Source organism: Pantherophis guttatus, chromosome 3 (assembly GCF_059756535.1).
Source record: "Pantherophis guttatus breed Tessera chromosome 3, ASM5975653v1, whole genome shotgun sequence".
Taxonomy (NCBI): Eukaryota; Metazoa; Chordata; class Lepidosauria; order Squamata; family Colubridae; genus Pantherophis; species Pantherophis guttatus.
This window is the reverse complement of record NC_142065.1, coordinates 124,909,377-124,970,324: the sequence shown is the minus strand read 5'-3', so window position 1 is coordinate 124,970,324 and position 60,948 is coordinate 124,909,377. Positions and strand designations below refer to the sequence as shown.

Below are 60,948 nucleotides of genomic sequence, written 5' to 3'. Positions count from 1 at the left end.
CTCCTCTAATTGCTGTACAGGTAGTCCTCAACTTACAACAGTTCATTTAGTGACTGTTCAAAGTTACAATGGCACTGAAAAATGTGACTTATGATCATTTTTCACACTTATGACCATTGCAGCATCCCCATGATCACATGATCAAAATAAAGAAGGTTGGCAACTGGCTCATATTTATGACAGTTGCAGTGTCCTGGGGATCCACATGATCCCCTTTTGCAAGCTTCCAACAAGCAAAGTCAATGGGGAAACCAGATTCACTTAACAACTGTGGCAAGAAAAGTCGTCAAATGGGGCTAAAAACTCACTTAACAAATGTCTCACTTAACATCTGAAATTTTGGGCTCAATTGTGGTCATAAATCAGGGACTACCTATAATTATAACAGGATTGCAATTGTAGTAAATTGGGAATTTGGGTGAGGGAAAAACCAGTAGTTTGTATCAGGGGTGAAATTTACTTACCTTCCCTACCAGTTCGGAAGTCACATGTGCATGGGGACCGTCTGCATATGCGCAAACCCTTCTGCGCATGCGCAGAGGGTAAAAAACAGGTTACTTCCTGGTTAAAACCAGGAAGTAACAACAACTGGGCGGGTGGGCGGAGCCTCACGCTGCCATTGCTACCGGTTCTCCAAACCATCCACCGCCATTGCTGCTGGTTCAGCTGAACCGGTAGCATTTCACCCCTGGTTTGTATTTTCTTTCTTTCTTTGGGATAGTTGTATTGCCACATACACTTTCCTTGTTTCTCAAATCTTTTTCATTTTTTTTTGGCAAACAACTAATTGTACAAATATACATTAACCACTTGGCTGGCATAGTAAGCCTGGCTTGGAATGGAGGACAGATGTTTTCATGAACTGATCAGTTTTGGAACAATTAAGGTCTAAACTTTGCTGAAATCTGTCCAATGATACAGACAAAAATAGAGTAGGCCATAACTCAGGATGTTCATAGTTGTATAGAATGATCATTCCTAAAGGATGCCCATTTTATTTTGCTTCATTGAGGACTGGGTAGTGGTTGGACACTTGTGTGTAAAGGACTAAGTGACTGTGTGGTAAAATTAAGCATACTGGCTTAACCTCAAACCAAAATGTTAGCTAGTTTTCAATTAGCATGGTTAACCCTTTTAAATTTTTGCACAGTTACAATTAAAATCAAACTGGGAAGCATTTAACAATGCAAAGTTTAAAAAAAATGAAATGATTATATTCCAGTTTTGGAATTCATTTCTTAATGAATAGAAAAAATAAAACTAATCCTATTGAAGGACTATTTCTAAAATTTGGAAAATTAAAAACAAATAAGCATCTCATCTACAGACTGGATTGTGAATCCTGTCAGAAACTATTAATAACAGGATATATATCATTTCACAAATTATTTGCAGGTATATAACTTACAAAGCATACTAGAATTGACCTTGCTAACTTCAGAAAACTTTCTGTTCTTGTTTTTTTCTTGCTTCTGTCATTCCCGTGTAACTCCAAATCACATTTAATTTGACATTATGGAAATCTATTCTAGTATTATTGCCATTGATTTTCCTAAGTTGTGAAATAGAATACTTTTTTAAAAATAATTTTACGAGAATTACAGTAGTAAGTATCCTTTCAAAGTTAAAAGTACCAATAGGCTGTGAAGATCTGGATGGGATAAACAAGCTCAAACTAAATTTTATCAAGATGAAGTTGTTGGTCATCCATTGATACAAAAGTAATCTACTAACATTGGGTCTGATAGTTGCTCTGAATAGGATTATACACTTCCAAAAGGAGTTGCTTTGTGACCTAAGGTTCTCTCTCAGGCCCTGTTTAAACAGCAAATAGAAGTAATGGCTAAGATAGCCTTACACAGCATAACTGATTTACCAGTTGCTGCCCTACCTGGACCAAATTGTTCCAGTAACATATTCCATAACATATTCTTTGATCAACAATTAATCAATTCTGCAACATAAGCTACATGGGGTGCCTTTAGAAATTGCCTGAAACTACAACTGACACAAAAAGTTTTGACTAAACTTCTGATAAAATTATTTTGGTTAAAATAACACCTTTTTTAGAATCACTGCATTCATTGCCAGAATTCAGAAAAGTAATAATTAACTTAAAAGCCTTTAATAGTCGTTTATAATTTCAGGATACATCAGGTAAAGCCTTAACAAAATGTAATATTCCTGTTTGGTCTGATCATCAAGAGAGGGCCTGTTGCAGGTTTCCTCTCCTTGCAAGATACATCAGGGTTAGCCTTGGCAATAGGTCCTCATTTTATGAATTCTCTCTGCCAAGAGATATAGATGGCCCCTACTCTAGTGGTGTTTTGAAAACAAGCCAAAGTATAATTGTTCCAGTGGGTACTTGGCTCTTTCATTAGATAAACTGAATGGTGCACATAATGTGCTAGAGTTTCATTGATGATTTTTAAAAATTACCTGGACTTGAGTTTTATAAATAATTTTTATCTCTGGTCATATTTTATCCTAACCAAGTCCATTTGGATTGGAACAAGCTATACATATTTCACAAATACATGAATAAACCATTCACCTTTTTCTCTACATGATACATGTCTGAAACAATGGATAGAAGCTAATCAAGGAGAGAAGCAATTTGGAATTAAGGAGAACCTTCCTAATAGTGAGGACAATTAACCAGTGGAACAGATTGCCTTCAGAATTTGTGGGTGCTCCATCACTGGAGATCTATGAAGATCCTCAGTTATCCAGGTCATGGTGTCCCAAAGATACTTTTTTCAGCAGGCAACTGGACTTCCTTGTTTTTCTTTGAATTCCCCACCATCCGGTCAGAGCTGAAGAAGCTTCTTGGATGAGAAGCAAAACATCTTCAAAGAAAAAACAAGAAAGTCCAGTTGCCTGCTGAAAAAAGTATTTTTTTTTATCCCTGGAGGAAGCAGTATACCTGGACCCGTACCAGTCAGGTTTCAGGCCTGGGTACAGCACGGAGACGGCATTGGTCATGCTGGTTGACGATCTTTGGAGGGCTCGGGACAGGGGAAATTCCTCTGTCCTGGTCCTGTTAGATCTCTCAGCGGCTTTTGATACCATTGACCATGGTATCCTACAGCGACGCCTCAAGGGGTTAGGGGTGGGAGGCACTGTTTTATGGTGGTTCTCATCCTACCTCATGGGTCGTTCACAAGAGGTGTTGGAGGGGGGGCAGAGGTCGGCCCCGAGGCCCCTTACGTGTGGGGTACCCCAAGGATCGGTCCTCTCTCCCCTTTTGTTCAACATCTATATGAAGCCACTGAGGGAGATCATCCGTGGTTTTGGAGTGGGGTATCATCAGTATGCTGATGATACCCAACTTTTTCTATCCACCCCGAATCAGCCCAGCGATGCCCTCGACGTGATGTCCCGGTGCCTGGAAGCGGTGCGGCTCTGGATGGGGAGGAACAGGCTTCGGCTCAACCCTGCCAAGACGGAGTGGCTGTGGGTACCGGCATCTCAGTTCCATGGGGATGCTCCACCGCTGGTTATAGGGGGTGAGGTGTTGCCCCCTGTTAACAGGGCATGCAATTTAGGCGTCTTCTTGGATTCATGGTTGTCTCTGGAAGATCATGTTACGACCGTGACCAGGGGGGCATTTGCCCAGATTCATCTGGTGCACCAGTTGCGCCCCTACCTGGACCGAGATGCCCTACGCACGGTCACTCATGCGCTGGTCACCTCCCGGATTGACTACTGCAACGCTCTCTACATGGGGCTGCCCCTGAAGACCACTCGGAGGCTTCAGCTGGTGCAGAATGCGGCCGCGCAGGTAGTGATGGGAGTGTCCCAATGCTCTCATGTTACACCCCTCCTGAGTGACCTGCATTGGTTACCAGTTGCCCTCCATGTGAGATTCAAGGTGCTGGTGATTACCTATAAAGCCCTACATGGCTTAGGACCGGGGTATTTGGCGGACCTTCTGTGGCCAGCAACAGCTCCCCATCGCCCGGTGCGTTCCCACAGAGGGCCTACTCGGGGTGCCGTCGGCCAGTGTCAACTGGCGACCCCTAGGGGGCGGGCCTTCTCTGTGGGTGCACCTACCTTCTGGAATCAGCTCCCTCTGGAGCTCCAGATGGCCCCCGACCTTCGCTCTTTCCGCCGCGAACTAAAAACGTGGCTATTTCGCCTGGCCAGCCTGGACTGATGGGGGTTTTTAAAATGGATTTTAATTGATTTTAGGGATTTTATGTGTAACTTTTAACCCAGAGTTTTTGTTTTATTTTTTTGTTTTATTGTTGTGAGCCGCCCTGAGTCCTCTCGGAGAAAGGGCAGTATATAAATCTAAACAAACAAACAAACAAACAAATAAATGTTTGGTTCATCACTGGAAGTTTTTAAGACAGTCACTTGTCTGAAATGGTACAGGGTCTTCTGCTTGAGCAGGGGGTTGGACTAGAAGACCTCCAAGGTCCCTTCCAGCTCTATTCTTTGTCTTCTCATCTTTTGTGGGAAATGGATGCTATATATTCAGCATTAACACCCTTTATAATAATATCGCTAATGGGTTAACAGAAGGGAAGAAGTTCCCTGCCTAATTCAAAATCTTCCCATCTCCCATCTTTTATTCTGAAAAATCTAACACAAGTGCAGAAAAAGGAATGACAACCTTGCAGGCCATTTCTCCAACAAACAGCTGTGTGCAATTTAAAGGACCACTGGAATTGGGCTCCCAGAGTCTGTAGGTAATAATTTCAGGGACTTAGCCTTCCCTAAATACGGTCTTCCAGATGTGTTAGAATCTAGGTAGGAATTTGGGATCTCGTATTTCGACATATCTAAGGTCATCAGATTGAAAAAAGGAATGCTTTTTGCTCTTTTGTTAAAGCGTATTGGGACGTCCTGAGCACGTTTCAAAGTTTACCTAACTTTTCCTTATCAAAGAAAGAACCGAGTTTTAAAGAACTTGCGATTGCATTCTTTTCTAATACTTTCCGATCATTCTGGCAAAAAAAAAAAAAAAAAGTCAGACGCTTTGACCACCGAACGCTGTAAATGTTGCTTTACAGACGCTTTCGCCTCCAAAAGGAAGGAATAAAAATCGCATCCTCAGAGTTTCGTTTCCCAGGAATCGGGCGGCCGCTCTCGTAGCGCTCCTAGAAGTGTTTTTCTCTTTAATCAGGGAGGATTGAAGAGAGCTGTCCTCGCGAAAGACTGCCACCGCGCAGGCGCGGCGTTGATTTTAAGAAGGGGGGCCGCAGGGTGGGGGTGTTGCACGGGGTCCTGTTCGTTGGCGTCGCCCGCCTCTTTCTCCAGCCTAAGCGCCCCGCCTCAGATGCCGTTGCCGCCCTTCCCCCTCCTCCTCTTCTTCTTCCAGGCGCGTGTCTGACGGGCCGTCGGAACCGGCTGCGAGGCAGGGCCGGATGGATGGATCCCCGGGTTGCCTGGATCCAGCCCGAGCAGAAAGGCCCCGCCAATGCGCTCTGGATGCAGATCTGGGAGACCTCGCAGGGCCGAACCGGCGGCGGCTCTTCGACGTCCTCGCCGTCTTCGCCTGCCTTCCCGCCGACGGCCGCCACCCGCTATTCCTTCTGTCGGTTTAGCCCGGCGGCGGCGGCGGCGCCCCCACAGCCCCGCTCGGAGGCCTCCGTTGCTGCTGGCGGACCTCTGTCGTCTCCTCAGCTGATCTCCAAGCCGGCTTCCCTGCGCCTTCTCCCTGCCCAGAGCGCGGAAAGACGAGCGCCGCGCCTGCTGCTCCTCCAGAAGGCCCCGTCGGCGTCCCTCTCCTCCTCCTGCTCTTCCTCCGAGTCTGGCGCTGACAGCCCCGGCGGTGGTTCTTCCTTGTCGCCGTCCTGCGTCCGGCCCGGACTTGGGGGGCCGCCTGCGGCCTCTGGCAAAATCTTGGCAGGCGCCGCTGAAGCGAATTCAGTGAAGCAAGAAGAGCTGGAGGAGGGAGGAGGGCAGGCCCCGCGGGCCTCCGGCGTGGCCGTTACCGCCCCCTCCTCTCCCCATCCCCATTACTACCATCACCACCACCACCACCTCCACCACCACCAGTACCACCCGGGGCGCAGGAAACGAGAGAACAAGGCCAGCACGTATGGGATGAACTATCTGCTCTCGGGCGGCTGTGTCGGCACCGTCCGCAGAGGGACCGGCCCAGCTGGCGAAAGTGGCCCCTGCTCTCCAGCCCAAGCCGGTTGCGCCCTCGCTCTAGGCACGCCTTGGAAAAGTAGGCAATACAGCTCAGGTATACAAGGGTGAGTATCGGGTTTTTCCAACCCGCGCACAGTTAGTGTACGTTGTCGTTTTGCCATTTCACTTTCCCTATATAGCTACCCTGATTTTCCGAGTTGAGGCAACAGAGTCGGATATAGTCAAGGAAATAGGGGAATGGACTTTCTTCAGCGAAATCCTAGTTAAGAAGGCTCAGTTTGCATTGGAATAATGGGGTTGTGATGGAGAGAAAGCTAGTTTGTCTCTCTGGGTTGTTCTATAGATAGTATTTAAATGTTGCTGTTTGTCCTGTGGGGAAATGTTAGTTGTAGAAAGGTTGGGGAAATACTTTTGGAGCCATAATTTGAGTAGTCGATGAAGCCTGGAAGTGATTGGCTCCATCCACTATACTTCTCAATACAAGATTCTGTTCAGAATGCATATGAAATTTTTATAAGCATACAAGGTAGTCTTTGACTTACAACTGTAATGGAGTCTCGTGACTGACATTTTTTTGTAGCAGTTGTTAAGGGAACCCATTTTTTTCTACCTTACATTTTGGCCAAAAATTGGATGTGAACTTTGATTTTTGGCAAATATGTGAATTGTAATTGTGTGACACTAAGACGCTGAAAATGCAAACTGGTTGATGAACTGTGGCCATGTGACTATGGGAAAGGGAGTGGTCATTAAAACTTGGAAATTGGGAGAGTTCATCACAACTTTGATCCAAAGCTAAGAACCCCCTGTACTTAAAATGATGTCTAAAATAGTTGTTGCTTTTTAAGTAAAAAATAAATGAGGTGTTAATACCTTGCTTCTTCTGAAACATACAGTCAGGAATAATGTTTTACATGTAGTTTTAAATGTAATTAAAAGTGTAAGTGTATTTTAAGTGTAATTCCTGAGATACTTTTTGAATACCTAACTAGCCATAGGGGTTTTGAAAATTCTAATTTGTATTAGAAAGTTCAGTATGGGTAAAAAGTAAAATATACAATGCCTTCACAGGAGTGTGATCCAAAGCAAACTTCTACTATACTTTGGGTGACATAAAAGTTTAAGTTATTATGATTGGTCATACTGTCAACCAGATAGTTAGACTAGATTTGATATTTGAGTCCTTACCAAGAGCCTGGGATGTGCAGATGTTATTGTTTGATGGTGTAAAAAGTATTATCCAGGATGTAAGCTATTCCAGATAAAGCTGCCTTTGCAATTGACTGATGGTGTTTTTGTCAATGCCGATCATGTTCAAGTGGTGCTCCAGATGATTTCTGATTGCATCCAAGGGCCTCTATTACTATTGCTATTATTAATAACAAAATATAAATAGCATGCTAGGTCTGTAAGTGTAACCACAAAAAAAAAAACCATATTTATTGGTTATTTAACAAATTCATATGATAGCACAGCTTAGATTCTGTGTGACATCAATTTAAAATCTTTTAATTCAGGAAAGAAAGAAAAAATTGAGGCCCAATTAAAATTCCAGTTGTAAGTGGGATCTTCTATTACCCTGTCCCCAATATGCAAGGAAAGCAAGTTTTTAATCTTTCCCAAAGCCAACAAGATTAGGACTAAATATATGCTGGAGGAAGGAGGAGGATACATGCTGTACTGGAAAAGGCATACCTCTTACGTGCTATCAGGTGTCATTGTTTCAGTGAAGGAACCTGAAGTGAGCCCTTCCTGTGAGAGAACATGTGGGACAATAGAAGACAATCCAAGAAAGGTGGTCCTGCAATAACCGAATTCCCCTGTTACATAGGGCATTATGGTGATTATCGGTAACTTTCATTGGACTCAGAAGTCTAGTGACAGCTAGAGCAGTTCATGAAGTAGTTAAGTGGATGTACTGAGGTGTGGCCACAAGTACCTGTGCTGTTTTATTGTGGAATAATTGTAGCTTCTGGATATTTACAAGGGTAGCTCCATGTTCAGTGAATTGCACTAATTTGGCAGCAATAAAGCATGACTGATCATAAACAGAACTTGCCAAATCAGGAATGTACAATTGGTACACAAAAAATAAATGTATGAAAGCTCTCTGGGCCACAGGTGTCATCTGCTCAAGCAAGAACTACGGGTATGAATTCAGAAGAGTCCCCAAATCACATGCAGTTTTAAGTGGGGAGGTATAAATCCCCACTTATGATTCCCCCAATAGGGAAATATCTCCATTAGAATTAGGGGGTCCAACCACTTGGTCTTTTACTAGGGTTGAGCTGAAGCCTGTTCTCCATTCAGTCGTCTATGACATCCAGGCATTGGGCCAAAACCTTGACAAACACTTGGTCAGCTAAGAGCAGAGTTACACAATTGAGTATCAATATAATGATGAGATTGCACTCCCATGCTAATGGATTGCTTCCACTATAGGTTTGTGTAAAAATGGGAGAAAATGGAGCCACGAGGTTCCATAAACAGGAGACTTGCTTTATGTCTAGACCAGTGATGGCTAACCCTTTTGCCATTGCGTGTCAAAAGCGGGGGGAGCGCAGTAGGGTCACATGCATGCGTGCCCACATCCATAATTCTATGTGCCCCAATCCCCCGTGCTCCCCCCATTTTTGGCATGCGATGGCCCGGTGGGCCCGTTTTTCGCTCTCCTCAGGCTCCAGAGCCTTTCTAGGAGCCTGGGGAGGGCAAAAACGGCCTTTCCCACCCCCCTAGAGGCCCTCCGGAGGCTGGAAACGGTGTGTTTCCTGACTTCTAGTGGGCCCAGAAGGCCCGAAAATCAGCTGGCCAACGCACGCATGCATGCCGGAGCTGAGCTCGCGTGCCCACCGATACGGCTCCACATGCCACCTGTGGCACCCGTGCCATAGGTTCGCCATCACGGGTCTAGATTGTTTTACTCCAACCTGCTGATGTTTCACAGGCTTTTTTTTTTTAATTGAAAAAGTTTTTCAAATACAAATTTCCCCCCCTTTCCCCCCCTCCTCCCTAACCCCCCCTCCCCCTCCCCTCCCCCTGTGGCTTCTTCAAAGTAAAACCCAAATTCATAACGGATTATATAATACTTTACCATCTCCTTGCTCCATCCCCCATATGCTGACCCTTTCTTTCTAATAATATTATTATATCCCCCTTATACTATACATTTCAAAATAACATTCTACTATAACATTATATAATAACTCCTAATTTAGCATAGTAATATTATTATATCCCCCAATTTAACAATTTCTACTCATAATCTACTCTTTTTCTCCACCCCCATACATATATCTCTTAAATCAAATCTTTTTTGTATATTAATATGACATTTCAAAGCAACCTTCCACTATAAAACTATATAATAAATCCTAATTTAACATTTATTCAACTCATAGTCTGCCCATTTCCTCCACCCCCATAGATATATCTCTTAACTCAAATCTTTTACATATATTCATATCTAAACATAATATCCCTTTTCTTCAACTAAACAATCAATAAGCTAACCTATCTCCACCAACTTTCCTACAGGACTACCATACATAAAAGTTCTTAATATCTTTATTCTTCTGCTCACACCACTAAGAAGTATTCCCTTATATAAATAAAATCCTCAAATGACTTTAAGCTTGTAATCCATATAATATCTTCTGTAGTGTCTTTCAGCTGGATTGTTAACTCCATCACCCATATTAGGGTAACATCACATCCTAATTCCAACAGTATGTTCGGTATCTTCAATTACCATCTGCCCCCATCAACAATAGATGTCTTGATATATAAAAAACAACCACCAGAGTGACTTTATATTTGTATTCCATATAGTGTCTATAGTAGTGTCTTTCATCTAAATTATTAATTCCAACCACCGTAATATTTATTTATTTATTTATTTATTTATTTATTTATTTATTTATTTATTAAATTTATATAGGGTAATAGGGTAACAACCAGATCTTCTGCGTGCCCCAATCCCATAACTCTCTTGCCTTGTAGCTCAGCATAAACGTAATACATTTATCAAAGAATCCAAAATAGATAATTCCAATCCATTCAGTTTAAGGCCCCTTTCACATCCCAAAAGTACAGCACTGCAGAGGTCTGTCACTCTCCTCAGGATAATATAAATCAATACTTTGCCTCAGCTATCTTTTCATATATTCAATCATCTCTTAAATAACTGGCATTACACTGTTGTTTAGTTTAAAAGTTTTTGGTTTTGTAAGACCTGCTTCTTCTTTTCTTGACTTTTTGTGGGTTAGATCTCCATCCTGATTTCCTTTCTATAAATTGTGTATCAACTATTTGGTTTTCATGCTGATCTATAACTTGATCTTGTTGGTTTTGCTTTTGTGGCTTAAATCTCCATTCTGGTTTCTTTTCTATGAGTTGTATGTCAACTGATTGATTTCTATGCTGGTCTGTAACTTGATAAATCATCACATTAGAATCCAAAGCCGCCTCTCTTGTATTTATAAATAGTCCAGCTGTAACCTCTGAAGGAGAATCCAAGCTTTTGACAAGGATGACTGGATTCTCCTTGGACTACGTTGATTTGATTCTTTTTCATTCTGTATGTTTTTTAATCCTCCTTGCCATCTTTTGTTTCTTGCTGTATTTTTTTCTTGTTTTTGATACTTTTTCTTATGAGCTGTCCAGAGTTGTTGGGAGTTGGCAGGCATGCACATTTAATAAATAGTTTAGATCAATCCTAGAAGGAAGAGTACAGGTAGTCCTTGGTTAACAATGGAAATTGGAAACAGGAATTCTGTTGCTAAACAATTTGGCTGTAAAGTGCAACATCATATGACTTTTCCACTTTTGTTATGCACATTCTGCATTATTATTAAGTGTGATTTTACAAATCCATTTGTAATCTCCTAATGGCTTCCCCATTGATATTGCTTGTCAGAAGCTGGCAGTGAAAGTCATAGATGGCAATCATGTGACTTTGGGACATTGTGACTGGCTCACACAATTGTGAGCCAGTTGCCAAGCAACCAATTTGTGGTCATGTGACTCTGGGGAAGCTGCACTAGTCACAACTTCAAGGACCAGATATAAGTCTCCTCATTCAGTGCCATCATAACTTTGAATAATTAATTGTTAATGAACAACTACATGTAATATAACATTTGATAAGGATACTGCATTCAATGATGCTTTGAACAAATTCATAATAAATTACTTTCTTATACTTCTTAATTTCAGTGCAACAGCATGTTTCTCTCTTGAATTAATTTTAATATGCTTAAAACATATTTGCCATGATTTCCAGTCATCCATTTTAACAGAATTTATTCTTATTCTAAAGTAATAAGAATACTACCAGTTCTACTGTCATTATCTGTAAAGTCACTTATATTATTTAATTCTGTTTCAAGTATAACATCCATTCTTTCCCCCCAGAAAAAGTTTTGTCACAATCTGTACAGACTGAGAGTGCTTGTGACTTTTCTACAACAAACAACTTTGAAATATAAAATAAGAATGGTGATGTTTTCATAATGCTTATCTCTTCCCCTTTTTGTTTCAGTTGAACTGAATGCTCTTTATTTTACTAGAATCTACTGTTGTTAGATCTTCAGTGTCTCTTCTACCATATGCAAGGAAAAATATGCTTTTGTAGAAAATTTTGTGGGCTTCTTATATTTAATAGTATTAAATATTTTAATTTTTAAAAGAATAATATGTTGTAATATAGCAATAAAATAAACATGCAATAATATTGGAAAAGTGTCTTGAAAAAACAAATAAGTCACATAACAGACAACAAATAAAATAGTAGAAGAACATCTGAGAAAATACTAACCTTAAATTGCTCATTTAACTTTCTGGAATTATTAACTTTCTGTACATTACTTTTAATATATAGTTTCAGGACTGTTTCTTTTTGTTATCAAGTATTTCTTGACTCTTATGGCATTGTTAGCATAATTGTGCTTGCAATGTTTATAAATAAATCTTTCCTTCTTGGCTTCACTGTAATGATGGGTCATTAATTAATTTTTAATGGTTAGGTATTATTTGGCACTTTCAAAGTTATTTATTTCAAATGAAGGCAAATACACGTATCCTAGGATAATGTTGCAGGATCCAGTCTGGGTTGGTCATCAGGACCAGAGGTTTAGTCTTCTGAGCTTTATTGGACTCATGCTGAACAGAATGTGTGCTTTGGGCTATTCTATGTGTGGTATTTATATGGTGCCTGGTTGTGTGTGGCCTTTTAGTTGTTGATGGTTTTTTAAAAACATCACAGCCTATATATTCAGTTTAAATACTCTACTGTGAAATTATTTATTATATATTTGTAAAAAAAAACTAATTAAAATAAAGCAAAGATTGCTATTACAGTAAAACAGAATCAACACCCTATACAATATGAAAATGTTAAAACTAAACAATGTTTCAAAAAGTTACAATTCTAAACAGGACCATAATAGCAATCAAAGTCTATTAAAAGAGACAGTGTCTTTAAGTACAGCCACAAGCATTGGTAATTAAATCTTTAGTTAAGTCATTATCTAATATAACTAGGATAGGAAAGGAATTCCATAATCGGAGCACCTGTATCAAGAACATCTCTCAAGCTTATGTCAAATTTATATAATTCTCTCTCCTGAAACAGCCAAGAGAATGGTACATTAACAATACACAGTAAACAGTGTTTCTTAAAAACAATTGAAGGCTCCTTGATGTTCTCTGAGCTTGCTTCTTTTCTAGCAGATGTTTCATTATACCCAAACTAAGTAACATCATCAGTGCTAGTAAGGAATGGGGTTTGCTGTCAGTTTATATTCTAGTGTCTTGCTCTGTCAGTGTTAAAAACAATTTAATATAAACTAGAAGCAATAAAATACTCTAATATTACACAACACTGTAAACTTTTGAGAGTTCAACAGCTACCTATCAGGCCAGTTAAAACTGATTAAGGCTGTAATTAGTTTTGAACCTAGACAATACTTTCCTAAGAATGTTCTGAATATGCACAGCCATTATCCCCTAAAACATCATCCTAAGAAGATGATAAATCAGTTGCTATGGTAAACAAATGTGATGAGTTTAAGTAATTAAGTTTAAATTAAATATTCACAGAATAGGAGTGTCATAACATTTTTGCAAGTATATGTATATATCACTGCATTCATAACTCTGGTAAATAAATATGTTGGTAGCACCAATCATATTCCTCATGCTCGTGCAAATTGATGCATTTGAAAGTAAATGCACAAAGCAAATTACAACATTCTGTGAATCCTCTTTGGACATATAATCCAAATCTAAATGTGATATCCCCAGTTTATATTTAATTTCCTGAAATAGCTGTCTCATCTTTTATCCAAGGCCTAGATTCTTACTGATTTCCAATGCAAACCACTGTTGAGTATTAACAGTCCAATTTACAAGTAAAATATATTGCTAAACAAAATGCTACCTTTCCAAACTATATTCTTGGTGTATCATACTGAGATATTTAGTTGAAGAAAGGTCAGTAGTGTTTGTAAGATTGTGATAAGATGGGCAGTCAATAAATTTTACAAATAATAAATAAAACTTAATGCCAACTTCTATCTAATATTTGTTTATCATAATTTAGCAGTGTGTTTATATTCTATTCAGTTTGTATGTTTTACTATCTACATTTTGGCCTTTTAAAAAGTTTTTATATAAAAGGTATAACCATCACACTTTTTTCATAAATGCTTTACTTGATAGATATTACATTTTATATTCTGGCTTTTTGATATGCTTAAAAACTGGCTATGAGGAATAGGACAGTACTCTGGAAGAAGTTGATTAGAACACTGAGTGAGAATTTTTTTTTTATCTTTTTACTTTTTTAAATAATATACATCCATATTGTATGTGGACAGTGTTGATTCTGGGCATCATTCATATTAATCCAAATTACAATAACAATATTAGTAATCTTTATCACATTTATCAAACTTAGGTGATCCTCATAATATTATTTAAACAGCAGAAAAGAAAATGCCTAACGTCTATAAACCTGTAATCTCTCTATTGTTTTTGTTTATTCTATTAAAATATACGTTCTAATATTTCCCCTAATTTTATTTCTGCCTCTATCAGCTTACAGCAAGCTTCCTTAATGTTTAAAAGGCAATTCTTTCTATCCATCATCTCTTCTCCTCTTTAGTGTTTCAATTTTTATCCATTTTTTTACTCGCTTCCCACACTCCTCATCTTTATCTTTATCTCTGTTTCTTGTTCAGTCTTAAGTATTTCTCTCAGTACAAACTTATGCTGGCAATTCTTCCAAATGCCTGCCCATGTCTCAGTCTCCTTATCGAAGATGTCTTCCTGTATATCCAATTGTTGATTTATCTGTTGATACTATCTTCCTTTATCGGCTGGTTTGTCAAACCTGTTTTTTGCTCTAGTCCTTGATATATTTGTTGGTACTGCTATCATCTGTTCTTTCTGCTCCTTTTGCTTGCCATTTGTCTGGTCTTCCTCATCATCGAGCTTTTGCTTCATTTGCTGGTTTTTCTGATCCATGTTTTTTCCCTGTTTGTAGTCAATTTGCTGGTTTAAGTAGTCCATTTCATCCAATCTTACTATTGTTTCCACCAATTCCTGAGCAGTTTGGGCTTTATTCGTAGTTCTTTGCAGAATATTTTCCATTTTCTCGTCTATACCATCCTTTGATATTTTTATGCTTTGGAACAACAAAGTCATCTCATTAAAAAGTCCTCTCATTTCCACAGCTGTTCCTTCAACTCCAGTCATGATAGCAATATAAGTACATTAAACAGTAAAAGTCTCAATTTATTTCAAGAAAAGTTCAAAATTATAAGTTTCCAATCATTTGTAAATGGCACATTCCTCTCAGATTTCCATGGTGCCTTTTTTCCAGCAGATGTTAATTTCAGTCAAAAGCCATTTATTTCCAAGCAAAATCATTTATTTAGATGGGCCAATTCCAACATTTACTCCATATTCTGATAATCCAAATTTCCAAATTCTTTGAATCTTCTCTATGATTTTGGTCTTTTATTCCAGTTTCCCAATTTTTTTTTAAATAAAATGTCTCTTATTTCCACCTCTGGTAAATGTAAGACAATAAACAGATAAAGGACACAGTTCTCCAATGGATATATGATATTCCTTTCCTCCTCTGTAAATTTCCAGGAATCTAGGAGTCACTTTTCCTTTCATCAGTAGATGGCACTCTCAACTAACTTTTCATCATAGATCTCAGAATTGCTTATTTTCGCAGCTTAAACAATTATCCTTTTGGACTCTCTTATTACAGATTTTTTATTTTCCTTGGGGTCAATTTTTAAGTAGAAGAAGAATCATCTCACCCAGAAACAATCATTGTTCATTCTGTTTGCTCCTGCACTTTCTTAGGTGCTTCAGCTGTCCCCAGCTTCATGGCAGCCACGTTGACTACCACTGCTCCTCATCTTCGGATGAGGGGAATTTTCCAAGTCGGGGAGGAGAGATGCGGCTCTCCTCAACCTGCACGGTGCCCCCCTTTACTTCACCACCCCTCCAAGGTGGCTATGGCTCTTTTTGGAGCCCTCCGATTGGGAGAACTCGGAGCGGAGCTGCAGAGCTCATGGTCCTCACCTCTGACACCACCAGAAGCACAGCCAGAAGTCCTGAGTGAGAATTTTCTTGCTTGCCGAAGATGGACTTCTCAGAATCATTAACCTCCACCTAGCTAGAAAAGCAAGGCTAATATCTTCCTATTTCATGGTGGAAGCCCCCTGCTTGATGTAGAGATATATAAATGGGTAAACAGATCTAAGAGAAGCTTAATGATGCCAGTACAAGTAGTCCTCAACTTACAACAGTTCATTTAGTGACTATTGGAAGTTACAATGGCACTGAAAAAAGTGACTTATGACAGTTTTTCATAAAACTGTTGCAATATCCCTATGGTCATGTGGTCAATATTCAGACATTTGGTAGTTGACTCATATTTATTATGATTGCAGTGTCCCGCAGTCATGTGATCACCTTTTGAAACCTTCTGACAGGTAAAATCAGTTGAGAAGCCAGATTTACTTAACAACTGGCATTACTAACTTAACAACTGCAATGATTCACTTAACAACTGGCAAGAAAGATTGTAAAATGGAGCAAAATTCATTTAACAACTATCTCGCTTAGCAGCACAAATTTTGGACTCAATTTTGGTCCTAAGTCAAGATCTACCTGTATGGACTTTGGAATTTATTGGGAATAAGCTTCATTTGGGCCCTAGCTACTATGCACGGCTTAAGAGACAAGGGAAAGCCCAAATTAGTTTTTGTATTTATCATAAATGCTTAGGCACTAGAAAGTAGGGATATTTTGGTTAGGCACCAGCTACTTGTGCAAGCTTAAGGTCTATTACTCTTTTCCAAGAAGAGAATTTGAAGTTGCTCTAAACCAGGGGTGTCAAACTCAATTTCATTGAGGGCCGCATCGGGATTGTGTTTGACCTCAGAGGGCCAGGGGTGGGGGGTGGCCGGGGGGTGGCCATGGTGGGCATTTGACACAGGCTCAAGATGCATTTTTCCCCTTCTCTTCTTTCTTTCCACAGTTCTTTACTATAACCATTTTCTTATCTCTTCTACCAGATATTACTGGCAAACATTTATTACTTATTCTTCATATGCCACTAAACTTTTTATTTCTAAATTTATACTCTATTGTTTAATAGTAAATTGCTTTTCCAGGCAGAAAAATATTTATACTATTGTATTTTTATTATTCAACTAATAATAAAAATACAATAGCATAAATAACATGATAATACAAGATCTAACAGCAGAGGTAAATTTCCAGGATAGTAAATAGAAATGACTGTCAATTATAGATTGTTGATTGTAGCTTAAATGGACCTACAATATGTAAAATCTGGCATTAAACTGTAGTATTAACGTAGCATGTTGTTTGTTTTCTATCCAGATCAGGCACTTACTTGAGGCCACATAATTGTAATCCAAACCAGTCCAGTCCTCCTGCAGCACACTGCTAGCCAAAAAATGGGCTGTGCGAGGCCCTGTTTGGCCCATTTTTGAGCAGCAAAGTGCTGCTGGAGGCCGGGGAGGCCAAAAACGGACCGTGTGGGATCCTTGCGGGGCCTGTTTTCAGCCAGCAGAGTGCTGTAGGAGGCCGAAAATGGGCCATGTGGGGGGGCTGCATGTACACACCCCATGGCCCGTTTTGGCTGGCAGAAGCACTGTGGGCTGGTACTTTGATATTTCCAGGCCGGCCCTGCAGGCCAGGTTTAAGCACCCCGTAGGCCAGATCTAGCCTGTGGGCCTTGAGTTTGACACCCTTGCTCTAAGCAATGATGGAAAACCTCTTAGTTTTGTTCATAAAGAGCCGTCTATTTCCATTTCCAGAAGCTTAGTAAGTCCCATTCATCCTCATCACCTTATTCATGGGAAGACAGGTAAGTAGAGGAAGAAGATTACAATTTCATGTTCAAATTGCAGCCTCAGAAGCCTGAGCAGTATAGAAGATCACTTATTCCTGAGACCCATTCCTAGGTTCAGGATACTGTTCTTCCTGCATTCTACATCTCCACATTAGAAACTGTTTTGACATTAATTTTTTTTTGTCCAATGATGCTTAATAAATTAGGTACTTAGCTTCAAGAAAGGATAAAATAATAGCTTGTGTCTCGGGAGGTTCCTAAAGGGCAACAGAGAGTAACCAAGGGGGAATAGGTAGAATCAGTTAAGATAAAAGCTTCATTAATAGCAAAAACTTCAGATGACTATAGAATGGTCATCTGAAGTTTTAGCATCAAAATCCTGAAGGCAGTACTGATTTTGAGAAGTGCTTATAGTCCCCAGTGAGTAGAAATTCCACTAGGAATCCTCTTGGAAAATAAGTGTAGCAATTTCAATTATCATCTGAATCTCAGCCTATGTTTATGTGTTCTCCCAGAAGACCTGGTAGAAAGGACATCAGTAAATGAACAAGGAAAGCAAGAGAAGAGAATATAGGTAGCCCAGGGTTGAACAGGGGAGTCATTGATGCTTTGAACTTGGTTTGCTTGTATATAAATAGTAGTCATCATCATCAATGCAAATGACTGTGGGTTTTGTCCACACTCACACAGACAATATTATTTACTTGTCTAGCTGGGTAATGAAATATTTGCAAGCATATAGCTCAGAGAGCATCAAAGATTCCACAGCAAAATTCAGAACAGATCTCTTTTTGGATGGCTTACCATTGGCATTAGAAGTGTTTGCACAGTAAACTTATGGCTTAGAAATTGCTTGGTAGATAACCAATTGAAAGCTAACATAGGGAAGAAGCTACTCAAAGAGGCAGTCACATAGGAAGAATTCTTACGTATAGCTCTAAGGAGGAAAGCAATTAGAAGTCCATCATGTTTTCAAATTATAAAGATCAAAGTTTCTACCTTCTTTTGGATAGGAAGCCAACAATGAAATACATACTTTAGCTTCCAGACTCAACAAAGCACTATTTGCTAAAAATGGCAAAGACCAAGGAAAATACTCTTCAGGATGATATTATTACTCCTAAGGGATCACTCAACTGCAGAAATTCTGGCCTATTGTCAGACCAGATGAGTGCAGATACCCAGGCAGAATATGCAGTAGAGTTCATACAAATGAATATCACACATACCAGAGCCAAAGGCGAGGGATCTGAGAAAGATGGGCAGTTAAGTGTGAAAAATAAAATAAAATAAAAGTCTCCAAGAACATCTCATGACAAATTACATACCTCAGATGTCTTCATCATGTTTTTTTCCCACACTGCTAAAAACAATTGATACTGGAAAGCTTATCCTAAACTTTGGGTCTTAGAATAATCTTATTAGGCACTGAAACTTTAGGATGATGAAGATACTGATATGAAAAGTAGAAGCCTAGATTTGTAGATTTGTTAGAGGCTTATATAAAGGTCCCAATCAGAATCTCCCACTAGTGGTTTCATAGGTTTTATACAAGAGCGTTCTGTTTCAGTTCAGAATACAGACAGTTCTCAATTTATGACCCCAATTGAGATCTGAATTTCCATTGCTAAGCAAAGAAGTTAAGTGAGTCATTCCTAATTTTACAGCCTTTTTTGCCATGGTTATTAAGCAAATTTATGCAGTTGTTGAGTGAACCATGCAGTCATTAAGCAAATCTGGCTTCTACCATTGACTTTTGCTTGTCAGATTTTCCACATCTGGGAAGGTCTAAAATGACAATCATATCACTCTGATGCTGCAGCTATCATAAATATATGCTGGTTGTAAATTGAAGATTACCTGTGCTCATTTTCAAGCTGGCACGATCTCCCCAATATATTTATCAAAGCAATGGCAGTTCTTACGCAGCATTTAAGAACACAGAGGTCCATCTTTATATCTTTATATGTTGAATGCATTTTGAAGCCAGGAAAGAAAGACTAGTATGCAGAATGTTAGCACATCTGAAGCTGGCAAGGTTACAGAGCAAGATCACTGTAGTGATTCCGTCTCTCATTTCAGAATCAGATTACCAGCTGAACCCAGTTGCATATAACATTGCCAAGCAAGGTAATCCAATCCCTGCATTAGTAGGCTAGAGTAGTCCCAGGAAATTTGGCTGTGGGAATGCCACTCCAAACTGATCAGGAACCAGATGACCAAATATGCCAATCTTAGATGATGGGGAGGCGGGCAAACTTCCAAGGTAGGCCAAGACTCATAGTGGATAATGATCCCATTATGAGTCAACAATGATTGTCAACAAACTAGAGCGGAGGAAAATGTGTCTGACATCTGCAGAATTTTTCAAGAATATGGAGATATATTGACTTGTTCATGACAGTAGACAATAGGCATGTGAAATGCTTCTTTTCTCAATTTCAATACAACAGAACTGAGGGAATCAATGCCCTAATGGTACCATGGTTGACAGGACAACTCATGCTTTATACAGCACTTCCCAAAGCGCCAATTCAAATTAAGCTGTTTGGGGACTAGGAAATTCTAGTTAAATCATTCTAGACCAGGAGGCCATGTTTTTTTTTTTCTTTTAAAGGAGACCAGATAGGAAACTGTAGTAATTCCTGAAATGTTCAGACATCCTATCTCAACTTCTGATGTTACAGTGAGACTCAAAGTAACAACAGTTATGCTAAAAATTAATAAAGCAAGCCCGAAACCTTCAAGTTCAACAATGGAGACCAGCGAAGGGCCATATTCTTTTAGATGGTTTGGTATATGTTTGAATTATGAGACAAAAGTTAGAAATCTTTGGTACTGATAAAAGAGATCCCTGAATTATTGCACTTTCTAGAGAGAGAACTGAAGAAAGGGCTAGCAACAATCGGGCTGCAGATGCAGGCAGTTGCTTTAGATCTAGTTGTCTGGTACCAACAAACAGCACCTTCCTCAGACAACCTTCATGTGAATTGCTTAGGCATGAATGTGTCTCATACTCAGTCATCTTCAATGATCTACCATTTACTATACTGGACTCATCATTAGTACAGTACTCAAATCTTAATTTTCCCTTCAAACCCATTAGACAAAATTCCACTAACTTTCTTAAGTCTGTTCTTTAGTATGCATAATCTCACCTTGGAGAGGTAAGAGATGGAATGATTTCAGCTGGTGGGAGGTTCCATGAGGACAAGTCTTCTGGTCTTTATCCCTGCTTAATACCTCAAATGAAATTCCTAATTTCATTAAACACAAGAGATTATGTTTTCCAGCTTCTTGATTCAAGGGAGATGAGTTTAGGCTCTGAGGATCTAACAAACAATGTACTGTGGGGACATGAAAGACTGAAAATGTCTCTATTGCAAAAAGGATATCAGTAGTGGTTAAAGTTTCCTCTCCACAATTAACAGAGTGGGTGAGAAAATGTCCTGTCCTGGTGTTTACAGCTAATAAGATATTGCTTCTTCCTGTGGCACAGCTTCCCAAAGAGCAATTATGTTAAGAGACTTAATGCAAATTAAGAACAAGAACAATTAATAGAAATTAGGTTGTCATCTATTTTATGTCAGCAATTTTAAAATAGATGATTCATTTCAGATCCCGATTTTAAGTGCATTGATCACAAAGAATGAACTGAATAATAAGTACTTTAGATTGTCTAGTTTCCTCGATTACTGCCGGCTGCCCTGGACGGACTGCTCGGCAGCCTGGTTCAGTGACAGAGCCCTCCCTGTCGGGCCCCAGCAAAAGTACCGGTTGGGGTGGCTTTGCCAGTGGGTTGAACTCTACACCTCCGAGTGCGAGAAGCCACCTGGTTTTACAGCCAAGACAGGTGGCCCTTAATATTAATCCCATTAACGGCAATTTGCCTTACTGGGGCTCAATTCAGATGGCAAGGGGTCATATACTACAGCTACTGGAGTTGACTGCTGATGATCTGAAGAAGATTGAACTTTTACCCTCCCCTGCATACTGCTCCAGAGTGTTACTTAATTTTGATAACCCCAGCACCCCGAAATTATTCTTCAGGAGAAGTTCTCTGCTAAGATCTTTCGGCATCATGCCAAGCAGAGTCTTCAAAGATATATCAATTAAGCCACTCTTAAGAAACCGACAATCTGTGACCAGCAGGAGACTTACAGCCCCAAAAAGACCCTTAGCAGCACATACTAATGTGCCAATTTTGAATGCCATCCCTAATACTAGACCATTTATCAAACACAGATCCATTCCTGCAAGACTTCCCGATGGCATCTTCTCAGATGGTACCTTGTCTGTTCCTCCTACAGCTGGTCAAATCTTCTCCCCTCAGCGAGGCCCATCTCATCAGGAAGTTTGTCATGATCTGATCAGCTGGGAAGAAATGGCCCCAAAGGAAGCGACACCAGCCCAGGGCCTCCAAAGTTCCTTAGTGAATAAGCCTCAGGCTAGTGCCTCTGGGATTCCACCCATCTATGAAACCATTCCATCTCAAGACAATTTTTGGAATCTGGAGGAGATACAGCTTTTCGACTCCTTTCGCGCACTTCCACAACCAGAAAGGGCCCAAATTATAAAGCGCCTGTCTGCAGTTAAATCCAAGCTCTGGAGTCTTTCACTACCTGATAAGGATCCCCCTGGACCCCAGGGAGTCCACATCAATTTATCAGAGGCAGTTCCCTCGGCCCTCCCTCCAGAATGTCCAACTTGTAAACTTGAAGATCCAGGGCTACTCCAAACCCCGTCTGTTGATGTCACTGAATGCTTGCCAGGTAAGCAACCAATGAACGATAGAAGCATAAACTGGACTGCGTGTAGAGCCCTACAGCCTCATGAACAAGGCTCGCCTCCCTTCCACTTTTCTTTGCCTTTATCTCCCAAAAGGGTGACACTTCCATCGAATAACGGCTGTATTTTTTCGGATTTGAAGGGCTCTCTGGAAAAAAATTAATTATACAGAATGACTAGCAAACCCAGCATCCCCCCCTTGCACACTTAGATGCCTTTCATGGAATATAGCAGGTTGGGGGAGAAGGTGCGGCACTACCGATTTTATTAACTATATTCAGTCATTTGATGTGGTCCTGCTTCAGGAGACCTGGGCATGCGATAAGATATCCCTTACAGGGTTTACGGCCATTTCTTTGGCTGCTACCAAACAATTCAAGTCGGGAAGACCTAAGGGTGGTTTAGCTTGTTTGGTCTCTACCTCCCTGAAAGTGGAGACAGTGGAGCTCCCCCCCAGTGGGTCCTTAGCTATGGCGCTCCTAATTAAGAGAGGACACAGTAAAATGCTAGTGTTCAACGTTTACCTTCCCCCGACGGTGAGGCAAGCCGACACTAAGGCTCAATGGGGCGAACTGGAGAGCTATATTACCCATACAGAAACTAAATTTCCAGCGCCGTACATCTTTATAGGGGGTGACTTTAATGCCCGATTGGGAGGCCAAATTCCCCCACCAATTGAGGCACTCTACTCCCAAGAAATCTGCCAGGCCATAGGACACCAGATCTCAGCCAGGCATTCTAAGGATGAGCTAACAAATTTTGCCAGCGTTCAATTAGCCCTCTTAGCATCCCAACACAATATGACAATCCTTAACGGGAGTACCCCAGGCGATCTAGCGGGTGAATTTACTTTTAGCTCTTCACGGGGGAGTAGTGTTATTGATTTTGTGATTGTTTCCCAGCCACTAAGACAGGCAGTCCATGTTTTTTTTGTGGACTGCCTCACGGAGAGCGACCACTACCCCCTGGTCACAATCATTGGGCTCTTTACAAATATACATCTGCCTAAGGGCCCCCAAATACTGGATCCTTATGTGACCTCTTATGCAAGGAGGATCAAATGGTCTCCCAAGACTGAAAGAAAGTTCCACTCTCTTTTATCATCGCCGGAGTGTCTTAGCCTATACAATCAGACCTTAACATGCAGTGACTCAGCGGCAATCTCGACCTTCGAATCATTAATTAACAGTATTCAAAGGGAACTAGGAGCTGATCGTAGGCCAAGTGGCCCATATCGTCCAAGAAGCAATCCCTGGTTCGATGAAGAATGTGTGCTGCTCAGGAACAAGATCAGACAGGTTTACCTGCTCTATCGTAATCGAGGGGATAAACGCCTACCTGAGGACTATTACCGCCTGAAGCGGGAGTATAAAGGAATAATTGTTAAGAAAAAGAGGGCTAAAGAAAAAGAGAAGTGGGACCTACTTCTCCTCTCTATTCAGCAGAAGAACACCCGACTATTTTGGCAAATGGTCGCCTGTTCGCTGCCTGGTCATCAAGAACTCCCTCTCTGTTGTATTTCCAACAGAGATTGGGAAAGTCATTTTGGATCAATCTTCCAGGCTTCAATAGTCACGACCGGACTCGGACAACAACTGCCCCCTGCAATTCCGGACTGGCACCCCGTGACTCATGCTGAGATCAACGAGCTTATCTCTGAACTTAAGTCAGGCAAAGCTCCTGGCCCTGATGCTATACCCCCTGATCTGTTAAAATCTAATCCCAAGTGGTGGTCTCCTCTTTTAGCAACACTCTTTACCCATATCAATACCTCTGGCAGGATTCCTACCTCCTGGAACCAAGCAATTATTGTCCCTATTTTTAAATGAGGAAATAGGAACAACCCAGCCGATTATCGTCCTATAAGTCTGCTCTCCATCATTGGGAAATTGTACGCTAAATATCTCCAACGCAGACTCCTCACCTGGGTCAAGGAGTCCAACATTATTGGTGCTGAACAGATTGGGTTTAAAGCAGGCTGTGCCACATTGGACCACTGCTTTGTCCTAGCGCACCTGGTTGACAAATATGCCACCATACCAGGTGGTAAACTGTTTACTGCTTTTATCGATCTAAAGGCAGCATTTGATTCAATCCCAAGGGAATTGTTGTGGACAAAATTGTTCAAAAGCTCCATCGACAGACGTCTGTTGTTCCTAATTAGATCCCTATACAATCAGACTTCTAGTCAGGTCAGGTGTAGTTTGCAGGGAGAACTCTCTAACCCTATTCCGATAAAGAGTGGAGTAAGGCAGGGCTGTCTCCTGGCTCCTCTTTTGTTTAACCTATTTTTATCTGATTTGGCCTCTTATATTGGATGTATTGAGTCTCACGCCCCAAAGCTGTCAACAACGAAGATCCCGCTTCTCCTTTATGCTGATGATGCGGTCCTCCTATCACTGACGAGGCTTGGCCTGAAAAGGCTTCTCTCTGCATTTGGGTCCTACTGTGCTGAGAATCACTTGTCCATTAACTACGACAAATCAAAAGTCTTGGTGTTCTCTAGTGCCCGGAAGTTACACAACTGGGCTATTAAGGGTAATGCTGTTAAGCAGGTTTCCCATTTTAAGTATTTAGGTATACATTTTCAGAACACTGGTGCTTGGACTAGACACTGAACCCAGGTGCTGAATTCAGCTTTTTGTAGCCATCAGCAGATTTTAAGATTTTTCTATACCCAAGGTGGCCAATTTATTCCTTCTGCTCTGCGTATTTACAAAGCCAAAACCTTGGCCCAAACTCTTTATGGAATTCCGATATGGATACAGGGCTTCAAGGAGTGTATTGAAAGAACGCAGGCTGCTTTTTTAAGGAAACTTTTGGGTCTCCCTCCCTGTGTTGGCTTTGCTCCGATGTATCTGGAACTGGGCATTCGATCAGTCGAATGCATGGCGTGGATCAACACCTTTAAATGGTGGTTTCGGGCACTCTTTTTGGCAGCCCCTGGCAGCTACCTCTCCCTGGTGTTAGCTGACCCCTATACGTCTCGATGGGAGAGGGATGTGACGAAGAAACTCCACCTGTTAGGTTTTTCGGGGGATGCCATGGGAGACTATGGCCTTAAAGATGCCCAATGTAGGGTAGTCCAACGGCTTGTGGACATAGACTTACAATATCTGAGAGCTAGAGCCAATAAAACCTGCTCCCGTCTGGTCTTCAGCCAACTTAATAATTTTGGACTGAGGATGGCCTCATATTTCTATACTCTAACCATCCCTAAGTATAGAAGAGTCTTCTCCCTTGCTCGTTTTAACATCTTGCCTTCAGCATTGCTGGACGGTCGATTCAAGAGGCTTCCGAGGGGCGAGCGGCTATGTCCCTGTGGTAGAGCGGAGGTTGAGACTGTGGAGCATGTCCTTTTACACTGCCCCATGTACAACGTAGCCAGGACTAATTTGATGTCTCTCTTAGAGACAGATTTCTGTGGGCCCAATGATAGTGATTTGGCCTTGTATTGTCTAGGGGATGGCTCCTCATACACTACCTCTCAGGTCTCAAAATTTTTTCTAAGAGCCGTAACCATTAGAGGAGAGCGCTGTGGTCCCTCTCAGCCGGGGCTTCCGGTGGCCGGCTGTTCGTGATGTTCTTTTCCCTATGTTTTTCTGTAGCTATGCTTGCATTTTGGTCTGTGACCGTAAATAAATTTATTATTATAGAATGAACTGTTCCACCTTGGAAATACTGTTGTATATCCCTTTTTCTATTTGTTCAATTTTTGATGAACAAGGACAATAGTTAAACTTACTGTGAAGTATCTTACTGTTCACTGAAAGATGCAGATATTTAGGAGGTGAAGTAGATTAAGAGATTGTCCCAGCAGCAATATATGCATTAATTTACTATGCTCATTGTTTTATGTTGTTCCCATGTATTTTATCATTTACAAGTAGAATACGTAGAACATAGAAATACAGAGTTGGAATGGTTCTTGGAGGTCTTCTAGTCCATCCTCCTGCTCAAGCAGGAGACCCTATATCATTTCAGACAAGTGGCTGTCAAGTCTCTTCTTAAAAGCCTTCAGTGATGGGGCACCACCAACTTCTGAAGGCAAGACATTCCACTGGTTAATTGTTCTTGCTGTTAGGAAATTTCTCCTTAGTTCTAGGTTGCTTCTCTCTATCCATTGTTTCTTGTCTTGCGTTCTAGTGCTTTGTGGTAGCCCCTCAGATATTGGAATACTGCTATCATGTCTCCTGTAGTCCTTTTCACCAGACTAGACATACTGAATTCCTGCAAGTGTTCTTCATAAATTTTAGCCTCCACCCCCTAATCATCCTTGTTGCTTTTCGTGATAAAGGAAGAATTAAACCTACTCATTTGAAATCAGTACATTTAACTGAAGGATGGGATTTCCTCCATGGAACAGGAAGAAAACTTAAGCCCCATCTCCTAGTTGTATGAGTTGTATGGGTATGTTGGATCCATTTTCTTGTGATCAGAAATGTACTTCCTAATAAGTCTAACTACTCTTGCACACTTTTAACATTTTACAGGTCCCATGCATAAATTTACTTTTTATATAGCTTAATTTATATCTGTGTTTATCAAGAAATATAAGGAAAATGAAAGTATTCTCTATACTATATAACATTAGGTAGACACAGATGCTATTCTGTGCTTGACTATAGGAGCTTACTGGGTGACTTTTTACCAGTCATTCTCTTTCAGCCCAACCTATCTCACATATGGTTATTGTAATGAAAACAATGGAAGGAAAGACCAGTATATTCACTGCATTATGCTCCTGAAGAAAAAGATGGGATATAAATCTAAATAATTATTTAGTAATAGTAATAATGACTATGATGATAAAGATTGACGGATGATTAACATGGACAGATAATTTTCTGTTTTATCTGCATACATATGTGAAGTGATCTCAAATATGCTAGAGATGATGGCTTGTGTGAGGCAAAGTATGGAAATTTTAGGCTTGATTTTGATTTAACATGTCTACTACAAAAACAGGTTTGATTCTTATTCTTTATAAACCTTTTATTGTTTAACTTCTACAAAATGTTTGGAGATGGAATCCTAGAATATTTATGCAACTGAAATTGAAATATTCTACTTGCAAATCCAAATTTGCATCCATAGTCACCAATAGATTAGTTCATGTTCATTTGGTTCTCTTTCTGTTGCTATTGATATTTTTTATTCTTCCCATAGGCTCCATGAAGAAATAATTGACTTTTATGACTTTATGTCCCCATGTCCTGAAGAAGCGGTTATGAGACGAGAAGTTGTGAAAAGAATAGAAACTGTCATCAAAGATCTTTGGCCTACAGCTGATGTAAGCTTACCTCAAGTTGATGCTTGTAGACCATTTTAACTTTGACCACACACATATTTTAATTTTAGAAATTTTTAGCAATTAAATTCAGTATTGATGTTTTTCTTTTCCAGGTTCAGATATTTGGAAGTTTTAGTACAGGACTTTATCTGCCAACAAGGTGAGTCCGGAAATGTTTCACTTGTATTGTTGGCTCTAGTGTTATGTAATAGTAACAAAAAAGTTACATGGCACCATAATGTATATTACCACTCCAGCAGTGGTGAAATGTAAATTTTGTTACTACAGGTTCTGTGGGCGTGGCTTGGTGGTGGTGGTGGGTACTATGACTGAGTGGGCGTGGCCAACTTTAAAAAAAAAACTTTTAAAACCATTTTTCTAAAACCTCTTCGGCTGCTTTTAAAGCCTCTGACGATCCCAGCTGACTTGCCTGATTGGCAGAGGCTTTTTCTTTTTTTTTAAGTCTCTGACAATCCTAGCTGACTTGCCTGATCGGCAGAGGTTTTGTTTTTACTTTAAAAGCATTTTTTCTACAACCTCTTCGGCCGAAGAGGTTGTAGAAAAAATGCTTTTAAAAATAAAAAAAAGCCTCTGATGATTGCGCGGCTCAGCTGGGCAATTGGGGGGGGGCAGAGATTTTTGCTATCGGTTCTCTGAACCACCCGCCTCCATCGCTACTGGATCAGGCAATCCGGTCCAAACCAGGAGCATTTCACCCCTGCACTCCAGCCTCACTGGAGTGGTAATATACATTACCACTTATCAAGAAGTCAATACAGGAAAAAGAGGGATATTGAGCACAGTTAAAAAAAAAAATCAGAGATAGAAGGAATAACACAATGCTTGCATTTTCATTAACTTAGATTTCTGTGCAGTAAGGTACATAAATTGTATTTTAGTATCTCTTTAAAATTGACACAATTGAAAAGACATCTGATTTAACTATGTATTGATTCTTCAGGTTTAGCTACAAACCTGAAAAATTGTTATATCAACAACATTAGAATACTGTATCTCTAGGGATGCTAGCATTTCTAATTTATCATCTTTTGTACAATAGTGTGAACATATAAAACATTAATATTCTCCCTTCTACAACTTTCAGGTACAAAAAAACTATGAATAATCAACTCGGATATGAAAGAACTTCTAAACCAAGTTTTAAAAACCCAGAAATATCAGTATTAGCGGTCATGGAAGTTTTTTTAGGCTGAGGCTCTGTGGCATTTAAACTTCTTTATTATCCTTCCCCAACTTTGTGCCTTCCAAATGTATTGGAGTAGGATTTCTGACAACCCAATTAACTGGGAAATGATGAAATTGTAGTCCAGTATAACTTGGGACTAGAGAAAGGCTGCTGTATATTACACTATTAAAATTTTGATTTGGAATGAATAACATATTATCATTAAATTAAATAATATTAAATTGACAAGGTAGTGTAAATGGACTGTACAAACAAGTAGAGGTACTTTTCAACATGCATGAGAGTGAACAAAGATCTGTCTTCCAATTATTATAGCATTTGAATTATTGATCAGCCTGCAGATACAGTTAAAACAGTTTTGAAGCCGCTTGGAAGCTTTACAAAAGATATGGATGTTTTGACAATTCAGCGATATATTTATTTTGTGTGTATGTTTCAAACTCTCTTTCAAATTGTGTTATTTGCCTATTCTTCAAATTAGTGTTATAGAATACCTAAGTTTCTAATAAACTTCAGCTATGTTTTTATATCTACAGTGATATTGATTTAGTGGTTTTTGGAAAATGGGACAGCCCACCTCTCCAGCAGCTAGAACAAGCCCTAAGGAAACACAATGTGGCCGAGACGCATTCGATTAAAGTACTTGACAAAGCTACAGTAAGTAATTTAAAACAAGTTATCCTGAACATTTCCTTATTGAGGGAAGGTTACATTGTCAGATGTGTTTATATTTTATAGATAGCTCTCAATTTATGACCATTCAGTGCTGTAGTATGGGATTGTGCCAGGAGTCCCAAGGCTGCCCCATCTCCTGAGGCATCCCAGGTTCTGCTTAATAACCTGCATGTTTGATCAACAACTGAAACAGGGAGAATAGGAATTGTAGCCATTAAGTCAGACAATCATGAGTGCGTCTTGCTTAATAACTGCCACGACTTATGATAGTAATAGGCAAGCAAGCTCCATTATGATTGTATGTCGAGAACTACCTGTACTTTGGGTTCATTGTTTGCTTATTTATATTATGTTTTTGTGAGTTTCCCCAACTGCAAGTTAGTAACAGGTATATTGTTTGTGAAAATGTTCTTCCCAATTCCTGTCAGTTTTCCTGCCTTCCTCATTTGTTGGCATTAGCTCTAAACTAACTCATATTGTTTGTTTTCAAACCATTTCAACATCTTGCATGACAAAGAATGACTAGAAAGTTCTATTTTTGTTAATATATTGATTACTTAAATCAATCTAATAATTTTATTTAAATCAATAAACCTTGCATTATGAGATTCTTAATACTTATTGAACAATCATGTATGTGTTGTGATAAATCTTCAGTTTGAAATACATTTCACATACTATTGTTCTTAGGTTTTTGTCCTTTTAAACCTGAATTAAAGTCATTGACAGATGATGTGACCAGCTTTGCTGGTGCTGACATTTGAAAATTTCTCTTGGCATGTTAAACTAAGCTGTCTTTAGCTTGTGAGTCATAACTTGTTTTGCATAGGTAGAAACTTTATTAAAATATCTAGTTTGTGTCACCTTCTCTTTTAAAATATTTATATGGCTTCAATTCTTCCTTTATTGCTATGTCATTTTCTTCCCAAGTAAACTGACATTTCCCTTTTGCTTTAAATTTCCAATATTATCAGTAATGTTCAGAGCCTCAGTATGCAATCTGAATTCTAAGTAAACAGATACACATGCTGTTTTTAGACTAGCACATTGCTGTAAATGAGATAGAGTTTAACAACCTAAACTTAAATGCACTTGGAAATGTTTGCCATTGATGTGAATAGATCCTTGAACATTCCATGCCTAAGATACCAAATCTCTGGTTTTATTTTAAGAAACCTTTTTAGATCTGCTGTTGTAAGCAGGTAGTTCTCTATTCCTGTTAGTACACTGGAGACTAAGACCAATAAGATATTAAAGAAAAATGGGAATTTCAGTATGGGAATGTGATAAATCCTCAGTGTATTTGTCTCCTCTTTCTCTCCCAGTATTAGAATCAAAATACATTTTGCAACTCACCCAACTATATCCCAACTTTCTAATTCAGAACATAGTATTCAAGATGAGTTGGTAATCAATTTAGCAGAGAGTTAACAATCTAACATTAATCTTTTAAAGTGCCAATGGCTCTTCCACATTGAAGAAATGGCAAGAAGGGTTAAATGAATAGTTGCCATTGGCAGTAACAGATCTTGTAATATGTATAGAATGTTGTTAAGTAATGGAGGTTGTACAGTTTAATGGGACCTGCCATATTAGTATCACAATAGACATTTAAGTGGCAAGAAGATCTCTTGGCATCTACAACACTAATATGAGAGAATGAAGGAATACTAACACATTGAGTATTTATCGAATTTGTATACCATCAACATCTTTCAAACTCATGGTAGCTCAAACACAAGATGCAAAATAACAATACATTCATGGTACAAAATTTATAATACATAACCTTAATAATAAAAAGCAACAATAATAAATGAAATTTTATAAAAAAGAGTTTTATAACATTTATTATAAAACATAAAAAGAATAATTGTTCCCTAAATGCCCATCTTATACTTAAGTAGTGACTTAAAAGGTTGAAATAGATGTATGTTTATATTAGCTGTGTGCTAACAAATATTAAATGTGCTGTCTAGATGAACTGGATATTTTAAATGATTTGAAATATTGATTACTCTCTGCAAATGTCATATGAATGGTTGATTTTACAACTTTTGCAGGTACCAATAATTAAACTTACAGACCAGGCTACAGAGGTGAAAGTTGATATTAGTTTTAATGTAGAAACTGGTGTGAAGGCAGCTCGACTTATCAAAGACTACATGAAGGTAAAGTAAGCAGAATAAAAAAACAAATATATCTTTATATATCTACTGCTTTTAGAACTGAAATTTGAAAAAAGCAAAGTGGATTGTGGGCTTATGTTAAATGCTATCTGGAATATCAAACAGCAGATATTGATAGATTATATACTTCATGATCCTCTTAGAAAATATATTCCAAAACTCTGAAATACTTCCTCACATCGGTTCATAATCTTTCAAGAATTTTTAGCTATATATTTAAAAGAAAAATGTTTAGATCAGATATGAAATGTACTAATAAATATTGTGTAGGTTTTGTAGATTCCTTTGCTTTCTGTCAGGCCTATTGCATCCTATTCCAGGCTGCCAAAATAATACACATGATCAGTCCTCTAAAAAGTAGATTTTTTTCCAAGGTCTATACATCTTTGGTAAGGTATAAACATAATGACAAAAATAACAAAATTTATGGTAAAGTTCTCTTTGGATTGTTTGTATGAAATCTCTGAAATTGTGTCTACAAGAGCTTGTGCTTCTTGTTGATCTTTTGGATGATCATGCTCTGGTCCTTGATTCATAAGAAACAAACCAGATTGGAAAGCAAAGCAAATTCATATATTTTCTAGGACTGCAAATTGTGCAAAAACTGAGCTTCATACAAAAGTGTTTCTACTTATTTATAATCTTCTAGAATCCAGATAAATTCTTGTGACTTTAGTTTTGCTCAGACTTGGTCTCTTAGTGAGCAAGCCTAGTGATAGATTAGAGACTAGTGATATAAATGGAAGGATGTGTTTTACACTTAACAGGATATTTTGCTGTAACATTCAATCTAGGTCTACATGCAAGATCCTGTGTTGTCAATATATTTATTAGATGTTGTAACTCTTTTTGCTCCTGCCATTTGAAACTAATGCAAGTAATCCTTACCTAGTGATCATAACTGGAACTGGCAACTCTGTTGCTAAGTTGTAGAGCGGCTAAGCGGAAAATCATGTGACTGAAAGATTTACAGATTTACTTCCCCTTCAGTCATTAAATAAAGCACCATAGTTGTTAAGCAAGTTCTGCCTTCTTTATTGCTTCTGCTTGTCGCAAACCAGTTGTGAAGCAGGTGAATGGTGATCATGTGACTCTGGGATATCGCAATACTTGTAAATGTGAATCTGTTGCAAAGCACATAAATGGCAATTATGTGACTGTGGGATACTGCGACAGTTGTAAATGCAAGGATTGGTTTCAGAGGTTTTTTTTTTAATGCTGTCATAACTTTGAACAGTCTAAACGAAGCAGTTGGTAAACTGCTACCTGTAAACCTAAGAACTCTGTATTCAAAGAAATTGAATTATTATTATATATTTGTGTATCAATGAACAATAAATTATTTGCTTAGTTCTTACAAAAATAGTTATTTGGTCATAAATTACTTTGCAAGTCACACCTATTTAACTGTAGTGTGTGTTAGATTTTTTTTTCTGCTTGGGTTTTAAGAAGTGATCTTAGTTCATACGTTTGAAAGCAAGCTCCTCCTGATAGAATAAACAATTACATTTTCTGTGTCTACACAGATTGTACATGCATGAGTGTTTGTTTACCATTAGGTAATTAGTATTTAGTAATCTAGTAAGATTAAGAACATGCCCATACATTATATTCACAAGGTTCCCTTGATTTTTATCTTGTGCTTATTCATTTTTTAATGTACCATATAAGCTATGTGTCACGTTCGAAGCAATTGCATTGTCGTTTTCCTATTTATTAAATTTTAATGAGTGAAACTGTTGCCTATTTTTATAAGGAATAAACATGTAGATAATAAACATTTGCTATTTCATTTTCCTACCTGTTATTGTTGTATATGGGATATTATTTTGTTGTGAGAGGCTTTGTATTCATTCATAAGCAAAAATATTTCTTTTTAGAACTGACTGTTTTTTTCATTTGCAGAAATACTCATTGCTGCCTTACTTGATTTTAGTATTAAAGCAATTCCTTCTTCAGAGAGATTTGAATGAGGTTTTTACTGGTGGAATTAGCTCCTACAGCTTAATTTTAATGGCAATTAGCTTCTTACAGGTATGTCCTTTTTCATAAGTGTCATAAATTGCCTAAATTTTCACTTAAATGTTTTTTATATTATTGTTATATAAATTATATATTTTATACAGGTAAATGAACCTAAGTCATTAAATTGGGCTAGCTATAATTATTTGATGTTGGATCAAATAATTATAGATAGTATGTTCTTTAGGGAATCCACTGTATTTTAAGAAGTTTGGAAATAATTGTGCCTTTCATTTGTAGCACAAATAGACAAAGTTTAGGGCCCCAAAACTATATTTGGTTTGACTGAGAGTTTTAGATTTATTTATTACATTTTTATGCTGCCCATCTCCCATACAAGATGACTCTGGTTGGCTTAAAAATTGCTGTCATAAACACTTAGCTGCTGTGGCAATAGTGTCATGGTGAGGTAGTTTAATGAAAGCACATAAAATATTACATATATGAAAACCCATCAAAATATACAAAATAAATATATTTTATGTAACGGTTCTTAATGGATGGAATAAAATTCTTTTAAGTGGGCATCAGGGTTGAGCCCTATTGGTCTAGAATTTATTGGTGAGAGTACTACCTCTGGAGCCATTTGTATTTCATACTAATTCTTTTTCAGTTGTATTTTCTGTTATCATGAATATAAGACAGGGGTTATAGCCATAATTTTTAGATAATTATTTTCTTGTTGGGTAAATACTGTACATATTTTGATGTTATAATGGTAATACTCCTTTTGGTTTTTATCAATTCTAGTATTTATATAAATTGTGAGAAATCTGTAATGGACTAGAGGTTTCAGATCTTTGAGAATACCAGACATAGCATGCTATCTATCCCATCTTCATCCAGGTTTAGAAGATCCTTATCCTTTAAAATGTGGGAATAAGATGTGACAGAATCATATTTATGCAGTGAAACATAAATTTTGTAAGAAAGTCATATAAAGACAATTTGTACTTTCTGAATACTGGCAAATACTATCATTTTGCAATGTAAAAACAAAAAATATATTTTTTTAAAAAGGAAGAATTACTTTAGCTGATAATATATAAATACCAATTGCTGTGAAAGAAAATAAAATCCTGTGATTTTTATTTTTAATAGTTGCATCCAAGAATTGATGCTAGAAGATTTGATGAAAATCTAGGAATGCTTCTAATAGAATTTTTTGAACTCTATGGAAGGAATTTTAATTACTTAAAAACTGGTATTAGAATAAAAAATGGAGGTGCCTATATTGCCAAAGAAGAAATCATGAAAACCATGACTAATGGATATCGACCATCCATGTTATGCATTGAAGATCCCCTACTGCCTGGTAAGATGATATACGTCGCTCTCAATTTTAACCCAGAAACTTTGAGAGAAATGTTTAAAAGAATACTCTTAGAACTTGGTATGCAATATTTGTTTATTACATATATAGCATAGTTTTTGTGGGGAAAGAGAGGCTGAAGATATTATCATTCACAAGAACAAAGCTGTGGAATATTTACTGGTCTCAGTTTTTCCAGTGTGCATATACAACTAAATATTGTACGTCTGATAACAAGGCAAATTAGAGTGAGAGTAATGCTGGCATAGCTATAGGATAAACCTTTTATCTGAATGATATTGCAGCAGCCAGTGATCTTCACAGGAACTTTTAGTCATGTAATCACTTAGCAGCCATTTAGTTTAACAACTTGGTCATTGGAACCGAACTTCATTGTTAAATAGCAGTGGTGTATTTGCATGTTTTATGTTGTACTAGTCAGTATCCATAATACCAAAACATGACAAACACTTTTCTGGGATTATAAATCTCATGTTTTCCATATATTTCGTCTGGAGTGGGAAACAGTATGTTGAAAATAATAATTGTATTTCCTTTTGGTTTGTCAACCAGTGGTATAAAGGTAGTCCTCAACTTACCACCAGTTGCTTAGCAACCGTTGAAAGTTACAACTGACCAGCAAATGGTACTTGCGGCCTGGTTCCACAGTTTTGATGACTGGCCTCTCCCCCCTACGGTCACACATCTCAAGCTCTCGGCAACTGACTTGCATTTACAGCTATTTGCAACATCCCATGTTCACATGATTGCCATTTATGACATTTTTGCCAAAAACCAGTGTTTACTTCTAGTTTGGGGCAAAAAAGTCCCATAATGAACAATGGGCTCATTTAACGACTGCCACATCCAAAAAAGATCATAAAATGAGATTGGCCACATAATTATCTACTTTACAATTTATGACCATAATGGGCAGGCTCATTGGGGAATCAATGGGCAGTCAAAGACTTCCTATATTCAACCCACTGTATTGGATGTCCCAAATGCTGGAAGCTAGAAAACATATCTCAAGAATAAGGGGGTTAATGTAAGAATGGAGTTAAGATTTGGTATTTCTACTCTGAGCTAAATTATTCACTCCTATAAGAAAAAGAGCATAATATGCAACCTTGTAGCTCTCATTACATTGCTACAAAGGAGTATTGAAATATTTCTTTAGAATTGTACACAGAAAACAAAAACATTAATCCTGTTAAAGTTTGAATAGATCTATGTAGAACAAATAGTTTTAGATTTGCCTAGGATAATTACATAATTTTAGAAAATTTTTGTAACAGAGTATTGTGGAACTTGAAAACAGTCAGACTTGGAGATACCAGATTATCTAACCCTAAACTGCCCTCTGAGAGCCATCTGTTTTTTAATCTCTCTCTCTCTCTCTCTCTCTCTCTCTCTCTCTCTCTCTCTCTCTCTCTCCCCCCCTCTCTCTCCCCCCGAAAACCACTCAGGCATTAATCACAAAATCTTCAGAACCGTAAAGCCTATAAACTTGAAATTTTTCAAAATGACCATTAGAGCATTAGTATTTCCTATATTGTTATTAACATGCTCTGAGGCTAAGGAGTTGTACTACCCCTCCCTACCTGAAAAGAAATCTGTTCCAAATGCAAAACACAAGCAGAGGAGAAGAGTTTCACTTTCAGTTTTACTTTCATAGCAGCAAATAGCTTTACTACAGAACAGTTGAGCTTAAGCCACACCCACCCTCCTTCCTGTCTCCTCCTCGCTCATACAGCAAATACTGTTTGAGTTTCCAAACACCCCTCAACTCTCGCACACACTGACAGGATGCTAGCCAGATGAATATCGATGGATGCTGTAGGCTGAGACATTCTACTTCCCCTCCTCCTCTGTTCCAACTGCCAGTTGCATTATATTAACACACTCTGATGCTACGGAGTTACACATTCTACATTGTTTCAGGCTGCAAGTGTCAATTTATCAAGCCTGAGCACATAGTTTTGTAGTGAAGCACGGGGGTCCAGCAAGTGTATCAAATAAGGCAGGCTAGTAGAACTTGAACATGCCTGCTATTTTCTGCCTGAGTGATGTTGTTTAAGTAGTTTAGGTTTGGATTGTTTATTGTGTAATTCCACAAATTTACCAGATAAGCTATACAATCACATTTTTGTTATTATAGCAACTACTTTTCTATCCATGGCCCAAAGAATGAGTAAAATATAAATAATCTAATAACAAAGAAATAGCTGTTGTTATAATAGGAGACTGTGGGTTAAAGTCTTGAAGGTAGCTTTCTTGGTATGGGAACACTTTCTAGTTGGTAAACACTGAATAAATAAGTAGCCAGATTTATATCTGCATGACATTAATACATATCAATAAAAACAGCTGGTACCCTATAAATATACTTCTTTCCAAATCCAGTGCAGAATAAAAGTGATATGGTTAGAGTTCTTTAAATTTTAAGAATGGTAGATAGAAAACTAGGATGCAGCATACTGTTATTTTAAAGAAGTATCAGTTCTGTTTGTCAAACCAGGTTAACTGGGAAGATCGGGCACAAATTTGTACATATGCAAGTCTATAGAATACACATCTCTCCTTGAGATATCTTGCCTATTCCAAAAGCATTGTAAGCATTACAAGGTGAAAGTAACTTGGAGTCAACTGGATAATGAGTGTGATTTTAAAAAATTTGACTATTACAGGCAATGATGTTGGAAGAAGTTGTTATGGTGCCATGCAAGTAAAGCAAGTTTTTGACTATGCCTACATTGTTCTAAGCCATGCAGTATCACCACTTGCAAAATCATATCCTAATAGAGATTCAGAAAGGTAACTATTTGAGAATGTGTTCATTGTATAGGTTAAGGTAATTAGCCTTCTAAAAGCCAGGGCTGCATGTGGGCTTTGAGAAGCATGCCAGGTGCTGCAGTTTAAAAAGTGGGCAGGCCAGCAGAAGTCCAGAGGTTTTTGAGGAATATACTTCAAAATATAAAATTAAACTGGAAATGCATGGGAACTTAAACTTTACATTCCGCTTCCAGAATTTGTAAGTATGGTCAGAGGAGGAACTTTGAATGTTGCAAAGGAGAATATATTCATTTTTTCAAATAATTAAGAATTATGTGTGTAAAGAATAAAAGTTAATACAAATGGCAAAAAAATTTAAAATAAATAAAGGGAGAGGTTTGTAAAAGAAAAAAGCAAAAGAGAGAGAAAAAAGAAGTAACTTCCTCCTTCAGTTTAGGAAGTAAAACAATTTTAATAGCTGTCACTGTCTGTAAATAAAACATAACTGTAAATAAAACATAATCTCTCTTGTCCCCATAATTCATCTCTTATGTAAAGAAAACAAAATAATAATGCTATATTAATAAATCAATCAGCAAAATTCCAATAAGAGCGAACAGATATTAACTATTTTCTTCTTTTAAACCTGGTCAAACAAGCCAATCTTATAAATCTTCACTTATTTAAAAAAAATATTCTTTCATCCCCTTCAAAAAAAAAAAATTGTAGAGGTAGTTTGCTGCTCATTTGTGTTTCAAAGCAAAAATCCTTTAGAGCTTGAACAAAATTTCTCTTGTATCCATAAATAAAATTAATCCTTTTGCTTGTCACTTCTAAAAAAGTCCTTGCAAGTCATACTTGAGCTCTTCTGTATATGCAGAGAGAAAAAATTATCCAAATCAATTTCCTGATTTAATATCTATTCCTCTCCCTTAGGCATCCATCAGATCCCATTTGAATTTACATTTGTCCCCCTTCAAATTAGTTTCATAAACATCTACTGCTTTTGTTCTTTTACAAATTCACTGTATCAGTTTTATCAAACTTCTGATCCATTCTGTCCCAAATTTTAGCTAAATTGCACTAAGGATTTTCTGCTCCATTTTCTTTATCCCCTGGTTAAAAAACCCCGCTCCAAAACAATCTCCATTTTTCCATGAGCAATTATCTTCTAAACAGTTCAAAACTATATTTCCAAATCCATCTGGCCCATTAATAATTACTAACTTCACAAAATCCATTCACTAAGCACCCTTTTGCTTGCATAGTTAGTACAACAAATCTTATATTTTTGGACCTTGGAAATCAAATGTACACCTTTTATGGAAAGGGGAACTAACCTAGTACCTTGGCAATCCAAGAGGTTTACCTCCAATATGCAAATAATAAAATAATCCCAAAATTATATGTGATTAAGATATAAGGCTCAGCCAAAAAATGTGTCCATAAAGGCTGTTTTGCAAGTTTGAATTTGATGTAAATCCCAACTCACAGCCATTCTACTCATAAACCAACTATAAAAATGATGGTCTCCATGGTCTGCTTGTGAGAAGCTGCTGTGTGGAGTCATGTGGATAATGGCATTGATCACTCCTTTGTTCTGAAAAGGTTACCTGACTGGAATCCAGCATTAAGTACCAATTCCTCTTGCAAAGCTGTCTTGCTAGCTAACAAAAGTCAGCAAGGAATTCACTCATCAGCACATACAGGATATGTATGTGAGCCTGGATAGCTCAACAGACTAAAAGCCTGTTATTAACATTCAGCTGTCTGCAATTATTGCATGTTCGAATCTCCCCAGGTTCGAAGTTGACTCAGCCTTCCATCCTAGGTAGGTAAATTGAGGACCCAGTTGTGGGGGCAATAAGCTGACTTTGTATAAAATATACAAAAATATGAAGGCTATTGCTTAACGCATTGTAAGCCGCCCTGAGTCTCCGGAGAAGGGCGGCATATAAATCTAATTAAAAAATAATAATTAAAAAATAATTTAAAAAATGTATTCAATTCTGGCTGAGGCTGCATAATACTTATCATCTTGTAATACAGCACCCTGGAAAGAAGAGCTAATATCAGTTGAAAAAACTGAAATTGACATTGAATGTGTGCAAATCTCTTTAAAAAGTTTTTTGTTCTTATGTTATCTATAGTTATGTTATCTATAGTGAAGTTCAGATTTTTTTTAAAAAAAAATGTTTCACTGTTGTGTCTTGATTTCTTATCCTGATCAACATCTCTTCTAGTACTTTAGGTAGAATTATTAAAGTGACAGAAGAAGTGATTGACTACAGAGCATGGATTAAGAAAAAATGGGGAAACAAAGCTAACTTTTCATCTGATCTTGGTAAGTAAAACAGAGTTTATTTTTATCGTACTTTTCCAATTTTTATTTTATTATCCCATATTTCAGTGCTATCTCAGCCTACCTCAACATTTCCCCCAGTGCTTTGTTATGATTTGTTGATATAAACATGTGAATCCATGCCTGGCAGGGTATTTGATTCCTGATTTTAATTTGTTGAAATTAATAAAATGCACACTGTAGTTCATTTGCATGTTAGGCTTAAACATCTTTGATATAATATCTGACTTAATCAGTAATGTTTTGTTCAGTAAAACTAACAATACTCAAAACACAGCTATACTTGTTTTAAGTGAAAAGGAAATGTATTGACATATAAACATATATGTGCCACCAGATGTTCAGCTGAAAGAGAAAGAATCAATATCTTCAGAGAGTGCAACCCAGAATAGAGAGGCCGAATTGCTTTACAACCAACCTTTGACTTTGTCATTTACTGATATGCAACAATTATCATCAGGTTCATCTGCCTCTTCAGTGTCATCTCTTTCTGGAAGTGATGTCGTAAGTTTTATCTTTTTTCCTATTTAAGCCGCTGTCTACATACATGTGAAAGTTAATATCTGAATAAGATTACAAGCTATTTTATAAGATCACAAATACAATTATTACAAAGCGCACTTTAATATTTGTATTATTGAAGTGTGTGTGTGTGTGTGTGTGTGTGTATGTGTATGTGTATATATATATATATATATATATATATATATATATATATATATGTATATATGTATATATGTATATATGTATATATATAAGTTTGAAGACACTGTTCCTGCCAAGCTTCCTCTAAATTAGTTAAGTAATATATAATCTATCTAGAAATATAGTCAATGCATTACCATAAGCAAATCATCAGAAAATTGATTTGAAACCATTGTCTTATTTAATGTAAAGTTTTTGAAGAATTTCTCAAAATGAAAGTATAGTATAATGTTAATTAAAAAAAAAAATTTCATTATTTCTATTTTAGTCTCCTGCTTATGATTTTAAGCTCATGTTTACAATTTTACTCTAAAATATTTTTTAGTTTTTAAAAACATTTACATGTGTGGAAACAATTACATAGTGGATCCTTAAAGGCAAATACCACAGAAAACAAAGAAGCCTAGATAAATTGTGGCTTCTCCACAAATGATATCATGACTGCTGACTGAAGTGTAGCAAGTAGCACACACTATATAAATTGTCTTGTTAGCTCAGTCTTAGTGTGAAAGTTTATATTATGCAGTTTTGCCTAATCAGGAGAACAGCAACTGGCTAGTGTTAGGAACTGCACCTATTTAACTTATTTTTCCAGTCTAATAATGGAAGGTCAGAAACAGTTATTTTTCCCAAATACGTTTTCACTGATCCTCCTTTAGAGAGATTATTTTTGTAGTTCCGTGCAAAATCATCCTGCTTTAAATGTGTCATCACAGGTTCTTTATATATAAAATAAAACAAAATCCCATATTTTCTCCTTTTATGTAACATTAAGGATTCTGATACTCCACCTTGCACAACTCCTAATATATACCACTTCAGCCTGCAAGCACCAAATCCACTTACGGCTGGAATACATCCGGCATTAACTATGCCAAGTGGTAAAAATCAGTCTGTGCCTGCAAGAGCATTGATTATGGCCACGAATAATCAGGTATGTGAAACATTCTCTGTTTACTTTGCTCATGCAAGCATTTTGAAAATAATAAACCTAAACATTACTGAAGAGAAAAAAACCTACTGAATTAGATAAAAAGATAGCAATTTGTAGAATGATTGAAATAGATAGAAATGAGCAATTCCAAGAAAAATAATTTTAAATCAGTATAGAAAACCTCAAAGATCTTGTTAGCTAGGGTAATTAACAAGCATTTTAGATAGTTACCACTTTACTGAAAATTTCAAGATTCCTAGCTGATTTTATTTTTTTATTCTATTTTATTTTATTCAAAAGAAACTTAAAATACAAAACTCACAAATTTTTTTAAAAAGACAAAAAATAAAAGAAAAACAAAATAACCAAGACACTAAAGAAGTATATCAAAAAGAAAAAAAATCAACACGTTATCCCCCTAATTGAATACCGATATACATTACTACAATATTGGTTCCCAAACCCTGTGAAATGGCCCCTCTCCTAATTTTTAAGCTAATAAATCTATTCTCAAATTATTGACCTTTCCTATATACTATATATTAATGACAAAATAGTTAACAAAAAGCAATAACAATAATAATAATAAAGACAAGGTTAATGTTTCAAAGATCTCTCTAAACAGACTGTTATTGTAATCCACTGTTTGCCGCAGCATCCTATCTATCCCAAATCGTCTCAAAAGTTAAAACTAATTCATCCTGGATCATGTTTGTTACTTAATGCCATCTTGATACTTGTTACTCTCTATAACTTGATCAGGGAACAAAAAACACTGAAGCAGAAGGAAACAAGAATTAATATCATCTGAATATTTCAATCCAAGGTTAAAAGAAAAATTCAAAAGAGATAAACTCCAAATACTTTGTAAATTTAAAAAGTACCAAAACCTTGTGGTGAAAGTCCAATATTAATGTAAATCAAATGAAAGGGCTTCACCCTACAAAAATATGCTACGCTTCCTTACAGAGAGAACAAAGGTTACAAATGAAGGCAAATATGCAAAGAACAAAAAGTGTATTCAGAGCAACATAAATTAAAGAGAAAGGAAAAGAAAAAAACAATACAGAAAGGGGTTGAAATAAATCGGCATCTATTGGTCCACTTGGCAATTTTTAAGAGAAAAAAACAAAGTAAAACAATAAATTGAAAAAGTGAATGTTAAAAACCCAGGAAATGAAACTGCTGACAGAAAGGTGGATTCCCCCAGTGTCTTCTGATTGCTTCCAGAGGGAACTGGAATCTTCAGGACTCCCCAAATAGGTTTCTGACCACCCAGAACCATGGGTCATTGAATGCTTCCATTCAAATCCAGGAAGCAGCTAATAGGCTGCCAGAGAACCAGCTTTGGCAACAAAAACAGGAGATTGTCGGTAATAGAGAAAAAACCTCTTATTGTTTAACAGCCATCTTGGGAGGAATCACCAGGATTCCTAGCTGATTTTAGATCAAGTGAAAATTTCTCCAAAAGTGTTAGATTTGCCAAGCCATAGTTCTAAGATATCCAGAAAAATACAATTAAGCTAAGAAAACTCAAAATGGTTGAAAAATGAAACATTTTGTAAATTAATCTCATCTATTTCCTCTCCTAAAAATCTCTTTTGTAATGTAGTAGATGAGAAATGATCCTTCAAAATTCAGAAAGAGCAGACTTAATATCTTCTTTGATTGGCTCTTCTCGTGGAATTCTTCAAAGTAATTTAATTTGCTATTTTAATTTTTCTAAATGCAACTTTCCTTAAATTTTGATTGTAGATGTCTGAATGCTGTATTGCTTTTTCATAAGTATAAATTCATTATTTAAGGACTGCATTAAAGTCCTTAATGCAGCAGAGACAACATTAATGAAACATTGGCAATAATATTAAATAGTTGGTAGTAATATTAAATATTTCCTTTGTTTTCAGCAGCACAATGGAGTGAAGTTTACTGTGAAAGGAGCTCATAATCAAGGCAGTGGATACAATTCTGCCAGTAATGGAGCTGTAAGGCAGCCAGTTAGCAACAGAGGTCATCACCAACACAACCGTAATATTTGGAGGAGAAAGAAGTACAGGGACAGTTTGCCTATTAGCCTTAGCAGATAATGGCCAACTTCAGAGTCCTCTTTAGACTAATGCAGTGTGTGTGATACTGCTCTGGGAGGATTTGAGACCAGCACTGAGTACATCTGTCTGTGGATGTTGCCAAATATCTGCATCCAATGTTTGCATGTTTCGTGTGTGGTGGTGGAGTCCATCTTAAAAGAAATAATTGTGCTTATCGTGAAGCCTTATTAACTGTGGAAGTTTGTCTTCTGCCTATCCATGATTATTACAGTGTTGAAACAGCTCTGGTAAGATTATTGGGAGGACCATAAATGCTGTGGCTCTTTGCTGTAGCTGCATTTGTTCATAATTGGTTGTTTTGTTTTCTTGGAAGGATAATGGGTTGCTTGAATGTTACTTTCCATTACAAAACTTTATTTGTGGCATTGTTTACCACCTTCCCATTCCTTCTAAAACTGGTTTTGTTGCCTTACTCACATCAAACATAACGTGCAATAACTTGGAATGTTTTAATCATGAAAATATTTATGAAACTGAGGGTGTGCACATATGCACACATATCTGTTTATGTCTACTTGTGTGTGTGTGAGAGAAAAATTTTCTTTCTGTTTTTTACAGATCCTTTCCCAAGTTGCATTTTCTAAGTTGGGTTCATGCTTCTGGTGGATTAGCTAAGCAATCAATTTTAACACATCAAGCTAATAATGTTGGAAGCTTCCTGATTTGTAGAAGAACTGTTGATCTGGCTTAAGTATTTATAATAATGATTGAGTTAAAAGGCATTTTGACTAGTTACCTTACTAGTCTGGCATGTAATGCTAAATTCAATTTTATGAGATAAAATGCCATCTAATGCTCTTACAGATCTCATGTTTATTTTAGTGGGGATCATGTACAAAAATTTGAATCTTTAACGTATTTTCTACAGCTGGACAAAAATTACTATTACAAATCAAGATATATATATATATATATAATTTCAGTAAAGAGTCAGGGATATATGTGTGTGGGTATGTAATGTGTGGTGTGTGTGTGTATATATCTCCCTGACCCTTAACTGCAAATTACAGATACCAGTTCATCAATTTTATTTACCTTCTGATTGCTTGGGCCATTGTTAAATAAAGCATCCAACTTGAAGAATGTGGAGAAAGGAATGTGTAGTGATTCCATTCAGGAATCTGATTAGCAGCCTGCATTAGTTCTGTTGAGAGCAACTACCTAAAATGTATCTTCTGGCTTCTCTATGCATTCTGAAGTGTTAGTCTGTTGTTTTGTAAGAACACAGCCCACCCAGTGGTATTGAGATAATCTGTATGGCAAGCAACTGATTTAAAGATGCATACAGATATACTATGCAAGTGTATATCATCATGGCAACATATTTGCTTTATTTTAAAGCCCCAAATTGTGTATACAGCCTACCCTGCATTTAAAAAGTACCATGTTTCTTACTATCGCTTACTCCATTTTTTTATGCTTCCCTCCCCCCCTTTGTTGAGATACAAATTCTTAAAATTTGGAAAGCACTGTGTTTAGTAATTCTGCTTGAAGAAATTCTGTCTTGACATCTTAAATTGTACATGGAAATGAATTTTCTTAAGCAGCGAATATTTGGCACAGAATGGTCAGAAGCTGATGTAGCACATGCTAGAGAATTTTTTTCAAAACAAATGCAAGGCCTTTGAATATCATGAGAGAAAAGATTGCAACATTCCAAACCAGAGTAGCACATATTTTGACTACAATTCATCTTGATCTAACGTTATCTTTTAAATTGATTGTAAGATAATCAGAAAGACAGGCATAAAATACAAGGTTTATTATACTAGCCAGCATCTGTATGGAAAGATATATAAAGTTTGCAAATTTAAGGGAAATTTGAATGTGAAAGTTACTGAAAATGTACACTATGGTTGTTTATCTCTACCTGCAAATTGCCCTTATCACAGATTATATATTATTTCCTCTGGAAATAACTCTTGAACCTTAAAACTATGTTCTAGATATACACGGGTTTTTATGTCCCCAACCCCATACAGAAACCCCTTAAGTATGCTACCCACCTTTTTAAAAAAAGCCTCTCCCCAAAATTCCTTCCTTTCTCCAAAGCAACGTTTGATAATATTATCAACCTCTGGTTGTTAATACTTCAGGTGAACAGTAATTGGACAACAAATGAAGAATAAACAGATTGTGAATTGCCAAAACTTCAGCTCTGCTTGATATTGGAATCAGTATTTTTGTTTTGATTATTTTTCAAACCTTATAAAAGGCTCGTAGTAGAATTTGGTATAGGAAGGGATCTAAACTTGAATAAACCATTCAAGGGCTGATTATAAACCTATAATCATTCTACATGCTAGCAATATTGACTATGAATCTACATTATTGAGTATTGATGTTCTAAATAGTTCCATTTAAAAGCAGGATAGACTTAAGCAGATACCATGTCCCATTCAGTCATGATTAACCATAAATTGCACTGGCTATCACACTGGTTACGTTCTATGCCTCTGTGGATGACTGCTAAAATATCATGTTCATTTTTGTGTGTAATAACAATGTGGGAAGCTAAAAATACATATTTTTATGTGAAGTTTTGTATTCTTTGATTTTTAATAAATTTTCAAGGCAGGTATGTCCATGGTGTAATGTAGCATTCTTCATCTGTCATTGTGATCTTTTTATTTTCATTCTGTTATCACAATTCTGTTTTATAATCAAAGTAAAATTCCATTTGATCCAGTATTTCATGTATTAGAGTGTCTAACCAAATCATACTAAGACATTTATAAAAAGATCATGAGAGATAGCTAGCCCTTTTAGTGGTCTGAGAGAGATTGTCTTTGAATCTGGATTGAGGTGGGCCAATCCTGATGTTACTTCAGGACAATTTCCTTGAGAGTAAACCTCCACAAGGTTTTCTTTAAGATTTTGGTAGCAATTTTTATACAGTGTAACTTTGGGGCTACAACTATCACATCGAAAATTAATGAACTATATCAACAGTGTATTGAAATTATTTTGGAAATATTAAAGCAAAATTGCAAAATATCTGTTGCAAAACGTGTATGTGTGAGTGAATAAATCTTTCAGTTTTTAGTTAATCAAATACTCCTCTAGAGTTGGCTAGATTTTCAAGGGACATGAACTACATTTTTCTCAGGCTTCATTATTGATGTATAATTTGTTAAAGTATGCTAGAGTAATCTTAATACTATTTTAACTGCTCTTAGAAATGCTTCATTTTCATGCTGGTTGTATTTAAACAATAGTCATATGTACATGACTAGCTGCATGCTTTTTGTGGGAAAATCATATTTTTTTATTTTCTGATATTAAAATAATCAGGTAGTTCTCACTTACTGATCACTCAGTCAATAACTGTTCAGTTATTTCATGACACATGATGAAAAAAGACACCACTTGTCCATGAAATTGTGGCTATTGTAGGATGCCAACAGTCACGTGAACACAATTTGGACACTTGACAACCAGCATGCATTTACAATGGTTGCAGCATCCTGAAGTTAGGTGATCACCACGTGTGACCTTCGCAGCCACTTTTCAACAAGAAAATCAATGGGCAGGAGGGGGGACAGAAAGTTACAAGTCATAGTCATGTGATGATCCGGTGAATAATCACATTTTTTGCAATGAAGTTGTTAGGGGTTTTTTTTTTCAGTCAGTAATTGAGAACTACGTATGCACCCAATTGTCCCAATAAAGTTTATTCTTATTAAAAAACAAAATACTTGCCTAAAGAAATGTACAATTACCAACCTTTAGCATATATTATTATATTTTAAAGAAAATTTTAAATTGCCTTATTTCTGATAAATACATTTAAATACAAACATAACATATTAATGTTAATGCATAAGGAAAAAAATAAAATTCCATAGCTCATTTTTTTTTTAAGAACAAAGAAAATAATAGGTGAGACTTTGATGGTCCAGAACTCTTTAGCACATACAATATAACAAAAAAAGAGTGTAGGAAAGAAAGAAGAAAGTCCAAAAGTATTTCAGAGCTAGGCATAAGATTAAGAGTAAGGATAACCTGTGCCAACTTTCACTTAGTATAGCAACCATATTCTTTATCCTTCATGCTTTCTGAGCATCACCAGTGTATAAAAAGTACTTTCAGAATTTAAGTACAGGTATACTCAACTTGCAATCATTGGTTTAGTGACTGTTCAAAGTTACAAAGCCACTGAAAAAAGTGACAACCGTTTCTCACACATATACTGTAACTATCACAGCATCCCCATGGTCATGTAATCAAAATTCAGGTGGTTGGCAACCAGCATGTACTGCAGGGTCCCTAGGTCATGTAATAACAATTTTGTGATCTTCCCAGACAGTTTCTGACAAAGTCAATGGGGAAAGCCAGATTTGCTTAATGACTGATTCATTTAACTGTAATAATTTATGTAACTGTAGTGAAAGGGTTATAAAATTGGATATGACTCACTTAACTGCCTTGCCTAGCATCAGAAATTCTGGTCCCAACAACCAGTTAGGTCAAGGACTACCTCTATATGATATTAATTTTGTGTGAGCAATTAAAACTAAGAAATTATGGAAACAAAGGGGAATGGGTATTAACTCTTAATCACTATGGTTGCTGGGATAATTCCCCAAATTTTTACCTTTGATGCTAACAGATTGGTTCATTTTCATATAAGTTAATATATCACACAGAATACAATATATTTGTAGCTGTCCCTTCACTAAATTACACTGAAACTACAAATATTACGAGAATATCCTTTTTATGGGACCTGGAATATATGGACATTATAATTTAGAAAATTACACATTAAAAAAGAGGGCAAATGTTTACTAAATAAATAGCTGCTACAAAAAAAGCATCAAAACTACAAGCTACATCTTTCTCAGGTAAGTATCAGTCTGTAAAAATTTAGGCCTGTTTCATGAGGTTGGTGTCATGTCTGCGTGATCTTAAAATGCTCTGCTGCTTTCAGAGATTTTTGTACACTGAACCAAAGAACTTTCAGTTCAGCTATTCCTCCAGAGGAGATGTGAGAAGAATTGTGGGTGACTGGAATCTCATGGCTAGGAACTTCTGCCATCTCCAAGTTCCTTGGTGGTGGTTTCCTCAATGCTGCTTTGGCAAGCCCCCTATTCTTTCAGAGCAAAGGTAAACTTGCACAGAGATATTCAATGTTTTGCTCAATGTGAGGAAAGAAGAGAGTTGAGGGACTCCATTTGCCATCTGGAAAGATATATTTTAGCAATCCACACTGGACTTTCCTGTTCCTGTTCCTTATCGTCTCCTGCTTAGCCAGCCATGAGTGCATTCCTTAAGGTTTGTTTAGCAAACAAACAAACAAACCAAAAACCTTGTGGGAATACACTCAGCCTAATAATGTTGCACTTACTTTAAACTTAGACTCTGCAGTCAGCCAATGTTCCTGAATTCTTTCTATACCAACCCCTTACAATGAAAAGGGCACCAGGTTGATGTAGTGGTTAGGGCACCAGCCTAGAAACCAGACCATGAGTTCTAGTTCTGCTTTAGCCACCAAGCCAGCTGAATGATTTTGGGTCAGTCGGTCTCAGCCTTATGGAGCAGGTAAATGTAAAATACTTCTGAAAATATTGCTAACTGCAAGGAATTGTCCATGTAGTTGCCAAGATTCAAGGCTGACTTGAAAGCAGAAGTGTGCGCGTGCGCGCGCACACACACAGCAGAGACGAGACAGGGACAGACTTATTACGCAACATTTCAGCCCATACCAGGTTTACAGATTGCTGTGGCAAGAGAATTATACTACTATTGTTTTACTTAAGATTCCAACCTCTTGTTATCATACCACTATCACTGTTCTATTATGGATTGCTGCTTAGGCAAATATGCAAGCTTTTGGATTTTTAAGGGTTTTTTTGTGGGGGGGAGAAGGCAGTTTTAGGAATGGATTTCATATAATTATATAGTACATGAGAATTACAATTGGCTTAAATTGGTCTTGTGTATATTCACTAACTAATGAGAAGTAAGGAAATTATAGAACATGGCATTTAACAAAAAATGGTCAAATGCAAATTGTTTACAAGGATTTTAAAGATATTTATCTTTCTTGCTCTTATTGGACTTGCTACAGAAAGAGGGCACTCTTGCATTAGCTTTCCTTTCTTACTAAAATATAAAATGCACTGCTCTCCCAATCTGTTCATTTTTGCATCTTTGTTCTTTGTGTTGCTTTTTTTTAAGTTTCTCTGACTCTGAATCCAATTCAGATAACCTGTAAAATGCTTTTGTTTTCATAATAAATTTCAAGAAATAAAAATGCTGAATACATACAGCATACAAATAAAATGCAGACATGCTGAGAAACAATCTTGTTATTTATTAGATAATTATTCCTCCTTTATTGCTTTATAAGTAACTCGTGATGAACACACCTAATACTCCCTTCTCTTATTTTCCCCATAGAAATTGAAAAGAATCAAGCTTTCCCCCCAAACTCTCCCCAGCCTGGGGCAATAAACCAAGGCTGAGGGCAGTCATATGAATGGAGGAAAGGGGGTCAAAAAGTCAAGACGGCATCCATCAATCAAAATCAATGGTCTTACCATCTTGACTTTATGAATGCTTCCTGAGGGACCCTTTGACTTTTTTTTTTTTAAAAAAATGACAACTCTCCGCCCTGCCCCCCAGCAGAATAGATAGGAATGATCAAATGATAGTACTTGGGTCCATGGTGATTTGGTTCATTCATTCCAAAGTAAAGGAGAAAGCCTTATAGGGCAAAATGAAGGAAATGTGCTATGTCTTCATTACCATGTAACCAGGGAATGAAAGAAAGCTAAAGCTCATTTTCTCTTTCCCTGCAAAGCAACTATTAAGGCAGTTCTTTATACTTGGTTACTCTCTTTCTGTCGATACTTCTCAGCGGCTCTTCAACATTTGATTTGCTTGGAGCTACCACATTCCCAGTTATGGTTCAAATGAATGCCATTGCAAGTTGCACGTGATGCTTGTTTGAAAAGGCCTTAAAACAATAATACTTGTTCAAACAGGAAACATCGGTTTGTCCTTGCAGGCTCTAAGTCTCTTAAGTGTAGAAACCAGTTGAGAAACTTTTAGAATCCTAAATATGTCAGCAGGGCAGAATTCTTTTTTTTTTCTAAAAGTACCCTTGTGAATAACAATGACTGTGCTGACAGAGAGCTTCTATATTCAGAATGGATCTCCTTTTCAGAGAATGGTGAGTATGTTTGTTGTTCTTATGACCCTAATATAATCCCCATGCTCTTAGTCATGTTTGGTAGATTCATGATTCAAGATTCTCCAATGGATTCTCTAAGCATCTCTTCTGGAATTTAAATTTCAGAAAAGCAAGGAACACCCCTGGATTGAGTGAGAAGCACATAGGCTCAATCTGATCCATGGCTCTTGTCATATGCCCATTATGATCAGTCACTCTGTCCTCTATTGGATCCTCAGGGAAAATCCCAAACTCCCTCTGGACCCCATCAGAATCCATTAATCACTTGGGTTAAACTAATCTGTAGATCTAATAGGTCTACGTCCTTCCATGAACCCTTGATGAGCCGTTCTTCCCCCCAGCCTCCCTCCTGTTAGCAGAATGAATTCAAAAGTAATCAATACATTAAATTTAAGAAATGGTGATCTTGTCCAGTATTTTGTTTCCAACAGACATGAGATTAGCCAGCTGCAGGTGCTCAACAGCTGACATTGAGAAGTATACTGCCTCTGAATTGGAAGGTTGTATATAATTGATAATAGCCATTCAGTAGTATGGAACAACTACTTGTTACCCAGACTCACGCTCAGCCTTGATTTCCTGTGACCTTAGATAACGTAAGTGATGTGGAATCAACTCTCCTGTTCAGTACAAGAATCCAAAGCACAACAGACAGATGTGGTAAACATATTTAGTGAAAAAAACCCTGGTTAATTGGTTCCATAGTTGAACTGCTCTTAGAGTTTGGATTTTTGTCCTCAACATTCAATCATAGAACATAGAATCAAAGGGCTGGAACGTCTCAGAGGTCTCCTAATCTAATCCCCTGCTCAAAGCAGGAGCCTTGCACCATTCCAGTCAAATTGTTGTCCAATCTATTTTTGAACAGCTCCAGTGATGGAGCACCCATAACTCTGGGAGACAAGTTATTCCACTGATTATTCGTCCTCACTGTCAGAAAATTTATCCTCAATTCTAGGTTGGATCTCTCTTTAAGAAGCCTGCATCCATGACTTCCTCTCCTGCCCTCTGATGCTTTGGAGAATAAGCAAATCCACTCTTTGTTGTGACAGCCCCTCAAATGTTAGAAGACTGCTATCATGTCCCCCTTAATCCTTTTCTCATAGATTAGACATACTCAGCTCCCACAACTGTTCATAATGCAATCTAGCCTCCAGACACTTTATCACCTTTGCAGCTCTTCTCTGCATACTTCCCAGGGTCTCAACCTCTTTTTCATATTATAGTGACCAAAACTGGATGCTGTATTCCAAGTGTGGTCTCACTAGTGGAGTAGAAAGTGGTGTTATCACTTCTTGTAATCTTGATGCTATCCTTCTGCTGATGCAGCCCAGGAATGTATTAGCTTTTTTGGCAGTTGCAGCAAATTGCTGGCTCATACTTAAGTGGTGGTCCACTAGGACTACTAGATCTCTCTCAAAGTTACTACCGTTGAGCCAGGTACCATCAATTCTGTACCAATGCATTTGGTTTTTCCTCTCTAATTGCAGGTCCTTAACTTTTCTCGCTATTGAATCTGCTTTCCTATAACATTATTCTATATCCTGTATTCCAGAATGAGAAATAAGGGAACCAAGTGTAGATTTCTTAATTTCTTCTGTATGGCATCTTTTCATATTTTCTCCTCAGACATTTTCTTAAGATTAAACATACTTTCTTCTCTTCATAAGAGTTTCTAAACCCTTATCATTCTTGTTACCTCTTTTGAACCATTTCAGATATCTCTGATTTCTTGTATCCATAAGGTTGGATTTGACTAAAGTGGAATAAAGTAAAATTATTTCTTCCCATAGTTTACAGCCTAAAGCTCTATTTGTCAAACTTGGCTAATATTCAGCTTGTAATCAGCAACCTGCTTTTTACAAGTATCATTACAAAGGCCAGGATACCCATTTCCACATATGCATTTGTTTTCTAAATAGATAAAATGGAATTATACTCTTCCCCCAATTTTATCTTCCCCTAATTCATTTAATATGTTAAAATTGATCTGAAATTTATTTCTGTGTTCTATGGTACTAGCTGTCCAACCCAATCTTGCATCCTTTGCAGTTTTATTCCCTTCTTCCTCTAAACAATTACTGAAAAACTTGAAGAGTAGAAGACCCAGAACTGATCCTTTTGGCACCCCATAGCTCTCCAATTCGATTTGGGACATAGATGGTCATTCTAGTATGATTTGCAAGAAAGCTACGTATCCATTTAATTGCCATGCCATCTAAGAGGCATGAGACTACAAGAATGAGAGGCTTTAATTGCCATGTTAAATAATGGGCTGCAAAATTAGAAGTCAAAATGGATTTGTCATCTATTTTTCTGAAATCAAGATACATTATTCTCACTACTGTTATTGAAGTTATTAGATATGTACAGTCTGGCAAGATCTGTTTTTGACAAATCTAGTAATTATCACATTGTTTTCAAGACACTTATAAATCAATGTTTTTATGATCTGTACAGAATTTTCCAAGATATCAGACTGACTGATTTTTAGTTTGCCAGAGTTCCTTTCCTCCTTTTTCAACAATATTTTCTTTTTCCCAGTATTCGGGCACTTCATCAGTTCTTCTGTGTTTCTCAGAGATAACATATTAAGGTTTGTGCTAGAATCGTTCAATAGCTTAAAGTGGTCCTGGAGACTTCAAATCATTCAAAGCATAAAGGTATTTGCTGATAATATTTCAGTCAATTTCAAGCTTCATTCCTGCTTTTCACATTTCCTGATGGAATACATACTTTTTTGTTGATGAAAAATGAACCAAAAGAGTAGCCACAGATTTCTGCCTTTTCTTGGTTACCTACTATTTTGTCAACTTCATGGAACATTTGGTATATTGATTCTTTTCTTTTGAATACATCTAAACAAATGCACATTTTACTATTCTTATCAGCTTTTGCTAACTTCTGTGCTTTCTGATAAGCATAGCACTTCAATTCTAAGATGCAAAAATCTAAACAATCACAAGATAGGAGTGAAGGACTGAAGGAGGGAAAGAGAGAGGGAGGGAGAGAGAGAGAGAGAAAGAAAGAAAGAAAGAAAGAAAGAAAGAAAGAAAGAAAGAAGGAGAAAAGAGACTTTGTTGCTACCCAGTTGTAGTCCAATTTTACACAATTTAAATTTGAAAGCCCTAATTTCCACTTCCTCAGTTAAAGTTCTTTTCTACTTTCTCTATTCTCTAAAGGAGAAAGTTGTCCAAAAGAGGCAATTCTTGCCACAATATACTCTGGGTATATCAGACCCAGATTGGCAGATCAGATTGGCAGATCTGGTAGTTGATAAGAAATTAAGATTATGCAAAAATTCTGTCTGAAGTTGATTCCACAGTGTATCCAGGAATTTTGGGACAGATTTCTAGCTCGGCCCTTTCAGAATCAAATTCTTTTACAAAGGACCAATGTTCACTTATTTTTCTAGAATTCTGGCATATCACCAAAGACTGTGGCAGTTGTGACAAAAAAGGGAAAAAGAAAGCTTTCATTATTTATGTAAAGCGTCATCCTGGACTGAGAGTTAAATCCAATGAATAATAGTGGAACTCTTGTTATTGTTCTACTATTGGTCAGTATCTTTGAGAGTTGGAAGACATCTTGGGAGATGAATGATTAGTTTCCCTTTTTACTGCATTTATAATTGTATTGCATAAATTATGAGTTCTATAAATAAACCTAATCTATGTCTGCCCTGATTGTTTATCATAGGGCATGTTGTGAAATATGTAAGCCGATGGCTTGGGAGCTGAAACATCTGTTAGTTCCAGATACAGCCTGACAAGAAAAATAGAATCAGTGTAAAAAGAAGGTTCTCAAAGTCTGTTCTACCCCTGGCCAGTCCAAAAGGATTTATGGTCAATAATGTTCAAAACAATCAAAGGAGCTTCATTCCCCAATTTGGTTAGGTCATCCATCACAATACCCAGCACCATCCAGTCTGTTATCCCATTTGAAAGCTTAATTAAAATAGATTCGAATAATCTGTATTCTTCAACTATGTCTGGAGTTGTGAAATAGTCGCTGTACTGATCATCTCTGTCAAAAACGGGACATTTGAGAAGGGACATGAGGCAACATTCACCCTATTTGATAAAAGAAAGAATTAATACACTTGTGTTTTTCCTTTTTTATAGGAGGAAAGATTGAATTCTGCATCTCACTCCTGCTCTGAGGGATCAAGTCAAATTGGATTACGTTGCTGTGATGTCTGCAGGGAGGTGTAAAAAAAAAATCAAAATGGCAGCAAAATGGTAGAAGCTCTGCCCTTTCTTAAATAATAACCCTTACCCATCAATAGGAGAAAATAGTGAAAACTTAACGAATAAAGAGGCCTATGAAAATAAAATCAAGATCCCTGGTAAAGGTGATCAATACAAATAACCATTCATGAGTTACTACTCAAGCTTGATTTAGACTTCTGCATCACTGCACATCAGGGAATGTATGTGTCTAGTGTTTAGAGATGGTTGCAAAGCTGTTGCATTTATACTTCTGCAAATGTTAATGTTCTGGCTAGGAGGTGCTCAAACAACAATGTGTCTTGCCTTCCACCCGGCTCCCAACAGGAAGTCAGATCAACCAATTAGCATGCAGGATACGCATCTCCACACAACGCATGGTTGAGATTTGGCAAGTGTATGCATCAGCCCCTATGCAACAATACTTATCTATACTTACCTATCAACCCCTTCACAGCATAGGTATACATAGACACTTACACGTAGTTGTGGGCAAGTCTAAATCAAGCTTCAGGCTATAATCCTATAGACCAGTGATAGTGAACCTTTTCGGCACTGAATGCCCAAACCAGAACACATGTGCATGCATGTGGGTGTGCCAGAGTGCCGGAGCACCGGAAACCCAAAGACCAACTGGCTGGCACATACATGCCTGTTTTTTGGCTGTTTTTGGCCATTTTGGGGGGCATTTTCAGGCCATTTTCTGGCACTCCAGTGCTTGAGAAGACCAACTGGCTGGTGCGCACTGGAAACCAGAAGAGCAGCTGGCAACGGCGCATGTGCCCACAGAGAGGGCTGTGCATGCCACCTCTGGCATGTGTGCCATAGGTTCGCCATCATGGCTGTAGACACTTGACTTAAGCCTCACTGAAAAAAATTCTTACTTTTGTGTATAGGTTGTTTATCATAGATTTAAGAAGTCCCATCCTAAACTTTGTAAATCGGGTGAGTATATGTTATAAATTAGATGCAGATGCATGCCTGTAAGCAATTTTAATCAACATTTTAATGAAACACAAATTGCTGAGGGAAGCATCATGGAGAGACTTCAAGTAACTTGCCAGAGATGCAAGAATCATGATGCTAGTTTACAGTTCAATAAACAGAGAGCAATTTTACCTCTTTAAAGTACATTAGGGGAGTAGGAGGGGACAGAGGTGGAATAATGATTTTCAAATTTGGTACTGTTGTCAGCATTTTAGAATAATATTTCTTACGCTAACGGTTTTCCCTCAGGAGGCCCTTGATGCTGACACACTGGAAGCTGAGATGCTATTTTTTTCCCCTCCATCTGGAATGAGATGCTATTTTTGAGATACAATGAAGTAGCAAATAATTGGGCAATCCAGCTGAATCCCCACAGTTCGATTCCAAAATTTTAAATGTAGCCTTTTCTAACAATTTATCTGGTGGGACAGGAATGGGGAGAAAGAGGAAATAACTTCAAGGGTCAGGTGGAAATCATCCAAAACATCTCCCACTTTCAGAAATAGCTTGGTGGTTTGTCTTGCCAGATCCTTGCTTCCCTATATTTGTTTTTTCCCTGTTGCTCAAGGATCTTTCTACTGGGAAATAAGCATGATATAGAACAGGCCTGTCAAAGTCCCGGCACACAGGCCAGATATGTCATGTGTTGGCCACGCCCATGCCTGCTTTAGTGAAGGGGAAAAGAGTCCCGATACATCATGTGATGCTGCCATGACGATGTGAGTTTGTCACCCCTGACGTAAAAGGTCAAAGAGACCATTGTGATGAGCAGCTCATTAGTCTTGAATCCTGCATCAGTAATAAAAGTCTATACCATTTATCTCTGAACAATTCCAAGGTAATTCCAACACAAAAGCAATAATAACTTTTCAAACAGGCCAAGATATCTGAAAAGGAGACTTAAACTGTCAAGATAGAAGCATGTGATGCACATAAGAAGAGGATGGGACACTGATTGCATGAATATGCCTGCAATTTTAACTCTTTTTTTTACTCCTCTGTAGATTTTCCTGTGTCCGTTTCAAAATCAAAACTGAACAAATCAAACAAAGATAGTGCTAGAATTCAGTGGACATTTAAAAAAGAAAATGTTTAAAAGATTACAAACTTGCACAGTTATGACATCAGTAGAAGCTGTAACTTCCCTAAGGAAGTTAGGAATGTACATCTGATGGGACCATGAAAAGGGATCTTCTTAGTGGTGGCCTCTTCTCTATGAAACATCATTCCCATGAGGTATGGTCCCCTCCCCTGCTTTCCCAAAAGGCTGTGAAAACGTGGTTTTGCCAGTGGGCCTGGAGATGGAGCCAATCAAATGATCGATTTGATTGCATTGCTTCTGCCATGGGGCTGGGGAGTGGGGTTCTATGGGATTTTATGTTGTGGGTTTTTAATGTTGTAAACTGCCCAGAGTCACATGTGTGTGAGTTGGGCAGCCATATACATTTGTTTAATAGATGAGAATTTCAGTCTTAAACTAAGAGTCAAATGGAAGTGTTCCTTATATCCTTGGAAGAAGAAGTCGGGAGTCATTTCTTGTATATAATTTTCCTTTCTTTTTCTTTATTTCTTTCTGCTCTTCTATTCCTATTCTCTCTTTAGTCTTTACCTTTGTTATTATTAGTTTATATTGTTTATTGGTTCATGTTGCTATGTATACATTTTGTAAAATTTAATAAAATTACTGAAACCAAAAAAGATGAGAGTTCCCTATTGGTAGTCACATAGCAGTATTTTAGACTTCTCCATTTCCTGTATTTGATCGGCAGTGTAGGAAGGGAAAGCCTACTCACCATCACTCGGAAGGACTTCAGCTGTGTTTTGTGAGAGTGATAGTTGCTGAGTCCAGGAGAAAAAAGTAGATTTAAGCTCCTATCTTCCTCTAGCCCAGTGTTTCTCAACCTCAACAAATTTAGGTTGTGGGGATTTCAACTGCTAGAATTCCCCAAACAGTCATCTCCAATACTGGGAGTTGAAGTCCATGCATCTTAAAGTTGCTGAGATTGAGAAACACTGTTCTAGCCTGTAACATCCATACCAATCAAGACAACTCCTGCATAATTACCCAGTTTTTCTTTTTTCTTTCTCAGTTTGAAACAGAGAATGAAATAGGCTTTAGAAACAGTGCCTATTTCATGGGTTGCAGCAGCTCTAGGCCAAAAAAATAATAAAACAGACATCAAGTTCGCATCTATGTTTCATTTGCAGTGTTGAGGGTGGCAGAAGTGGAAAAGCGTTCCATGCTTTGCTCCCAAGTATTGTCATAATGTAAAATAGACATCTGCAACCAAACTTCTCTTCAGTTTATGTATGATTGGTATGAATAACCATGAATAAACAGCCTCCAGATTGGTCCTCAGTTATTAAACTGATTATTAGGAAAAGGAGTTTATTGTGTTCTGCAAGTATTATGTAATTTGCTCTGTGCCTTCTATTGGATAACAACTAGGCCTTGTTCTCTCATTCTTTTGATGCTTCCTTGCAGCACTGAGTTCAGCTGTTAATAGTATTATACTCAGTTGGATCTAAAATGAAACCTTATTTAAAAAAAACTAAATTGTCCTTTTCAGCAGTCTTAGACTGAAATATCTGATGCAGGAAACTTTGTGTCTCAAATGGGACTGATCTTCTGAACTTGTACAGATAAATTAATTTGGCTGTGTGTCCATTTTTGAACTTTCTGCCTTGCGAATAACAATAGGACATATAGTCTCTGGAATAGCAGCCTGGATTGCATTTGATAGGCAGGATTTGGCATTTTTTATTACAAAAAGGACTAATGTTACAACAATGATCAGTTCTCTTACTTCCATATTTACAACCTATTGTTTCCTGTTACCTTGGGGCCATGACTATCATTATTTTTTAAAAAAAGTTATTTTAAAATCAAGGGCACAATTTTAAAGATAACCTGAAAAAGAAATAGCAATATGCCAAGAGAAGACATACATTTGCTGAAATTTATGGTACTCTGAGGAAATAGATTGAATTGCTGGATGATAGTCTTCAGGTCCAACTAGAGAATCTGGCTGAGGGGGGCCAAGATTTCAGGGAAGGTAAAAAGTGACAGTTTAAGCTCAGAGAACTGAATGGGAAGTTCTTACAGGTTGCACCCCATTTGCTGGTCATAAGATACGCACGCTGGGCTCCAGGTATTCAGATTTCTTGGATGTATTTTATATGTTGATTCAAAAGTTTACATTTGAGGCAAGCTAAGTTGCTGTTTCCATCATCATCTGATATAATTGGCTATAGTAGGAAGTTAACCTAATAATTGCTAGGGGTAGGGAGCCTTAGAGATCAGTGGAAGGTTAGCAGGCTTATTTTGTTCTGTCTGTCGAGTGGTGTCATTGCCAACTATTGGGGACTGAGCACAGAATCCTCTTGGAGGCAGCAGAAACTGGAAGAACATTCTTTTATCTGCTACTGTTTTGCAAATCAAAGAATGCACATGATGTGATGCATTAAGGCATCATCAGGAGCCTGAACTAAAACCTTGTAATGATTCTTTAGTCAATAAGAAGCCATTTCGCTCTTCGGTGGAAGTCTCTTAACTGGGGCCAGCATTTCTACAGGCATTTCTACACAGGCTCTTTGCATTGCTCACAAATCAGCTCTGCATCTCTGTTTCCTCGCAGCAGCATCTATTTTCAGCAGCTGAGCTGATTCTTAGCTCAGCCGATTTATTTCTGGTGTATCTGAAATCACTTTAAGAAATGACATTTCTGTTTGCAGTAGTGATATTAAGCAGAGGTTTTGGGCAATCTGTTTTCCCATTGAAGGATTTCTGACTTTACCCAACAACTGGAATGATAAATGGGGTGGTTGGGTCCTTTATCAGCTGGGGTGATAAAGGACAAGAGTTCTGCCTGCTAAAAAACAATATATTAAATGTGCAAGTGTGTGTTTCTTTGTGTATTTTTCTTTTGTTTGCTTTGCTAATATAACTTGATTAATTATATTATTAGATGCAGCCATTTGAGCACCTATGTTCAATAGAGCAATAAAACTATGGCTTTGGGGAAAGTATCTGACTGCAAATTGCCAGAATGTCTTTCTAACACCACTGCAAATAGCAATGACCTTTTAAATGAAACAAAGAAATGGTGGCATTGCTGCTTCAGAGTTACGGTTTTACAGTATAACTAGACCTGGGAGGGTTCTTTTTCAGAAGTGTGCAACAAAAGAAGGAAATAACATTTTTTATGTTTCCATTTTTTTTTTAACCTAGTGAAAAGCAGAGGATTTTTGTTGATGCAGGAATTGCAATAGTCTGCAACCAGACAGTAATTGAATGGTATTTTTTGCCTTCTCTTATTCATAGTTAGGGGGGGAAAGTGGTGGGTTTGTGGTATTTTTTTTTCCTGATCTCTGTATTTTGAAGTCTGAAGGGGTGAACATAATTGCACAGTCAGATTCAAGGTGCTTTGAAGGCTCTAGGGAATAGAAGTAGAGCCATGCATGTGAATGTCTAGTGATTAGGAGCTGAACGTGTGGCATTGTGGCCCATAATTGCATTTCATGCTTCCATAGGACTCACAGGATCTGGAGAGTGCTTGCATCACAGCTGGATAACTCTCATTTGAAAAGCTCCTGCAGATACTCATTTCAACTCCAGATTTAAAATAATAATTTCATGGCCTAAG

General features: G+C 37.6%; 1 protein-coding gene across 3 annotated transcripts; it reads left to right on the top strand.

Moving 5' to 3' along the window:
- The first annotated feature begins 4,229 nt into the window (after positions 1 to 4,229).
- Positions 4,230 to 46,882, top strand: TENT4A (terminal nucleotidyltransferase 4A). 3 transcript variants are annotated; one of them, XM_034411797.3, is made up of 12 exons: positions 4,230 to 6,212; positions 27,473 to 27,596; positions 27,710 to 27,756; positions 29,340 to 29,460; positions 31,542 to 31,649; positions 33,573 to 33,701; positions 34,791 to 35,004; positions 37,692 to 37,818; positions 40,020 to 40,120; positions 40,476 to 40,642; positions 41,619 to 41,777; positions 43,688 to 46,882. In XM_034411797.3, the coding sequence occupies exons 1-12, from the start codon at positions 5,380 to 5,382 to the stop codon at positions 43,862 to 43,864; spliced, it is 2,307 nt and encodes a 768-aa protein (XP_034267688.2). In that variant the 5' UTR covers positions 4,230 to 5,379; the 3' UTR covers positions 43,865 to 46,882. The 3 variants fall into 3 exon arrangements, with proteins under 3 accessions (XP_034267688.2, XP_034267687.2, XP_034267689.2); XM_034411796.3 differs by having other exon boundaries at positions 43,685 to 46,882; XM_034411798.3 differs by lacking the exon at positions 41,619 to 41,777 and having other exon boundaries at positions 43,685 to 46,882.
- Positions 46,883 to 60,948: the final 14,066 nt, after the last annotated feature.

Bases quoted from the DNA above. Each gene is read 5' to 3' on its own strand.
- TENT4A (XM_034411796.3), top strand. From the start codon at position 5,380: ATGGATCCCCGGGTTGCCTGGATCCAGCCCGAGCAGAAAGGCCCCGCC. The intron at 27,597-27,709 runs GTAAGCTTACCT...TTTCTTTTCCAG, and splicing joins ATCTTTGGCCTACAGCTGAT to GTTCAGATATTTGGAAGTTT. The intron at 40,121-40,475 runs GTAAGTAAAACA...ATGTGCCACCAG, and splicing joins TAACTTTTCATCTGATCTTG to ATGTTCAGCTGAAAGAGAAA.